The sequence below is a fragment of the Bidens hawaiensis genome, unplaced genomic scaffold (assembly GCF_021521415.1).
Source record: "Bidens hawaiensis isolate Kalapana, Puna unplaced genomic scaffold, B.hawaiensis_p1.1 tig00001016_1, whole genome shotgun sequence".
NCBI lineage: Eukaryota > Viridiplantae > Streptophyta > Magnoliopsida > Asterales > Asteraceae > Bidens > Bidens hawaiensis.
Genome location: NW_027491059.1, coordinates 2716377 through 2788465, shown reverse-complemented (window position 1 = coordinate 2788465; position 72089 = coordinate 2716377). Strand labels below are relative to the sequence as shown.

At 38.4% G+C, this 72089-nt stretch overlaps 5 protein-coding genes, 1 long non-coding RNA gene and 1 pseudogene across 7 annotated transcripts in view; 3 read left to right on the top strand and 4 right to left on the bottom strand.

The window, feature by feature from the left end:
• Positions 1–11027: 11027 nt before the first annotated feature.
• LOC143552214 (uncharacterized) lies at positions 11028–11446 on the bottom strand. Its single transcript, XR_013138602.1, has 3 exons — positions 11401–11446; positions 11169–11323; positions 11028–11081 (listed from the first exon to the last, which is right to left on the bottom strand). It is a non-coding gene; the product is annotated as an uncharacterized LOC143552214 (long non-coding RNA).
• Positions 11447–26949: 15503 nt separating this feature from the next.
• On the bottom strand, positions 26950–27354 carry LOC143551041 (uncharacterized). The gene has a single exon (XM_077041572.1). The coding sequence runs from the start codon at positions 27352–27354 to the stop codon at positions 26950–26952; it is 405 nt and encodes a 134-aa protein (XP_076897687.1).
• Positions 27355–32181: 4827 nt separating this feature from the next.
• On the top strand, positions 32182–36430 carry LOC143551029 (uncharacterized). Its single transcript, XM_077041564.1, has 5 exons — positions 32182–32747; positions 34374–34623; positions 34691–34846; positions 34928–35170; positions 36293–36430. The coding sequence occupies exons 1-5, from the start codon at positions 32182–32184 to the stop codon at positions 36428–36430; spliced, it is 1353 nt and encodes a 450-aa protein (XP_076897679.1).
• Positions 36431–40270: 3840 nt separating this feature from the next.
• On the top strand, positions 40271–42080 carry LOC143551761 (uncharacterized). Its single transcript, XM_077042126.1, has 3 exons — positions 40271–41095; positions 41174–41311; positions 41834–42080. Exons 1-3 carry the CDS (start codon positions 40304–40306, stop codon positions 42053–42055), a joined length of 1152 nt encoding a protein of 383 aa, XP_076898241.1. The 5' UTR covers positions 40271–40303; the 3' UTR covers positions 42056–42080.
• A 17277-nt stretch (positions 42081–59357) lies between these two features.
• On the bottom strand, positions 59358–60862 carry LOC143552204 (cinnamoyl-CoA reductase 1-like; annotated as a pseudogene). The gene is made up of 4 exons (XR_013138600.1): positions 60544–60862; positions 60312–60466; positions 60039–60224; positions 59358–59942 (listed from the first exon to the last, which is right to left on the bottom strand). The product of XR_013138600.1 is annotated as a cinnamoyl-CoA reductase 1-like (transcript).
• Positions 60863–63675: 2813 nt separating this feature from the next.
• LOC143551013 (uncharacterized) lies at positions 63676–64080 on the bottom strand. The gene has a single exon (XM_077041553.1). The coding sequence runs from the start codon at positions 64078–64080 to the stop codon at positions 63676–63678; it is 405 nt and encodes a 134-aa protein (XP_076897668.1).
• A 4813-nt stretch (positions 64081–68893) lies between these two features.
• LOC143551002 (uncharacterized) overlaps positions 68894–72089 on the top strand; it is a 4230-nt gene continuing 1034 nt past the window's right edge. The window contains exons 1-4 of the mRNA XM_077041545.1: positions 68894–69459; positions 71086–71335; positions 71403–71558; positions 71640–71882. Coding sequence (XP_076897660.1) covers positions 68894–69459; positions 71086–71335; positions 71403–71558; positions 71640–71882 — 1215 coding nt within the window. The remainder of the gene's footprint in view (positions 69460–71085; positions 71336–71402; positions 71559–71639; positions 71883–72089) is intronic.

Below are 72089 nucleotides of genomic sequence, written 5' to 3'. Positions count from 1 at the left end.
CTTGGAAAAATTGGCATTGCCAAAATGAACTTTCAATTTCTTGGCTGCTTTCGTTATCGGCATCTAAAAATGCCTCTCGATTTCTTCAAACTCCAACTGTCTTGATATTCAGCCACCACCACCAACCATAGTTGTCTTCACTTCAACACATATTCGTTGTCACTAAGCTTAAGCTTAAGTTTAGTATTATTTTTATGTTTAGATTGGGGGGGGGTGGGTTTGTAGGTTCGGTGTTGAATGATAATATTAAGAACCAGTGTAAGTACGTGGAAACCTAAAAGTTTTGTCTTGTTTAAGTGGTGAGTACACTCGGTTCATATCGAGTAAGTTGAAAAATTGCATGTAAAGTTGTGTGTCATTTTGTTTTCAATATTAATTAACAATCGCATCTCGTAGTTAGATGGTCTGGGAAAAGTTTGATCAAAACAATTAACACATATATACACCAAAACCAGTATTGTACACATACAATATAATAATAAAAGTAAATACGAAAAATAAAACATAAAAATCTACACAAAGTCCCGGAAGTCAAAGTCGTCGTCGGGGCCCCTGAACGCAGCGTCGCCAACGTCATTGTCGTCTTCTACCCTGCGCTTGGCCCCTGAACCCTCACCGGCGGCATCCACATCGTTTCCCCGTCCGCGTATCACGCCAGACATGCTCGCCTCGTGGTCAAAACTGGGAGTGGGTGGCGGGGGCACGGGGTAAACATGTCTAGACTACTGCGTGCTAGACATGGAAAAATATGTTTAATAAGCAGACAAATTAAAAGAAACCGTAAAACAATAATATATTAAAACGTACCTCATGCGCGTCCAGATCCTTATTTTATAATCCTCATCACCTCCAACCTCCTTCTTCACAAAATTCCCGTTTTTGAGAGAGCAACCCACAAAGACTTTATAATTCCTGGAGATCTAACCGTCAGATCGGTCTCAAATTTTAACTGAGTGTTCATAGAATATAAATGAAGGTTTCCACCAGACGGATCTTCGATCGGAGATCGGGAAGCCTAGTTTTTATCAGCAAAACCATAACAGTAGAAAATGAAGATTTCCGGCGACTGCTTGGGTTTTCCGACGATGGTGGCGGCGGATTCCAGAGGCGGCAGCAGCTGGCGCGGCCGCTTGAATCAATCAATTCCGAGTTCTTTTAATATGGTTTTGGGCTATTCGAGTGATTTCGAACATAAACCTTAGGTACGTTTTTATTAAAAAAGTCTTACTTTTCGTGTATGGAATTGCATGAAACTTTGTAGGATGATAGATAAGGTCATGATTATGGATAAAGTAATGAACTTGAGAGTAAATGGGTAAGTTTGTTAGGTTCGGGTAAAACGGGTAGTGTTCGGTTCGTGAAAAGGGCAAGTAAACGAAGTCGGTTGTGCACGAAATTTGAAAGCAAAGTAAATCGGGTTAAAACGTGTAAGAAAACCATTGTGGTAAAAGACTTAGAGGTTGAGATTCGGGATGAACGAGTATGTTCGGACCGTGTAATACCCAAGTAGATAAGGTTGTTAAGGCCGCAACTTGTTGTAATAGTAAAACGGGGCATAAAGAATGGTTAAAAGGCAAAATAACTAAAAGAATGGTAAAATAGAAAAAGGAGATCCTGATCGCATGCAAAAGAATCGCATCGCACGAGCATGTGATGCGATTACTTTAGCCATGCGATGCAATCAGAATTCGTCCATGCGATGTGAATAGTTGTCCATGCGATGCGATTCATTTTGCTCCATGCGATGTGATTCGTTTTTCCATGCGATGCGAATTGTTTTCCCATGCGATGCGATTCGTTTTGCATCCATGCGATGCGAATTGTTTTCTCATACGACGCGATTGGTTTTGTACGTGCGATGCGATTGGTTTCACATATGCGACGCAATTGGTTTTGCATATTTGATGTGATTGGTCTGCATATGTGATGCGATTAGTTCGTATATGCGATGCGACTAAGATAGTAGCACCATCGGCTAAGTTAGCTTAGTTTCTAACTTAGGTAGTAAGACTTAGACAGAAAAGTAGTAATTAATACCTATACCAGTTAAACAGTTAGCCGTGCCCAGCAAAAGAAAGGTGTTATCAATTCCGAAAGAAACATGACAGGTGAGTTCTAGCCACCTTTTTCCTTTAAACGTTTTTGGGGCTGTATGCATACTAGTATGTGAAAAAGTAGATATATGTAATTTTAATTAATGATATATTTCTTATAGGGACATGTTTATATGTTAATTTATTAATATATATTTGAATGCTTGAATGTTAGTTAATGGAATAGAAAGAGTTAGTGAGCAAACCCTATTAATGCTTACGTAGGATGTTATATGAATATAAATGAGTATGAATGCTATGTATAGAATAATGTGTATACGCTCATGTGTAGCGCCTTTGGGCCTTATGCATGCATAATAAGTTAGGATGGCAAATCCTTCTAACTTTTTATGGCTCGGTTATGAGCAAGGAAAGAAGGCTCAGTTATGATCAAGAATAGACGGCTCGGTTATGAGCAAAAATAGATGGCTCGGTTATGATCAAGAATAGGAGGCTCGGTTATGAGCAAGGAAGGATGGCTCGGTTATGAGCAAGAATAGGAGGCTCGGTTATGAGCAAGCGTTTATGAATATAGTTACGAAATGATTGATAGAAAAACATAGAGAAAGTAAATAACGAGTGAGAAAGGTTATGTTATGTGTAAATGTTCGAAAGATGTGATCTATCTATAAATCGTATGTTATGAAAAGAAAGAAACGTTAGAACTCACTCAGCGTATAGTTGAATTTTAGTATGCATGCAGGTATTGTGATGGCGTGGCAGGCTTGAGGTGCATATGTGTAACGTCCTCATTTCGTTAATAAATAAACAAATTAAATGCCGTGAATTTTATTTTAGTTATCAAATCGTGTGGCATCGTTTGGAGTAAATAAATAATAAGATAGGATAAGATTATTAAGGTTGGTGGACTTAAACATATTTATGGGCCTAAAAGCTTTTGTGCTTTACCTATTTAAACCCCTAAAACCCTAAATCCATCCTTATCCTCAATATTTCATCATCATCACCCAATCATTGGCACACATACACACAAAAATCTTCTGTACCAAACGCTCCTAATTCCAAATCCGACCAAGCAAGATATACAAGATCTAGTTTAATCAAATCTGCGAGGTACACAGTGTATTTATTTCCATTTCCGTTTCTTGCTGCTAATATTATTAATAACTATGAATAAATAAATCTTTGAGAGTCGAACATAAACGAACCAAGATAAATGAGTTCCAATCAGATCTAGCAATGTAAACAATAACATAAGTTTGAAAAATACAAACAATAATAGCAGCCGGATGCAGATGGGTTCAACAATAACCGAATCCCAAACCAATCCACCCAAAGCTAACGGAAATCAAGTCGGAGGACTTGAAACAGGAACCAACAAATTGAGAACCCAACATGCCGAACCCCTGTGACGAAGTTAAACCAAAACCAGAACACGAGCCCAGATCTGAACCATAAACGTTCTTGACGAGTCTCGTATCCAAACCCTTGAGAAACCGAACCCTCCAAGTAAATCGCTAAAACCCTCAGATATGAAACAAAGTGATGAATTCGCATCCCGTACGAAGTGTTGAATTCGCATCCCCGTGTGAAGGGTTAAATTCGCACCCCGTGCGAAATCCTGTGTGAAACGACATGTGAAAAGCCCATGCGAAATCCTTGTGCAAAACGACATGCGAAAAGCCCGTGCGAACCCGATGCGAAATCCCGTGCGATTTAGAGTGATGCGACGCGAATAAACCCGCGTGACTCGGTGCCGTTGAGGTAGTGGCCGGGGTTAGCAAGTGGCAGTGACTGGGTGAAGCATGATGGAAGGCGATACGGGTAGGGCAGGGGTGGTGGCGGTGATCTGATGGAAAGAAAGAAGAAGAAAACGATTATGAGGGGGGGCTAGGGTTAGGGTAGTGGGGAGGAAGGTAGTTGGATGGATATAATAATAATAAAATAATAATAATAATAATAATAATAATAATAATAATAATAATAATGAATAAGAAAGGCAAAATAAAGGATAAGGAAATAAACGAAAATCGAACCCAGGACCCGACTCGTCCCACGACCCGTGACCCGCCTCAATTAAAGGAAAATGGGATGAAGATGAGCCAAACACACGAACCCGACTCGTTTAGAACCCACAACCCGCCTCATGCCAAGCCAATGGTTTATAGGACCCGTTTGGTAACACTTAAACGAAAGAGTCCCCTGTAAATGGAGAAAGTAAAAGGAGTTCACGTACGAAGGATGACTTGCGAAAATAAATAATTATATAATAATAATAAAAACGAATAGTAATGAACTAATATAATAAATACAAATACGATAATAATAAATGTTGTTAAGAATGTAAACTAATAAAGACGGTTCATTAATAAGATAATGCCAAGTATATTAAATTATTATGAACGGTTTATGAAGGTTACATGTCGATTCGGTAAACTTAAAAGTTAACCCCATTAACTTAGAGAATAATTAATACACAAATTAAGAGAATTAATATGTGTACGTTATTAACAGTTAGTCGAGTGCAATTGAAGAAAGGAATTACTATTAATTCAGAGAGGAATCGACTACAGGTGAGTTCTAGCCCCTTTCTCTATGACTTTTTTCGAGGCTGTGTGCATACTCCTATGTGATAGTTAATACACTTATCCTAAGTGATAAGTGTATGATATGTATATGATTATTTATTTAATGTTATTATTAATCGTTGTACGAATGTGCGTATATAAATATTATTATTATATATGCAATTACAAGATGTGTAATGTATGCACGCATGATAGGAGACATAGGACGTAATGTGACGATTGACGGGACATGTATGGTTGTATGGTTAAACGAGACAAAGGGACCAGACCCTAATAATATTTGAGATTGTAATAGAAGGGATCAGACCCTAATAATACCTAAGATTGTGATAGAAGGGACCAGACCCTAATAATATCTGAGATAGTAGGGACCAGACCCTAATAATATATGAGATTAGAGGGACCGGACCCTATTAATATCTGGGATAGAAGGGACCAGACTCTTGCAAATATCTGAGATTGAGGGACCATACCCTAATAATATCCATGATAGTAGAAGTAGGATAGTTTAAGGTATACCTTAGGAAAGTAGTAAAGAAAGTGTGTAAATGCGTATGTATGTACGTAAAGTGTGTATGAATGAGTAATAGCAAGTAAAGTACGAAATACGCATCTTCGGACGCGTATAAGTATGGGCGTGAACGTATTGTATGTTAATTGATTAACTAGAACTCACTCAGCGTAGCTGACTTTTAGTATGCACGCAGGTGAGTAGGATGAGACAGGTGACTTGAGGGAGACACGTGGCGAATAAAGGAAGACTGGCATCGAAGAAAAGAAGAGACACTTGTTATTTATATTTTATGTTTAAGACTTATGTTATTTCTGTTTAAGACTTATGTTATTTCTGTTTAAGACAAGTACTTATGTTATGTAAGAATGATTGACGCTTATGTTCCGCGAAATGTTTTAATTAACTCTGATTTTCCAAATTATGTGAATGAGTAAAGCCAACTAGCGAGAAAGTAGGGCACCCGGGTCGGGGGGGCCTTACAATATGAGACTATCCATATTGAAGATTAGTTTGAGAAAAGAGTTGTAATGTAAAAATTTTTAGTTTCCACTGTAAATTGTTTATGCTACGGCTTTAACAAACTGTGTTTATGAGTAAATTCAATACCGAATGTAAGGCTGCCGGGTTCGGGGCCTTACAAGTTGGTATCAGAGCAAAAGTTTGAGAGATATAAGAATCCTTACATGCTTAGACTCAAACAGAGAATGGGACCAAAAAAGAAAGACAATATAGATAGCCGTATGTCACTCAAGAAAGCTCGAGAACGGTAAAGTACATTATTAAGTTCATGTAAAGATTTAAAAATATATGTATATGCATGTTAAATGAAAGTAGAAGAATGTATAAATGCTAGCTTAAATTGCTAGATAAGAATGTGTGTATGTTAGCTTAATTTCTAGGGAATAAGGTGTGTATGCTTGCTTAATTTCTAGGGATAAGAATATAGGTTATCTATATGTTTTCATGATTGAGTAGTAGAAACTAGCACAAGTGAAATCATAAAGGGAAGTATGTAGGACCTAAGGAGTAATGTAAAGAGTTAATTACACTTGGCCACTGTCATTAACTACTTACATTACAAATCATGTGCTAAATAATTCCTGGAGTGATAACGTGTGTGTTCCCTCAAAGAAAAGATATGATGAATGTTTCAAAGAGATGAGCACGAGGAGATCGTACTGAATGTTGTGATAGGACATGTGCCAACCAGGCACCTTTTGAAGAAATGTGTGATGCAACGATATACGAAAGCAGTAGGACTCCAACTGTAGAAAGTAATGAAGAGGGATCTCACTTGGAGCTTGTAGTGGAATATACTAAGGGAGTTGCTCAATTGTTTTGCATTTCAATGCCAACAATGCTCGCTGAAGCATTAAAGGCTACCCAGATCAAGAATCTAAGTGGAAGCAACATGAAAGAAACAGAGGTAAGTCAAATGAAATTAGCTAAACATGTAGTATACCTACAATAGTTGACTCTATAAGGGAACTTGTTGGGATCGTGAGTGATGAAGCGAATGTTGAGAAAGAAGAGATGATCGAGAATTACGGGTGACTGTCAAGGAATCCTAATTGAAAAGGGATGAAAGGATGAGAGCAGGATGAAAAGGGATTGAATTTTCTAGTTATACCGAGATTTGGAAGATAATACTCACAATGTGAAAATCAGATTTGGTCGCCCGAGGATTCCTCAGAGATCTTCAAGGCCAAATCCTAGATGAGCTCATAAGTCTAGACAATCAACTTACATCGAGGTTTCTAAAGGAAATAGATTGATTAAAATAAAGGCAGATAGTGATGAAAGTGAAACACGTAAGTAGGAGTTCGGTGAAGATAAGTTCATGGGATGTGACAACTGTTGGAGTACAGGATACTTTGCCTATGCGGATAGGAATAACTGTAAGTGAATCGAAGGTGGAACCACAACAACATAGTAAGAGGATGCAACAAACTAAGGACAGAATATGGAAAGACATGTAAGGAAGGCGTAGAGATTGTTTAGACTTATGCTTATTTGAATTGAGTCTTAAAACGAATGATTAGTGCTGCGATAATCATGTGATCATGAGAGGGAAGCCATCTAGTGATAAATAATAATATTTAATACTAATAATAATATAAAAAAATAATATGTTAATAATAATCATAATATTAAAATAATAATAATATAATTATATATTTAGAATAATAATTTTTTAATAATAATACTATTTTAATAAAAAAATAATATTGTAATAACATTCATAATAATAATAATAATAATATGAATATAATAATAATAACAATAATGCAATAATAATATTTTAATAACAATAATATTTTAATAATAATGTTAATGTTTTAAAAATAATACTAGTAATACTATAATAAAAAAAAATTAACAATAACGGTAATAGTACGGGAAACCTGGTTCACATTTGGGAGGCCCGGCGAGCTAGAGTTACCGTAAAACTGTTCTGGCTGACTATAACAACCGATTTGCTCCTAACAAAATATGATGTAGCGTGCTTTAGTTAAAAAGACAACTAACAACTTCATACTAAATAAATATATATAACGAAACCTGATTCAAATTTGGTAAACCCAACGAGCTAGCCTGATTGTAAGGTTGTTTGGGCTGAATATCATACTCGACATACTCGTAACAAAACGCAATGTAACAGGTCTTAGTTAAAAAAACAACTACCGACTTCATACTAAATAAATATAAAACGAAACCTGGTTCAAGTTGGGTAACCACAACGTGCTAGGCTGATCGTTAGCGAGCGTAACCCGGCTCCTCCTCGTTCGACTCCGGAAATAAATAGTTAAATCATGACATTATGGGTATATATTACAAAAAAATCTTCTTATGTGTTTTTTTAAGTGACGAACATCCAAATCGACGTATGTATATATAATAAAAAAAGGAAAGGAGGAGAGGGAAGAGAGCCGGGCTCCAATAATTCAAAACAATCAATACGCTACGTATAGGGCTATACGCGGCGTATTAGTGTGTGTGGTGTGTGTCCATAGTAAAACCCTTTCTTGTTCATACGTAAGACAAATTACAGGATTCTTATCTGCTATTGTAACCACAGTTGTTTAACTGGCTATGTGCTAGTCGAGCGGTAGGGTAGAAATTAGCAATTAATAAGGATTTATCGGATTGAAATTTTTATATGGAGTTTTATAAAATTACACATAAAAGTTTATATAAATATTTTAAAGTTTGCATAGTATAGATTAAACGTAAAGATAACAGATCATTGAGAAAAACCAATAACCGGGGTTAACGGTTTAAAAAGAAAGTTAAAAAAAATTAAGGTTGACTAGGTCTAACCACTGATTATGGGACCGATTAGGTAAACATTATCGGCCTAGGGGCATCTAGCGACTAATCCCAAATTAATCCCCTGTGTAATTTTTTTAGTGCTATCATGGTGTAAAAATTTAGATCGACCCCTGTGAGTAGTATTTGGCGATAGTCAACTGAAAGGATTTCCAACCCATATAGGAAAATGTCTTTGGACTCCCACTGTTGTATTCCTTAAGCTAGATGCCATCAAACTTTCTACCAAATTGTTAATAAAATATCAATTTTGCTCTTTCTAAAATAACAAAATATATAAATATTCACCATCCGTCCCCACCAAAGAAAACCAACCGGATATTTAGACTCCCAAGTCCCAACATACGCTGGCCGTCCCCCAACCCCTTCATTTTTAATTTAGTGATATTCACGATATGGTTTCTGATCAGGTAACATTATTTTTGCTATAGCTAAATCATATTGGTGGTTGGGCTAGCCGAGTCGGTCAAAACGGTTCGGTCTTGACGTTTCAAGCGTCACTTATATAGGACACATATGGGCAGCTGGGCTAGGTTTCATGGGCTTCTATGTGTTAGGCCTAAAACCATTGGGCTTGGCCCAATTTAGGGATATATATACTTCTACATTGTTGCTACACGGATCCGTTGTGATAGGCGATAGCTATATTAAACGGTCACACTTCATCTTCTTCATTCAATTATTTCCAGATGTGTAAAACCTTGAAGAACTCGTTAGAAAGGGTCAAAAGTCGAAGTGTAGTCTTGTATAATGGTCAAATCAGTCATCGGTCCATCATTGAGATGCATATGTATATGCCTACAATAGATGATGTAGTTACCAAATATATTAACCGAATAGAGGATTTTTACCAAATAGATGAAACACCCCTTGTATAGAATTTAGAAAGCATATGGGCTAAGGTTCTTTGGGCCTCTATGTGTAGACTTATTATACAGCCCAACCCTACAAAATCCAAATTAAAACTGACTGGTTGCTAAAATTGAGTTCTTTGATATTTTCCAGATGAAATCATTATATGCATCATGAAATTGCTAAGCCTTTTTTTCACATGGACGGGCCAAAGTGCCAAACTATTGTTTCCGAATTTTGACACTTAAATTCGTTTTGTCAATAGTTGGGTCAATTTACATCGAAATGTTCAATATAAATTTGATCCCACTATGTTTTGAATAAAATTCATGTCGGCATATAGATAAAAATAAGCCACGTAATGATATATTTAGAACTTTATAAAACTATTTAATTTAAAGTTAGTACGGGCGCCATCACCAGTCTTTTGTGGTCGGACGCTAGTGTTTATGGGACATTTTTGGAATCAAAAACTCAAAAGGACATATGATTAGGGGGCGATTTTTTGGACCGAAAATTTTAATTTTGACACCATCTCAATAGTTGGGCCGAGTTTGGTTGAGAAAACCACTTACAGAAGGCCCAAAATAGTTGCAAACTTTGGTCGTTGGTGTACAAACAACTGAACAAGTCACACCAAGCTAATTAATTTCTACCATAGGTGCACAAATTAGGTATTTTCAGGAGCCGGTTCTGGGTATGGTTAACAAAAGTCAATATTCGGGTAAGGTAAGAGTCCGTTCCGGGACCGGATTTGCCGGGTCAGGCTTTGACCAGGTAAAAGGTCTCCGGGTACGATTTTCCTGAAGAACCAATACGGGTCCAGAACAGGGTTTTTTCTCACCTCTAATTTCCACTGTTGCATACACACATTAAGTTACATCTTAGAAGTTAGATTGTAGGTAACACATCAACTGAGTTTACCTAACGAACAACATTATGTGCTTGTACTAAATGAATTGACAACAATACATAAAATTTATAGAAATATTACAATGAAAGCATAGTCATAAACATATATAAGTGTCACAATGAAAACATAGCCATATAACATATATATATATATAATCAAAGTTACTAGGACTGAATACGGTTATCGTCGGTCTGGGTCAGTTGAATGGGGAGGTGGCCCTTCTCTTGCAAGCTCTTAACCGTCTCGTATAAACACTGTTTAATCGGGGTAAACTCGAGACCCAAGCCCTTCAGTTTTTGGTTTGAGAATTTATACGGTTTCACTCTTGGCGTTGTTTCATCTTTACACGTGTAAGTTATAAGTAGCAAATCATAAATATTAATTGATCTATGGCTTAAACTTTAAAGGAATGATTACATTTGGATTCTAAGGTGCACTGATGAGGTGCAGTTGGTACATGGGTCCGGACATATTGTCATGTATAGGTGTTAAGCATGCACAGCGTGGGACCACAAAAGTAACGGTAGTGGTAGCGGCAGTGGTAATAGTACGTGAACTTACTTAGTGGGAAGCGGGTATTCAGGGAAATGGTTGGCTAAAATTTCGACCAATTCTTGGCGATGAATCACACTCTCAACGCATAGATAGCGACCAGAAGCCGAGGGAGTCTCGAACGCCAAAATGTGTGCCAGTGCCACATCTCGTACATCAACATAAGCCTGGACCAAATTAGCATAGGTCTTTGCTGACCCAGTGAGATACTTTAAAAGCCATCATGCGACTGCTACCACATTTTTTGTTCCTGTCACCGCTGGCTCCATCATTTTTTCCTGCTTAAACATACAATGAACTAGTTTTGTACCTGTCCGGTAGACGTTCCTGTAACTGTAGCATGTCATAGTGAACTAAATACATACCGGATCATTAGTGATTGGACAAGCAGTGTGGAAAACACCATCACATCCATTGATGGCTTCTCGTAAGCTCTCGAAATCGAGGAGATTACTTTTGTATAAAGTTAATCTCTCGTTCGCTCCTTCGAGTTCTCTTAGATGATTATTTTTCGGGTCATCTAATATTTTTTAACATGAAAAACTAGTTAAGACATTTGAAATATAAATAAACAACATTTAATATTTAATATTGTACCTGGATTTCTAACGGTTCCTCTAACAATATAACCTTTCTCCAACAGTGAAGAAACACTAAGTGACCCGGTGCAGATTATAGATAATCTGGGGGTTAAGTAATGTTTCCCACGAGAATGAGGTCCAACAGAGACAGTTGTTCTTCAGGGGACCTGCAAAACAAACACCGTAAGCTCGTCACTGAGAAGGGGGGGTTCCTCCTTGTGACCACCCTCCGGCGTGAGAATCAGACTAGATTGCTCTGAATATAAGTGTATATTAAGAGATTGCTAGATAACAGGATAGCAGATGATCTTACCATTCCAAGATGTTGGAGTATTTATAGCCGAAGGTAGGTTTCCTAGAAGGTACAGCCGGCTGAATAGTATTCCTGTTCTACCAATAGTGGACTATGCACAGGCCATACTGGTTGGTGGATAGGTTACGGCCAACAGTAACAAAGTCGGCTGCACTATTCCACCAACTGTAGATTATGCACGTCCCACCTACTGTGGATTGTACGCAGGCCATGCTGGTTGGTGAATAGGTTACGGCCAACAGTAACACTATTCCACCAACTGTAGGCTGCGCATGCCCCACAGTAAGGGTTGGTGAGTAGGCAGCGGCTAATAGTGACAAACAGTACTAGAGGGTGCTCCTCCTCGTATTGTTGTCGGTGAGCTGTCACCCTGTGATTAGTTCATGGGCTGCTCTGGTCAAACTGTCTGTTCCGCCCATACCTTAGTAAGTATAGTACGAAAGACCTTCCAGAAGCATACGGACTGGCTCATTTGGGCGGGAGTGTTCCCGCCTTGCTCATTCCTTCATGTGACTACTGAACGAATGCCTTGTGCGTGTAGCCTTGCTGTTAGTGCGGGTAGCCTTCCCTGATGGCTTGTATCCGCAGCTGCGGGAACAGGCGGGGTACTTCACCATTGGGAGGCTTTCCCTGCGGGTACAGCTGTCGTACTGCGCGTAAGGCTCTTTGAGCATGGTGTCCTGCTGGAGCAGTTGGTCATTGCGCAGACGTCCCTGTTCAAGGTGAGTCTTGCGGGTCCAACTGGACTCTGCTGGGACCTACCTCTTCAAGTCCCCCCAGTCCAATGTTCTTCTCATGAATGTTTAATAAAGTGAGGTGAACTTTTGGACTTAGCAAGGGGTTTTGCAAAGGGTATAGTTTTTCGGTTTTCCGTGGTGATTCATCCCGCGGTTTTCCTGATGTCACGCAGAAATTCCCGACTTTTCTGCTTGATCTTTGGGTGTGAAGCGGGTAGGTTTGTAACCTCCTCGCGCTTCAGGAGCGTTGAGTCCCAATTGTGTGGATTCTCCATGGGGTTTTGGTGGTTTTCGACATAGTGATCATTTATGCTGAAACCACCAATTCCATCTTGGAGTTTCAAACAATATAGTTCTCGACCTTCCCGTCGTGCGGGAATGTTATTCACGTTTCCGCAAGCATGGCCCAGAAGATCCTTCTTGGTTTGAATTCCCTAGAGTGCCAAGTACGTGAAGGGTTTTGCCTTGACACTGTACCCGCACTCGTCTTACGGTTACTTTACTTCCAATGTATTCTTGGCTTCAATTCCCTGCGGGTGCCAGGTATGTGAAGGGTTTTGCCTTGACACTGTACCCGCATCCGTCTGACGGTTACTTGGTTGCCAAGTTATTCTTGGCTTCAATTCCCTGCGGGTGCTAGGTATGTGAAGGGTTTTGCCTTAACACTGTACCCGCGTCCGTCTTACGGTTACTTGGTTGCCAAGGTAAGGGGTATTTTCCCGCTCACTTGAATCTTTTTGAATTTTGAATTTTTGAAATTCGAAGAGTTGGTGGAAAGATAGGAACAGTCCAAAACATCTGAAACGTCGTGCGACGGTTTCTTCTGACTGTGTCAGGACGTGCAGGAAGTTATGGCGACGTGACAGTACATGGTCATTCCAGACGCTTTTTCAGGCGCGTGGGCGCGAATTTTCGGGCGCGTGGCCGCGAAATTAATGGTGTGCGTCCTGTCAACAGCTGTTGCCAGCTTGCTTTTTGCCACGTGTCATAGTTTCATTGCACCTTCGTTTTCTCTCTCTTCCGCATTAATTTCATCGCATTAATTGCGATTAGTATATAAAGGGGGAGAGGGTTATTTGTAATTCACACTTTCACTCTTCTTCATCTTCTTTGCGATTTCCGGCGAATACTTATCCTTTTCAGGCAAGCATTCTCCCGAAATCGTTTTCTTCCTTTACAAGATGTCTCGTGATATCGATTCTACAGCTGACGACAGGAGTACTGCTGGTGAGTGCCAGTGTGCTCTTCCTAGCGATCTGTACCGGTATGTTGTCAGGAAGTTCATGCTCGAGTATCTCGAGCCTGAGTTTCCTGAACCCCATCAGACCGTGTACGATGCCCCCCGAGGCAAGATCGGGGTTTATGCAGCATTCTTTGTCTATGGGAATCTTAGGTTCCCATTGACAAAGTTTGTTTACCGTGTCCTCGAGAGGCATGGTGTTCATTTGACCGAGTTGCACCCCATGGCGATCGCCAAGATTCGCCATTTTGAGTGGGTGTGCCGGATACTGGGCGTTGAGCCCTATGTTGACCGCCTGATGACCTTCTACACTAGGAGGTGCATCCAGGGGTGGTACATGTTGACAACCCGGATTAAGGGTTTAAAGATCTGTGCGACCGAGCGCAGTCTTCGCGCGTGGAAGAGGGAGTTTTTCTTCATATCCGCCCGTGCCATCCCTATTGCCATGAAATTCAAGAACGGGCAGGCACTTCCCAGCCTTCACGCCTCCAGCTACCAGGAGGCGGAATGGTTTGCGAAGATATCTCGGGTCCAATCTCCGGTTTACCGGTTTGCGGAGTCCGGGATGGTGATGCTGGGGATGAGCCGGGTGTGGAAGGAGGCTGATGCGCGCAAGATTCCGATCGTCCTCGAATACGGTTCGAACTCTGTTCCTTACGGTATGCGTTTTTCCCTTTTGTTGATTTTGAATTTCTTCTAACTTTTTTCCTGTTTTATTTCAGAGGGGAACGACCTGCAGTCACTCCTGAACCCGCGGGAGGCTGATGGTCCCGCACGGATGGGTACTCGCGCTCTAGATGAGAACGAGTTGCCCATCCTAGAACAAACGGCGGATCGGTTCGTGGAGGTCTATCCGCTAGGCCATGAGATCCTTAGCGCCCGTCGGCCAGGTAAGGCGCTCTTCGACCCTCGACCCTCAATGTTGAAACCTCTGCTGGAATTCCTCTAATCGTATGTTCTGATGAGGAATCCGCAGATGGTCCTCCGTTGGTGCGGAAGAAGAAGGCTGCCGGCGGGAAGGGAAAGGAGAAGGTGGCCTCCACTGCCGATCCGGTGGCTCTGTCTGACTCGGAGACTGAGAGCGAAGAGGTGGCGGGGAATCCTGGTGGTGGTAAGACCACAGCTCCGGAGGTTGCGACTGTCACCTCCGGAGAGCCAAAGAAGACGACGGTGACTGGCGCAAAGAGGCCGGCTCCATCGGGTCCGTCCCCGCCTCTCCGTACCTTTAGGCTCAAGAAAACCCGTAAGTACAATTCTTTTAGCTTTTATCTTCATAGCTTTCTGTTTTAACACTTTTCTTCTTTACGCAGGCGTGGATGTTGGCGCATTCCAGGGTGAAGCGCCTAGTAGTACCTCTCCGCCAATGACGGTAGGCTTGGTCAGCCTACCTGAGGCGTCGACCCAGGCGCCTGCGCCTGCTTCCGCTGGATCAGTTGCTCACTCCTTTGAGCCGACTGTTCCAGCCGAGATGACGTCACCGCCTGCTGTGAGTGCGATTTTTACAACATCCTTCACAGAGCCGGCGGTTACGATTGCTGCGGATTCTGCGGCAACGACCGCGGTGGCGACCACTGCAACCATGCCCCCACCATCGGCATCGACGGCCGATCCATCAGGTACGTGTGGGATTTCTCGCATCTCTCCGCCACCTTCCCATCTGCCTGACCTCTTGGATGGATTTCCATTGGGTTCAGGTGATGGGTTCGGCGGCTATCGGCCTGTAATTGACCCTACAGGTGCGCAGGGTTCTTTTGGCCCATTTTTCTACATATTTATTATTATTATTATTTTTTTTTTCCTAACTGCTTTTTGTTTTTTGCAGTGTCGGATTCCAATGAAGTGTATGTTCCACGATGGAACATCCGCCGAGGAACAACCCTTCGTACCCCTGTGGAGTGCGTGGAATGGGCTCGCCACGCTGCTCCCCATGGTGCGGTGGGGGAAGCCACGGCTAGCTACCAGGAGGGTAGGCTAACCAACGAGCTTCGGGTTCTTCAAGCCCGGATGCAGCCGCGCGTCGAGCTACTTTGTCGTGAAAACGACAAGTTGAAAGCAGCTCGCGCCAAGGAAGTATCTCAAGCGCGGGCTCTTCGGGAGGAGAACCAAAAGCTGTCCGCAGCTGCTGCGGAGAAGGAGAAGGCCTTCAAGGCCCTCGAGGTTGAGGTTCAAGCGCGACTCGAGGCCCGCTCCAAGGCTGCCCAAGCTGTTAACGAACAGCTTCGGCTGGCTAAGGAGACTGCGAGGAACGCAACCGAGAGGGCTACCAAGGCTGAAGCCATTGCTGAGCCTTTACGCGTGGAGAATGAGGAGCTCAAGGCCAAATTAGAGGCTCTCCAACGTGCTCATGATGCCTTGGCGATGGAAGATGCCAAGAAGCTCCAGGAGATCCTGGACCAGAGGGGCGTGCTTGACCATACCGAGCGGAAGCTTAAGGGTGTCGAAGAGGCTGCCGCAAAGGAAGTGCTACTTGCCAACCTTAACAAAAGCGAAGCCGAACGCGCCTGCACCCAAGCTCAAGCCGCCCTTCAAGAAGCTCTGGTTACCAAGGATTGGCTTCTTCGAGAAGCGTTGTCTCAGGTAAGTCTATCTTCATGTCTTCACGCTTTTCTTTGTAAATAGGGTGTTGACACTTGCATATTTTCTTTAGGTTGTGCATCGGGTCTTCTCAGAGACATCCTACGACGATGCTATGAGCGCAGCCCTCAACGCTTCTCACGAGGATGGGGAACGGGTCGGCTTCTTGCTTGGTCTAGGGTTTGTTGAGAAAGGCGTCCCGCCATCCAACTTCCCTTTGTACAATGTAGATACTGAAGCCATATATGACCAAGCAGTAAATCAATACGCCGCCTTCCCGCATCCGGTGGTGGAGAAGGTGAATGAAATTGCTGCTGCTGATGATGGGCTACCTATCCTTAAGGCTTTCCTTGAACAGCCACGCTCTACTGACGGCGCTGGTCCAAGTGGAAGTGGCCCTGAAGCCTGATCCTGAAGATCCCTTCCCGCTGCTAGGATAGATTTAGTTTGTATAGATTTACTTTCTTGTAGGCGGGTAGTTACCCGGCCATTCTTGTAACGAATATTTATGAAATGTAAATCTTTGTGCGGCTAAGACCGCTTGATTCATTGGATTCCTTGCTTTATAAACGTTATATGACTTGCATACTTTAGTTTAAATTAGCAATTTTCCAAGTGTTTAGAATAAGTTAACCTTTGAACGTGGTAGATAGGTGTGAAGTTTTGCTTCCTTTTTCGTGATTGTGCGGGTAGGACCGTCACTTGCACGTAGTAGGATGGCTAAACTTTACCATCTGACCTACGTGTAGGTTTTCCTCATCTTTGAGGATAAGTTAACCTTTGAACGTGGTAGATAATAGGTGTGAAGTTTTGCTTCCTCTTTCGTGATTGTGCGGGTATGACCGTCACTTGCACTTAGTAGGATGGCTAAAATTTACCCATATCTGACCTGCGTGTAGGTTTCCCTTATTTTTAACGGTGTTTATGCGGGTTTTGCCGCCTTCCACACGTAACGACTTACTTCTTCCCCCATTTATTCGGTGAATACCGGCACCAGTGGGAAGTTCATAAGTATAAAGGTAAACACATTATGAAAGGAGAATCATTTCCATTAGAAGTGGCTCTAGGCCTTTACAAGTTTTGGAATTGATCTACATATAACATTTGCGTAATTGAGCTCCATTCCATGTTCTTGGGATGGGAGTGCCATCGAGCCTTTCGAGCCGGTATGCGCCCTTTCCCAGGACTTCTTTGATAATGTATGGCCCTTCCCAGACCGGGGCCAGCTTTCCCGGGCGCTCTTGGTTTGAAGCCTCGTTGTTACGCAGTATGTAGTCTCCTTCATTGAAGTTGCAGAGTTTTACCCGCGTGTTGTAGTACTTTTGCATTTGTCGTTTGTAATTCTCTTCACGCACTGCGGCTAAGTCTCTGCGTTCCTCGGTTAGCATAAGGTCTAACCGTCTTTCCGCATCATTGTCCTCTGGCTGGATCAAGACCCTTGGTGAGGGTAAACCAATTTCGACCGGGACCATGGCTTCAGTGCCATAAGTGAGACTGAACGGGGTTTCCCCCGTACTGGCCTTTTTCAGCGTTCTGTTTGCCCAAAGGACGTGCGGAAGCTCGTCCACCCAGCCGGATCTGTGTTCCAAGAGTCTTTTCTTTATGCCATCGACGATGCTCTTGTTTGCTCTTTCCACCTCACCATTACCTTGCGGGTGTGCCACTGAGGTAAAGGTGTGGGTGATTTGAAGTTCTTTCAGCCACTGTTATAGCTTCTTGTCAGCAAAGTTGGTGCCGTTATCGCTCACCAAATTCTGTGGAAGTCCAAAACGACAAATAATAAATTCCCAAATAAATTTTTTGATATGTTTTGCGGTTGTTTGGGCTAAAGGTTTTTTGCTTCTATCCACTTGGTGAAGTAGTCGATGGCTACCACTAGGAACTGAACATTTCCTGCTGCCGTAGGAAATGGGCCTGTCACGTCGATGACCCACTTCTGAAATGGCCATGAAGAAGTGACTGGAACAAGTTCGTTCTTCGGGCGGTGCGTGTTGGGTGCGTAAAGCTGGCAAGATCTGCATTTTCTGATGTATGCCAGTGCATCCGTATGCATCCCCGGCCAAAAGTATCCCGCGTTGTTTAGCTTGGCTACAACAGCGCGGGGACCTGCGTGTACTCCACAGATGCCTTCGTGTACTTCCCTTAGGAGGTAGTCAGCATCTTGGTTGTCCACGCATCTTAAGAGTGGGCCAAGAAAGTTAGGTCTGTAAAGGATGTCATCGATGATTTGATAATTCAGTGCTTTACAGCGTAGTTTTCTTGCCTGTGTTTTGGACTCCGGTAGTGTACCTGTCGCAAGGTATTTTATTATTGGTGTCATCTACGTTTCTGTACCGGTTTGGATGACACAAATTTCCTTGTGCGGGACTGATGGTGCTTCGAGGAGTTCAATGCGGATGTCCTTTCCCAAGTGGGTGAAGGCTAGTGATGCAAGCTTGCTTAACGCATCCGCAGATTTGTTTTCGCTGCGCTTGACGTGTATGACTTTACAATCATTAAAATCACGCATAAGGGTTTTTGCCTGGGCGAGGTACAGGGCCATTGTGTCGTTCACAGCCGTGTACGTCCCATTTATTTGGTTGGCCACCAGCATGGAATCCACGTGGGCTTCCAAGTTTTTCACTCCCATCTTACGCGCAATTCTCAATCCGGCCAAGAATGCTTCATATTCGGCTTCGTTATTCGTACTTGGAAAATCCAACCGAATAGCGTAAGTATATTCTTGGCCTGCTGGGTTGGATAATTTTAACCCTGCGCCTGAACCCTCGCTACTGGCTGCTCCATCAGTGTAGAGTCGCCAGACATCATTGATGTCCTGTGCTGGGGAGGGTTGAGCCTCCTCCTGGCACTCTTTCTCCCGCGAAGCGGGGACTTCTGCAATAAAATCGGCCAGGACCTGGCCTTTTATGGCTGGTCTTGGCTTGTACTTAATTGCATATTCTCCCAATTCAATTGCCCATTTGGCTAGACGTCCCGATAATTCGGGTTTGCCTAGAACGTTTGAGAGTTTGAAGTTGGTGAGAATGGTGATTGGGTGGCCCTGGAAATATCGTCTTAACCTGCGTGAAGCGTGTATAAGTGCTAAGACTAATTTTTCGAGGGTAGAGTACCGGGTTTCTACGTCTGTTAGTACACGGCTAACATAATAGATTGGCATCTGGATGCCTTTTCGTTCTACTAGCAGGACTGCCCCGGTTGCTCTATCTGTTGCGGAAAGGTATAGGATTAACTCCTCTCCCGCTTGTGGTGCTGTAAGTGTTGGGAGTTCGATCAGGCGTGACCGAATCTCCTGAAAAGCTGCTTCCACTTCTGGTGTCCAGCGAAAGTGCGTTTTCTTTAAGCAGACTCTCAATGTTGACACGAAAGGAAACGACTTATCCGCATGGTTTGCCAAAAAGCGATTAAGTGCGACTAGTCGTCCATTCAGTGTCTGAGCCTGTTTGATGGTGGTAGGTGATTCCATTTTAACAATGGCTTCGACCTTTTCAGGGTTCGCTCTGAAGCCATCTTTAGTAACAATGACTCCCAAGAACTTCTCTTCTTCCATCCCATATGAACACTTGCTCGGGTTGAGCTTCATGTTTATCTTTCTGAGCGTGTTGAAAGTTTCTTCAATGTCTTTCAACATCGCTTCTGGCTCGGGGCTTTTGATGACCAAATCATCCATATAGACTTCCAAGTTTCTCCCGATTTGGGCATGAAACTCTTTGTCCATCAGTCGTTGGTACGTGGACCCTGCATTCTTAAGTCCGAATGGCATCATTTTATAACAAAATGTACCATCGGGCGTCCGAAATGCGGTTTTGTCCTGGTCATCTACGGCCATGTGGATTTGATGGTACCCCTTATACGCATCCAAGAAGCATTTAAGGCGAAATGGTGCCAACGAATCCACCTTAAGATCAATTTCTGGTAACGGATAACAATCTTTGGGGCATGCTTTGTTCAAATCTTTGAAATCTATGCACATGCGCCATTGTTTGTCATTCTTCGGTACCATTACGGGATTTGCAACCCATGTTTGATATCTACTAACGCGTACGATGCCTGCGTCAAGGAGTTCCTTGACTTGGGTTCTACACGCGTTAGTTTGTTCAGGCCCCATTACTCTGCGCTTTTGTACGACTGGCGTAACAGCCGGATCGCACTTGAGCTTATGCTCCGCCTTACCTCGGGGTACACCAGTCATGTCAGCTGGTGCCCACGCAAAGATGTCAGCGTTTTTCTGCAGTAAGCGTTTGAGTAAGGTGCGGGTGGGATCAACGATTGTTGGTCCAATGGTAACGGCCTGGTCGGGGTATTTGCCATTGAAGGCCCATTTTTCCGGTTCGGTGATGGTTGGTTTAGCCATTTTCGGTTTGGGTTTAGATGAGACAGATGCGATGCATACCTGGGGAATGCCAGTGATCATCGCTACACCCTCAGCTGTTGGCCATCCCATCATGCCGTGGACTGAAGATACCACGGCATTGAATCTTGCCATCCCGTCTATTCCGAATAGGATGTCATACGTGTGGTGTGACTTTCTCATCACGACAAAATCCACGTCTTCTGTGCGTGGATGATTCCCATCGGTAAGAGTAACGGGGAAAGATAGGATACCCAGGGGGGTTTCTGTACTGCCGTCGAACCCTTCCATTGAAGCGTAGACCGTTTCCAAGCGTTCTTTGTCTTCATCATCCAGCTTGTAAAAGAACTGCCTGTACATCACTGTCGACGAAGCGCCGTTGTCAGCAAGAGTGCGGGAAGTGATGTAATGCCCCAGCTGGCTTTTGATGACGATGGGGCCTTCTTTGCTGGGGCCTCCTGGCACTCGCGGGAAGCGCACCTCAGCTTCCTTCCACGCGCATGGTTCTGTCACTCGTCTTTTTCTTCCTCTGACCTTGCCATGAACCATGTTGATGCTGATGTCGACGGGCTTTCGTCCGTTACCTCTGTACCGGTTGTCATTCCTTCCTCCCTTCTTGATTGATGCCACGAGATGTGCAAGTCTTCCATCCTTGACAAATGTCTCAACAATATCCTTCAAGGATGTGCACTCTTCAGTACCATGACCCTTTGTCCCGTGGAAATCACAGGATTTGCTTTGATCCGCATTAGGTTTCTGCCGGATTAATGGGGCTTTTGGCCATGGCAATTTTTCCGTGGCAAATATCTCCGTGACGCTCTTAGTGAGTGGCGTCCACCGGTGTTTTCTGTTTGAAGGGTGTGTGTTGTCCCTTCCGCCAACAAGAGGGCGAGAGCTGGATGAGGTGTCAAAGTTTACCCTTGACTGCCAAATACCTAGCCGCCTCTTTTTGTTCTGCCGGGCGATCCTAACGTTGTTCTCCCTTGTCCTCTGCGTGTAGAGGTGTGTACTCTGGGGAAGATCTCTTCCCAGCTGCTTCTCCGTCTCGGCAAAGCGCTTGGCTGCCGTCATGATGGCATCCCATGTGGATGGCATGCCGTCCTTACCCGTCAATGTGCGGATAACCTCTGGGTACTCGGCGCCCTGGATGAAAGCGGCGCGAACAAGATCTTCACTTATGTTGCCCAGACTCAGCTTCTTGGAGTTGAAGCGGGTGATGAAGTCTAGTAAAGATTCATCCTCCTCTCTAACGCAGTTGAGGATCGTCCACTGCTCTTCAGTATACTTCCTCTGCTGGCTGAAGTGCTGGCTGAACTTGTTCTGAAAGTCCGCCCAGTCATATATGTGGTGGACCGGTAAACGATCGAACCATGCCCTGGCTGCTCCGACCAGAGTCATCTGGAACATGTAACACCACGTGGGTTCCGTCCAGTTACTGACGGTAGCCCCCGCAATGAACCTGTTCAAATGGTCGTCTGGGTCTGATAGACCATCATAGGTGCCAATGTTGGACATTTGTTTGGCACTTCTCGGGGCGATTGCTTCCGCAATATCCCTTGCAAATTTTGACTTTCCTGCATTCGTAGCAGTTGGTCTAAAGGTTTTGGAGAAGTCACGCGGGTTTCTCTCCGCATTTGTTGGTTTAAAGGCTTCCCAAAAATTCCTTTTTGGCTGGGAGTCCGTTTCCTTACGCTTCCCTTTCGCCTTATGGCGAGGGTTTGCGTCGGTATCGGACTCCTCCCTCTCGTCGTCTGAGTACTCGCCCTCGCTGTTCATAATGAGGTGTTGGTGAGTACTGCCGAATTCGTCAGCCTGTTGAACTGAACGCAAGCGTTCGTCCAATTCAGCTTGGAACTCTTTCTGACGTGCTTCGGCCCACGCCTTCACTTGATCTAGTGTTTGGTGAGGGACCCTCGTTCGTTTTTCCAGCTGGGTATCGGTGAACCCCAGTGGAATATTTACTGCACTTGCCCCGGCTTGGGTAGTCGGGGTAGTGTTCGTAAGGATTGTATAACCGCCGGTGTTCCCCCCAGTTGCTGGGGTTGTTACCGGGGTTTCTTGGTCGGTTACTGGCCTTTGGACCGGAGTAACGTTAACCATTTATTCAGAAAATTTGAAAAAACTAAATTAGTTCTAGCTTTTATGCACGGATGGCGCCAATGAAGAAACACTAAGTGACCCGGTGCAGATTATAGATAATCTGGGGGTTAAGTAATGTTTCCCACGAGAATGAGGTCCAACAGAGACAGTTGTTCTTCAGGGGACCTGCAAAACAAACACCGTAAGCTCGTCACTGAGAAGGGGGGGTTCCTCCTTGTGACCACCCTCCGGCGTGAGAATCAGACTAGATTGCTCTGAATATAAGTGTATATTAAGAGATTGCTAGATAACAGGATAGCAGATGATCTTACCATTCCAAGATGTTGGAGTATTTATAGCCGAAGGTAGGTTTCCTAGAAGGTACAGCCGGCTGAATAGTATTCCTGTTCTACCAACAGTGGACTATGCACAGGCCATACTGGTTGGTGGATAGGTTACGGCCAACAGTAACAAAGTCGGCTGCACTATTCCACCAACTGTAGATTATGCACGTCCCACCTACTATGGATTGTACGCAGGCCATGCTGGTTGGTGAATAGGTTACGGCCAACAGTAACACTATTCCACCAACTGTAGGCTGCGCATGCCCCACAGTAAGGGTTGGTGAGTAGGCAGCGGCTAATAGTGACAAACAGTACTAGAGGGTGCTCCTCCTCGTATTGTTGTCGGTGAGCTGTCACCCTGTGATTAGTTCATGGGCTGCTCTGGTCAAACTGTCTGTTCCGCCCATACCTTAGTAAGTATAGTATGAAAGACCTTCCAGAAGCATACGGACTGGCTCATTTAGGCGGGAGTGTTCCCGCCTTGCTCATTCCTTCATGTGACTACTGAACGAATGCCTTGTGCGTGTAGCCTTGCTGTTAGTGCGGGTAGCCTTCCCTGATGGCTTGTATCCGCAGCTGCGAGAACAGGCGGGGTACTTCACCATTGGGAGGCTTTCCCTGCGGGTACAGCTGTCGTACTGCGCGTAAGGCTCTTTGAGCATGGTGTCCTGCTGGAGCAGTTGGTCATTGCGCAGCAGAGTCCAGTTGGACCCGCAAGACTCACCTTGAGCATGGTGTCCTGCTGGAGCAGTTGGTCATTGCGCAGACGTCCCTGTTCAAGGTGAGTCTTGCGGGTCCAACTGGACTCTGCTGGGACCTACCTCTTCAAACAGAAACTTGACCATCCATGAGGCAATGTATCCGCCGGCGCCGGTAACGCAAATGACTTGATTGGATGCCGGAGACATAATTGTATTGGTAAGGGATGGGTTGAGGGATACTAATGCTTTGACCGTGGATATATGCTAATATTTATAAATGGAGATTTCTGTTCACGAGTCGAGCTGAACCTAGTCAGATCAACGTAAACTTGGCTCGTTTACAAGACAAGCCGAGCTGAGCCAAGCCAAGCCAACTCATTTAAAATCGAGTTGATTTTGAGCATGCTAATATTTCAGAGCTGCTTTTTTTAGAAAGCTTAGAGCAATTTGAAGTTTTGAACACCTCAAAGTGTAACATGATTGGAGTCTATGTCCCACCAATTAATTATTTGTAACAATATATTTTCGTGTATTTTAAGCAAAAGCTAAAAAGTAATAAAATACAAACCAGTACGAAATAAGTTCCATCAACATTTCAATATTAAAACAACTATGCTACTAAATGCATAGCATAATTAAAGTAAGATTAAAATGCAGTTCAAGAGAATACAAAATATATACACTTTCAAGATCACAAATTACTAGAATAGTAGTTTAAATCGATGACGGAAGATCCTTAGACAATGTGTAATGGGGCGACAAAAGGGGCGGATTTGGGCAACAAAGGAGAGGACCCCCCCCCCCCCCCGGGCAATAAGAGGGGTGACGGGTTTTTGTCGCCTATGTATGTTGTGTGTTTATGTTAAAATAATAAAAAGGGGGCTGCAATACCACCACACCCTTAAAATAAAAATCGTTACTCCGCTAACGTGACGTCACGTGGCGAAAATCGGTTATATTTTATAGTCATTCACTACACATAGCCTTACAGATAATTAAAACGGGTAAATAGTTGGTAGAATATTAAACGCATGAACAGTAACTTAGGAAGTAGTTGGTCGAATATCAGGTCACCAAAATAATAATAAAAAGAAATAAATTAACTCATTCGTCATCAAATCCATTACCACTATGAGAATATCGGGTTGGGCACTCGAGTCATAACATTTGAGCTTCGACACATGGGTTTAAATATGGGGTAATTAGAAAGAATAAAACGAACTAGGATATAAAATAACAACATTTAGTTTTGAGCTATACCAATCAATCAACACGTACAAGCAAGGGTCAGCTCAAACTTTGTTCATTTACAACCAACTCGAGCCAAGCAGCTCATATGCATCGAGTCAATTTCGAGCAAGTTATCACTTATTACCAAGGTTTTTTCAAATGAGCTTCGAGTTATTTTAAGTAACACTAAAAAATCGATTTCTTGAATTTTGAATTACCTATCACAATTTCATAAGATAATTAAATCCATTCCAAATTCCAATTTCATTGATGTGATTCATCACTAAACTTCACAATCTGATTTTCAATAGCAACCACCACCTGTTCAATCACTTTGAGTAGTGGCATATTTTTTGGCCAACAAAATCATTACTTGTCAATACGGTACAATTGGAGCTTAGTAGATTGTGAGTCACCCTCACTTTGGAGCATCATCATTGCTCTGAGTAAATATGTTCAACTAGTGGTGAAGTTTAGACGAAAACGTTGAGAGGGGGGGCTCAAGGCCGAGCTTAAATTTTTGGTAAAAAAACAGGTGAATTTACACTACATATAAAATTTTTTTGATGAAAAACGAGTAAATTTACACTGCTGCACAAAACACAACAGGGGAGGGCGAGCACCCCTGGCCCTCACTATACTTCGTCACTATGTTCAAGTTCAACCCATCCCGTAAGCCGTCCAACTCAACGATATGACTCAAACGATAAATTATACACAAAAACAAAGGTAACTCTCAGTTTTATTACTTACAAGAAGTATAACTCAAAAATTCTATTACAACTCTTTAGTTAAGTGACGTTTATTCTCAACATTTTTAACAATATAATATAACACATTATAAACTTGTGCTTTCATTTATTACATTTTTTTTTGTTCGAAAACGCTAATTTTTCAACGGTTTAACAGACACAACACGTGGGTTAGGTTTTGCTTTTTTTCCAAATAGAGTTTCACGGAGGTTAATATTTTTTCAGGGTTTGATGTGCCGCAACGCTTTGGTCAATTACTAGTTTCTTATATAATATATATTAGACTATAAAACCAAAAAGTTAGCTCAAAGAATCCTTGTTGTATAAAAAAAATTCTCCTGCATTTAAAATGTAATAGACCCAAAATCCACCGTCAATGTTCATTGTCTTTGTAGCCAAGATTCCTGCTTCAGGGTATGCAATATGACACATGTTAAAATACATGCAGATTTCTATATAAAAAAACTGTAACACGTAATTTATGTGATGTTGTGTAACACGTAATTATTATTTATTGATCTTAAAAGCAACTATAGTTATAAAAATCCCAAGCGTATATGTTCCAAATATGACGAGACACAAAGCACAAATTCACGGGCAGCTAAAAGCTCAGTACATAAGTATTTCATCAAAGTAATATTCCCTCACGCATGGAAATGACGAACCGATGAATGCATGTACATACAGTGGCGAAGTTTGGACTAAGACATCAGGGGGCGTGTTAGAAATCAAAGATCAAATCAATACACAATATACGATTGAATATACTGAATACGTTAACAACAATTTGTCTGACATCATCCCTATTTATAGAATAAATAATTACATATTAACCCTACTAAATACATAATTACAATAAGACCCCTATGCTTAATATAAATATTAATAAGTTTAGTTTATATACTAATACTCCCCCCTTAAACTAAACTTCGTTTAAGTGAGCTCTTCGTTTCTTCAAGATCCGGTTGCCATCAAAGTAGCGTTGGTTCGTCATCTTCCTCCCGGATCAGGTTTGATTCCACAATTTTCTCCCCTTTTAGACATTCATGTTTGAAATGTCCAAGTTCATTACAATTGAAGCATCTTATGTGATCTTTGTTTCGATTACCATGCTTCCCACCTTTATTTTTCCATGACCTCAATTTTTTTCCTTGACCATGTCCGTTGTTTTGCTGCTTCGAACTTTCTTGACCGCAACGTTCACATTTATGGTCATTAGCTTTCTTTTTTTCGTTCTCTTTGGAGAATCAAAGCTTGTCATGCATGTCTTCCTCCTTTATTTTCTTCTTGGTGCGTTTCTCAAAAGCCTTCAATCTTCCAACGGCTTCTTGGAATGGCACTGCACCAAGATCAACAAACTGCTCGATCGCAGCAACAATTTGAATGAACTTTTCTGGCACCGAACTGAGTAATTTTTGGACCAGTTTCTTGTCATTCATAGTATGCCCAAGATTGCTTGCTTGTGATGCAATCTCACTAATTTTTCTGGCATAAACATCAAGCGACTCGTCTACACCCATTTTTAGAGACTCAAAATCTGACTCGAGTGTTTCTAAACGCGCTTCTTTATCTCTGTCAACTCCAACATGTCGAACCTTTAACGCGTCCCAAATTTCTTTGGCCGAAGTAAAATTAGCAATTTGCAATACCATATTTTCTGGAATCGATTGGTATAGTAATGCAATTGCGGTATTATTCTTTTTCTCACCAACTTCGGTGCCCTCTTTTGGTTCGACGGCTTCCAAATTCCATGGACATTAAAGATTGATCTAATTTTTATTGCCCAAATGGTGTAATTACTGGAGTTTAACACAGTTACTGGAGTTTAACACAGAGCATTGAAAACTCATGGGTGTCCCTCCTTCCTTTGAAGTTACAACTTCTTTATCCTTGGACTTAACCATTTTCTATGTTTTCTTTTTCCCAATTTTGACAAAGTGACTATCACCGGTTTCGGATCGACTTTGATTTCAACTTTACTAGTATCGGATCAGATCGATATCAACCTTTAACAACAGTTTACCGGTTTTTCGGTTGCCTTACAACTTAAGACAAATCGAAACCAACTGTTTCGACAACAACGGTTTACGGGTTTTTCGGTCACAAAATGAATCAAAACCAACCGTTTAATACCGAGAGTAGTATACGGGTTTCCCACAGCAAATCAAAACCAATTGTTCGTCTCAACCGACAACAATACACGGGTTTTTCGGTTGCCAAAAATAACTCAAACCAACTACTCTAAAACACAACGGTGTTCGGGTTTATCGGTCACCAAGTGAATCAAAACCAACCGTTTCGACCAAGAATAGTATCCGGGTTTTTGGTTGCAAGGCAAATCAAAACCAATTGTTCGTCTCCACCAACAACAATACACCGGTTTTTCGGTTGCCAAAATAAATCAAACCAACTATTCTTTTAACATTTCTTACTTGTTTTGTTTTTCTAAAACAAAACAACCCCTTCTTGAAAAAAAAAATCAAGAACCTCAAGTTTGTTGTAAACACTTTCGAATTTTAACCGAACACAACAAACAAAACCTATTGTTTTATCCTTCCAGTTTCTTGAAGAAGTGGTCGTTATCAAAACAAACTCTTCTTATCTTTCTTTGATCAAATTCTTAATTGAGACAAAATTTGTCATGATCAATTAATCACAACCCTTGTTCAATTCACAGTTCTTGAACAACTACAATATTCCACAAATTAGTGGACCTTGATTTTTCTTTTAAACTAATTAAAAAAAAACAAATGATAATGCGTCACTTCTAGATTGTTAGGATCAATTTGAAAAGAATCACAATCCTTTTCTTTTTCTTAACCAATCAGTGACCCTTATCCCTAATCGATTGATTCACATTGATAATTTCTGATCGATCTATTATAAACCAGGGGTATTCACAAACTGAATTCCCAAATTGATTCAGGCCGATTATCACAGGATTTGCAAACCTTGGCTCTGATGCCACTATTAGAAATCAAAGATCAAATCAATACACAACATACGATTGAATATACTAAATACGTTAACAACAATTTGTCTGACATCATCCCTATTTATAAAATAAATAATTACATATTAACCCTACTAAATACAATAATTACAATAAGACCCCTATGCTTAATATAAATATTAATAAGTTTAGTTTATATAATAGGGCGGACTCAAAATGTATACAAAAATTCACAAATGATGGGGGGTGGACTCAAATTTTTGGTCGAAAACGGGTAAATTTATACTACCACGTGAAAAAACCGGGGGGGGGGGGGACCCGGCCCTAAGTAAGCTTAGCTAGTGTGTACATACAGGGACGTAGCCACATAGACACAATACTGGGCGGTTGCAAGAAATAGTGTTATTTATACCTGAAAATCTTGATTGTCCCTCGTAAAAATTTTGGTTAACCCCCCCCCCCCTCCCCCGGGATCGCCACCCATGAAAGGAAATCTTGGGTCCGCCAATGTCCTTGTACAGTATATATAATTATATATAAAAAATAATCTAATAAATGCCTGGTTTTATTCCTTGAATTAGAGATATTCAGTTACATGTATGCATATATAATTATATATCATATACATGTTAACTTATTATTTTCGTTTTGTTACGTCATTATAATTCCCTACCATTTTTTTAGAACGACGACCTTCTAGTGTGTTAGGCCACCACACACTTTAATTTGGAGAGTCCCTTTGCCCCCACTATGGCCCGACTATGCTGTCTACCTATAAAGAGTATGACCATTTTTTACCATTTTTTGATAATAAAAAGTGTTGTACACTTGAATTATTTTAATTTCTTTATCTTTCAAGTTTTTTATGATATCAGCTCGAGATATCTGGCATTTGATAGTGACGATACTTAAAACAATAAGACTTTTAGAAAGCATCAAATATACTCTAACAATGACATGATTACATGACCGGGAACACATTGACGGGTGCTCTTGAGCATGCATATATGAATGCCTTTGTAAAGTAATCTCAACTCAATTAGATTACTTGTGTGGCTAGCTATCAATACTACATATGCTGCACACTATGGGAAATCATAGAAGAGACTTATTTTCATCAAGCCTTTGCAAAGAAATCTCAAACTCAAGACCCAAGTACTCCGTATACTGAGGCAAGATAATTCATCAACATCAAGCAGTCGGTGAGACAGTTTCTGATGAAACATTAGTTCTTCAAATCCAACAACGATAAAATTCTGTATACAATTATTGGTAGTGTTAACTATGAATTCGATTTATTTATTACGGCTATACTGACTTGATCACCACATGTCGCATTTTTACCTCTCATCATGTCATTTTACCTCTCATGGTAGATAGAATATGATATTTTTGTCAACAAGTTGTGAGCATACATGAATTTGATTTTTTTAAAGCTATTTAGACCAAAGTATTTAAAAATATTTAAGAAAACTGAATTTTGCCATGTAAGTTTATATTTATATTTATAAAGTGTTGGATGATACATCTTTTTCCCAAACAAACCCACACAACCTAAAACATGACTCTGGTTTCTGAACCCATCCCCCTTTTTCCAAATTCATAATCCAACATTAGCCCATTTTTTTTTATGAAATCCTATGAACAACCACTTGGTACTCTCTGTAATCTTGTAAACGTTGGCGCACGGTTGTGAATTTGAAGTTCGTGGATTTCATCGTGGTACGGATTTCTTTTCGGGGTTATTTTCTTGATTATTTTTGTAAACTTTTGGTAGTTTCAAGACTTCTACCATCACATCTGCTTCTGATTCTTTCCAAAACATATATATATATATATATATATATATATATGGGTGGGTGATAGTGAAAACTCCTCTTAAAAAGAAAACTTAAAAACTCCTAAAAAACTATTTTTAACTTTTTTTTAAATTTTTTTTGAAGTTTCTTTTTTTCCTATTATTCTTGTATGTTGTTAAAAAAAAAAACTTGTTGGTATAGTGTGCATTGCATATATGCAAAAATGTTTGTATTGCATAGAATACAACACTATTGCACATATTTGATACACACTATTGTATATATGCAATATAAGACTAATACACACATCGAATACACATTAGTACGTATGTGTAATACAACATTAACGCACATGTGCACCACATCGAATTTTATTTTATTATTTTTTTTCTATATAATACAACACTACTACACATATACAATACACAAATATTGAATATATGCAATAAAACACTATTAAACTCAAAAATACATAGTAATACACATGTGTAAAACACGGTATCGCATAGTAATACGTATGTGCATTACAGCGGGTTTTTATTATTTTTTTTATTTTTTTGAGTGAAATATAAGAAAATATAAGAATAATGGCTAAAACAGAATTTTGAAAATATTTTTTTATTTTTAATTAAAAATAATTCTTTAGGAGTTTTTTAGTTTTCTCTCTAAAGATGAGTTATGTAGTTGTTTAAAGGAAAATACCAATACTTGTTGATAAATACATGTTTCTTACTTCAGTGCTTTCATTTGACAGTTGTTTGTTAATAACTTCAAAGTCCTTAACTTCTTAAATCTTTAGGCTTTAGTAGTTTAATCATAGTTTCTTCACTAATTCAAATTACATCATCAAGAAAGTTAAAACAACTTTCCTTATTATATCTTTAAATGTAAAACTGAAAGCTGATTAATTTTGTTAATGAATTATATAACTTTTGATTTTGAGTTTAAGTTGAAAATTTAATACATGGTAGAAATATAGTTTCGTTTTGTTTTTTCCTTTTCAGAAATGAGAAATAATATACGGAGTGTCATACACATAATGGCCGGTACAACCGAATAGACACCAACAGAACATTGGTACCGGTATTATTAGTATTGGAACCGGTATTGGTATTCATTCTTCGATCTATATAAAAAATGCATCTATATTCTTTTGGGCATCTCACGACTTTATTTTTGTGTTTTCTCTTTCGATTTATACCGCATACTGGTATCGTACATATATCTTGTCGAATTGATACCGACTGATGATGTCTGCGGTGTAGCGCGTTAAATGCCACTAGTTTTAAATGAATGCTTGATTTGGTACTTTTTTTTTTTTACATTTTAACTTTTTAACAAATGGGTACCTGTAATTAATAAGCGTTTCATCTCGATATAATTTTTTCTCTCAGCTTATATTTACACTAAATTTAATTTTTATCTAATAACATACAATTTTTCACCAATAACAAACAATCTCTGATATTTAAAAAAAAAGTCGTTTTGTTTTGTTTTGTTTTTTTCTTTTATATATGCTTGATACAAAAATTATTAAAATCGAGTCGTATGCAAAGAAGCCTTTTTTTTCTTATAAGTTACCGGATTTTGTCTATACTCATTTGTTTGGTAGTGCTGAGTGTGCTGGAACTATATTAACAGCATAAAATAATGTGATGTTTTAGTGTAACATAGATTATCTTTCATATGTCTTGTTCAGATTAATTAATTGACCTCAAGGGTGAACAATGTCACTTTGTAGTCAACTTTTGGTCTTCTTACTAGCAATCACATTATGGGCAACAAGTGATAAAACTTCCGAAGCTCACATATACACACCCGAACACACGCTAAAATCAAAGGTGTATAAATCACCTAAGATAACCCAATACCCGGGCTCGGTTTCAAATAAATATTACTATAACATTGAGTTCCCAAAAGGTCATATTGCTATAAAGAGTTTCGACGCCGAAATTGTTGATGAAACTGATAATCCTGTTTCTCTTCAAGAAACTTATCTCCATCATTGGGTTGCATTGAATTATTACATACGTAAAGGCGATAATCCAGGGCTTAACAAATCGGATTTCATCTTGGCTGGGAACTCCGGAATATGCAATGATCGTCTTGTTCCCCAGGTTTGGGGATTAGGAGCTGAAACACGAAAAACATCCACTTATATACCTGATCCTTATGCAATTGAAGTGGGTAATCCGTTGCAAGTTCCTGATGGATATCTAGAGCAATGGATGTTTAATATCCATGCTATTGACACTCGGAATGCAGTGGATGTACTTGGATGTGCTGAATGCAGGTATCATGTTACAAGTATCAATCGCATTGTATTAAAATGGTAACAAAAATAGGTATGTATGTGTAACGAAAATAGATATTTAATAGGGTCGAATTTACGCACAACTCATGTTTTAGCTAGGTAACTTGTATGGGTTACATTAAGTTATTTTTTTCTAATGTGTGATGCTTTTGTTAAAGTTTTTAGACTTTAGGGATTTTAAGTCATCTTTTGACTAGGTAACTTATAACAATTCACTATATTCGATTTTTTAAACGTGTGACGGTTTTTGTTAGAGTTGTTTAAACTTTTAGAGATTTTGTCATATGGATTCCCGTTAAGTCGATTTTGTGATGGTTTTCGTCAAATTTCATTAAAAAAATTTTCGGCTTTTGTTAGCGAAAATAACTTACTAAAATGTCAGCATGGTCAAACTTGCTGAAAAGTCAACATGGTCAAACATGACTTACCAATATAGAATGTCAGCATGGTCAAACTTGCTAAAAAGTCAACAGTCAAGCTTGCTGAAGAGTCAACAAACATACCAAACCATGTACCTTTTTTTATAGGAGTATTGGCCTCATATAATCCCAATTATGACCCGTTGGCAAATATAAGGACCAATTATCGAAATGGCAAAATATAATCCCAACTACGCTTATGGGTGGAAAATTAATGGGAAGTTAACCTTCCGTTATTTTTTGTGACGTGGTGGCTTAGGTGTCTCATAACCTGCTGACAGGGATGCTGACTGGGATATTAATTAAAAAATATATATAAAAAATCAACAACACCTCTCTCCGGCCATCACTCTCTCTCCGGCCACCACTTCACCATCTCCGACCACCATCATCATCCGCTCTGACAACCGTCATAAGCCCTGTCCACCCATCACCACTATCTTCGTACACCCTCACCACCTCCTCCTCAACCACCGTTGGCCGCCACCGCTACAAACACCCGTCCCACTGAGAATATTCCGGCGAATCTAGTAAACAATTTCGTTTATCTCCAAGTATTAGACCTGAGCTAATACTTGGAGATAAACGAAATTGTTAATCTCACTGGAACCCTCCCGCCGGAGCTTTTTATCCCTTTGATGTCGGTTGTTGCAGGTGGCCAACGATATGTAGGTTGTTAGGCGGCGATGGTGGCAGATTCGAGTTTGGTAGGGGTGGACGGGTTTGGTGGTGGTGGCAGATTAGAGGACGCGTAGTGGTGGAGGTTGCCGGCGGCGGAATGCATCAATGGTGGTCAACGGTGGACATATCATACAGGTTTATATTGCCCCGTCATCATCCTCGTAAGCGGGTTAAGCGACAACTCGGTGGCCACGTGTTATAATAAATGACAACTCAGCGGCCACATCACCAAAAACTAACGGAAGGTTAACTTCCCGTTAATTTTCCACCCACAAGCGTAGTTGGGATTATATTTTGCCAACGGGCCATAGTTGGGATTATATGAGGCCAATATTCTTTTTTTATATTACTACTTACGAAACATGTCTATGATTACCATGTTATTTTCTAACAAACAAGAACTAATATTTTTGGATTACATCGAAACAGAAGGCAAGCGGGCAACAAGCTGCGCCGCTACCCCTTTTTGAATCACAAAACCCATGTTATCGGTTTTGAAATGCAGGTGTGACTTGTTTAATGTCACGGAGGACGAATATCATCGGTTGATGGATCTGAATTACGGGGGAGGGAAGTATTGTTGCTACGATGGAGCACAATGCAAAGTGAAAAACAAGCTTAAATTTTTAAAACGAGACGTTTACATGAAGTACACAATTGAGTGGGTTGATTGGAGTGACTCCATTATACCGGTTAAAGTCTATATGTTTGATATCACCGATACTTGGCAGTACACAGGAATCCATAATTGCACCGTAAGTTGAATCGTGTCAAAATTCAACTTTCATGATCTTTATAGATAATTTAACTATTATTCTATAGATCGAGTACGATATCAAAAAACCTACCACTGAAGTAGCTACTAGTGACTTCACCAGCACCAAAAGGTCAATGGTGACCTTCCCAGTTGCTGGTGACGTCATTTATGGTGTCGGACACCAGCATATTGGGGGAATAGGAACCGCTCTATATGGAGAGGTAAAGTTTTCGGTTTTAATTGTTGGATGCTTATTATGGTCTAGAATGCATTTTAAAAGCAAAATATTTTAATTTGTTTAGAATGGAAATATTATATGCATGTCTAAACCGATATACGGGCAAGGGAATAGTGTAGGAGATGAAGCGGGTTACATTGTAGGAATGTCGACATGTTATCCTGAACCGGGGTCCGTGAAGATAGCTAAAGGTGAAGCTTTAACTTTGGAGGTCAATTACAGCAGTGAAAAGAATCATACTGGAGTTATGGGACTCTTCTATATTCTTGTTGCTGAGTCTTCCTTGGAACTGAATGATCCAGTTCAAGTATGATTTCTAACCTCTATTTGAGTATTAAAAGTTGAAAACAATTGATAAGGCACATCACTTTTGTCTTAGTGTTTCATTACAAATAAACATACTTTTAGAAAGAAAGTTATTATTATGTTATATAGTACAACTCTTAAATATGAGACAAATGGAACAATCTTACTCTCTTTTATTGATTCTCATTTTATATTCGGATATTGGATTTAAATATCTAAATTTTGGCCAATTAGCCGGTATTAATCATAACTTAAGAAATTCTCTAGATTAATCCCAATTTTTACCATGTTGACCTCCACTGAGACTTTTTTTAACGGGAACTAACCCGGTTAGTTTTAGGGCAAAATATGTCATTCTTCAAGTAGAGGAAGGCAAATGAAAAATGTAGTTAAACTTTAAAACTCACCACCACCGCCCCTCACCACCACCACCACCACGACATCACCACCACGACCCCCACCACGTTTATGAAGGGAGGGTTTGAAAATTTATATAATTAATTATTAATTAAAATACAATTATGAAAAAATATATAAAAATAATTATAAATATTTAAAAATTGATTAATAAATAGTAAACAAGCTAAGCTCAAACTAGAAAAACCACTTGCGGGCCAAGTTCGAGCTTTAGAAATATAGATAGAAGCGAACCGAGTTCGAGCGCAAGCTTTGTGTAAGTTAAACGAGCCAAACTCAAGCCTAGTCGAGCTGGGCTTGGCTCAGATCGAATCTAGTCGAGCTTGGGCTCGGCTCGACTCGTCTCGTTTGCACCCCTATTTGGAGAAGAAAAATAACCTGTGTTCAAATAAACATAATTTTTGTTTTACCCCATCAACTTAGAGAAGTGACATATTTTGTCCCAAAACTAACTGAGTCAGTCAGTTAAACAATTTTTGTACTTGTAATTCTCTCGTCATAAGAGCATAGAGCAATAATAATATATCATGGTTGCAGTCCGTTGACGTAGGTCAACTTAATCTTATTTTTCTGCAGTTTATCTGTGTGTGTGTTTGCAACCCGATCCTAATTGTTTAATTGAAGTTAAAAGCCAGTCCATGGTTATAATATAGACCATATAGTTGAACTGTCGAAGTAATTGTATCAATTTTCTTTTGGTATGCAGAATCATCAAGAATCAAAGGTATCAAAATGCTTGTGGGGTATAGTTGTGCTGGCACCATTTGCTGTTGTTTTAATTGCTTATCGACAAAGAAAGCAAGATGGGGATGGGTACCAACCTATTGTACCTTTGAACATGTAATAACGATCCCACCTTTTATCATATTGATCTGTGTTGGTAAATCTATGAAAAAATAAAGATCTTTAATTCCAAGTTATCGTTGGGAAGGCTACCTTAAGTTGACTTTTGTGTATTTCATGTAGATTACTTCTAAAAATTATGATTTTGTAAATTATGTTTGATATCTGGAATATTGATTTTTATTAGTCTAGTTCCAACTATTATATTTGGATCGTTGCTGTTTCCAGCTAACGAATTGGATGCTGATGGTCCAATGTTTTAACGTATTTGTTTCCAACTATCCGCAACTAACAGAATTCTAACATCGTTACTTGCAGGTAGCCAGAAAAACGATTTTGGCCGGTAAAGTCACATATTTTGCAAGAAAACTCAGAATGAACACCGCCATCACCACCAACTGACTCACCACTAATCAACCACCACCACTTAAGCACCACCAACCAATTCCGACGATGGGTCTAGGGTTCCAACAACCTCAATAATTGGGGCTTTTACTAGAAAAAGATTCATAAAGGTCCGATCCAAGATAACAAAGATGTTTGGAACGAAAACGTTGAGTTTCCCGGAAAAAAATGCGAGTTTTCTAGCCAAAAACATTTTTCCGGCGACCTGCAATTAACGGCGTTAGAATTATGTTAGTCGCTAACCATTGACAACAAATATGATAAATGTGGGATCGTTATTAGCTAATTCGTTAGTTGAGACCGGCAACAACCAAAATATAATGATTGAGATAAATAAAAACCAATACACCTTGATATTTGATTATTTTCCCAACTAGATTTTGGTACATGATTTGTTTGGTCCCCTTTTATGATTGTTTTGATCAGTCGATCCTATCATAGGCGAGTTAATTTCATATATCTCAATGATTAGTATGGATATGTAATAACATGTATTTATAATAAGAATACGTGAAACGGATCAAGCTATCAGAAAACATCATCATATGTGTGATACGTTTGTCGGTGTATCATACGCCCAAACTAGTCTTCTTGACGTATGTGGTATGTACTACCTACAAACCAGATGGGTCATAATACGCCCAATGTTTTCTATTGCTAGATGTCAGAAATATACGGTTCAGTTGAAGAGACATTTAACCTTGGAGCATGATACGTTTTGGTTTTGGAATGGACACTCACGTTGGTAACATGATGGTTCATAGGTTAACTACTCTTATTGTTTCATGGGCTAGCCCATTGTAAAATGTTATGGGCTCAGAACTTCTGACCCAACTAGATTAGCCCGAAAAAATTAACTACGGGTGCAAACTAGCAAAGCCGACTCGTTAGTTACTTGAGACCGATTCATCAAAAGCTCGAAGCAAACTAACCTTAAACGAGCTCGAGTCTTAAAATAAGCTTGTTTAATAAATAAATCTGAGCTTGATCTTTATTATCATGTGTAAACCTTTTTATTTAATGTACTTTTCTTTTTACTGTAAACTATATAAACAACCAATCAAACCCAAAACACAGACGCCCTCCACAACTCGGAGAGGCGCCTCAAAAACACACCACTATATAGAACTTAAATTACACCATTTATATAAAATTACAATAAGAAAAACTAAATAATATATATACATATATAAAATTATAATAAAAGAATAAATAAAAATATATAATAAAAAGTGTATATAAGTTAATCAAAAGATAATATCAAGCTTTAAAAAATGTCACACAAGCCAAGCTTATGCTAACTTTAGAAAAAGAGCTCAAAGCTAGCCAAACACAAGCTCTTATAAGGTTATATATTGTCATTGAAGCCAGCCTCTAAATTCATCCAATCATATTGTGCCGCGCGGTGCTGACTAGACTCAACCATTCAACTCTTGTCGTTCGTGCCACCGGTAAATTCACCCGTTGTCGTTCGCGCCCACTGCATTCATCCATTTGCGAGCCAACCCATCAATTTTCCTTCTTTAGCCCAAGCGAGCATGCTCGCACAGAGTCGCGGCTCCCGCTCGCGGCGAGCGGTGAAGCCAGGCGTGGTGGTGTTTTTGGCCGACGTTGATCGCGCCAGGCCGTTCACGGCTGAGATAGCAGGCCACAACGGATATCTAACTCAAAACGAACCCTTCCTTTTAATAACCCAATAACATCTCTTGTCAATGCCATATACACGTCTCCTACAAAAGCCCATTGGAGGTGCGTTTTTATTGGTTTCCCGCATATCACTTGTAAATGAACTGAATAAGTATAAACTGGGGTGTTTCATTTAACAGGTATCGATCTTAATTTACAGGCGGTCGCCTGAGACACGTAATTTTCGAAAGCCAAAATTTTTTTACATATTAATTTTTTAATATATATCTTTTAGGTTTTTTTTTATAAAGCAGGTATCGGTCTTGATCATCTTAAAGATACTGGGCCCAAAACTTTTATTTTTATCCGTAATCCATATAAGATACTGGGTCCAAAATAAATTTAAAAACTAAAGAAAACAACGCTAATTGTTGTTTAAAAAAATTAGGTTACGTATTTCGTTACTTTTTTGGGTTTACGGACATTTTTATTTCGACTCGACTAAAAATATTTGAATTTATTTTCGTTTCTTGAAGACAACCCTAATCTACAGTCTCGTCCACTTTCAAAGGTGGCGATGAATTCTGACTCCGACACTTATCATTTGTAAATAAACTGAACAAATATAAACAGTTATTCATGTTCGTTCATTTAATTTTAAAATTGATTTCCATCATATCACTTGTAAACGAACCAAAAAAAGTATAAAATGACAAAAATGACAAGAACATATAATGAAACATGATGTGACATCTACAGTATCTACCACTTTCAAAGGTGGCTTTGAATTCTGACTACGACACTTATCTGTCTTCTTGTCGCTATCTACTTATATGCATTCATTGCATAAATAAACAATCATTCTCTTCTAATCTATTTTGCCTCTTTAAGCAAATTCAAAATTTTCATTTATGAAACTTTATGAAAAGGTACATCAGGCCGTGAAGTTCACAGTATTTTCATAGAGTACACTTCTAGGTAAGTAACTTCAACTCATGTGCACAGGTCGGTTTGGTTCAGTTATTGGTCTAAACCGAAACCGAGTCATCGGTTTATCTATTTTATTAACTAATAACTCAATAAGTTTTCGGTTGATCTGTTGTTAAGTTATTCAGTTAATTTGTTAGTTTTTGGTTTGGTTCGATTAGTTTCGGTTGATTCAATCTTCGGGTAATCGGTTTTTAGTTAATTTCGGTTCGGTTTCATTAGTTTTCGGTTAACGATTCAGTCAGAAGTATTCGTGTTTGCAAGTCCCACCCTACACGACATTAACTTGAAAATCGTGAAAGACACGTGAACCCGAACATGACCAGCATATTCACATATCTAATATTAAAAGTTTACATTTTACAAAAAAGAAAAATAAAAATTTATATAAAACGCATAAATTTTAACCTCAAAATATTATATAACTATTTTTTAGTATTGAAGTCTGAAGATACCCTACCAATTTAATTTATTACATAAAACGCATTTTAAAAAAATGAATAAGAAATAATAGGTTAATGATGAACCCCCCACTGGGTTGGCCCGAACCCAACCAGTTTAGCTAAAGAGGCTCGACTCAAACCTGACCCGAATACGTTTATACAAAACCTATGCCCGTGAAATTCGTGTTATGTTTGTGTCGTGTTGGAAATTCACAGCCGTAGGTTCAGTTTTAGTTAGCGATTCGGTTATTGCTCAAGAAATCATGATTTATTTATACAATTATTATCTATCAGGTCATCCGGATCATACAGGTTTTTTAGAATATTTAGTTGTTATCAAACTTTTGGTAGACAAAAAAATATGAATAATTTGATTATTTTCTTCAGATTAATTCAAGTCAAAGGCCAAGGATATGTCACCTGGTACGCAATGTGTGTTGTTCTTATTATGCATCATGTCATTTGCAATATTTACTAGCCAAACAGAAGGTTATGTAAAACTCGAAAACCGGTTGAAATCAAAGGTGTTTTTATCACCAAAAATAACCCAGCTTCCGGGTTCGGTTTCAAACAAAACTTACTATGATATCGAGTTCCCGAAAGGTCATATCGCTATAAAAAGTTTCAATGCTGAAGTTGTTGATGAAGCAGGAAACTCGGTTTCTCTTGAAGAAACTTATATTCACCACTGGGTTGTTGTGAGATATTACGAGCAAATTCACGGTAAAGATATAATTATCGCAGGGAATGCAGGACTATGTGATCACGGTCGGTCCCAGTTCTTTGGAATGGGATCAGAAACACGAAAAACATCGACATATGTTCCTGATCCGTATGGGATTGAAGTGGGCAATCCGGTTAATGTTCCGGTTGGGTATGAAGAGAAATGGATGTTTAATATCCACGCGATTGACACTCGGGGGACAGTGGATGTAACGGGGTGTAATGAGTGTAGATGTGAGTTGTATAATGTGACGGTGGATAAAGACGGTCAGCCTTTGAAACCTGATTATGCGGGCGGGTTGCATTGTTGTTATGATGGAACACAATGTAAAGTGAGAAGCGGGTTTCGAAGTGTCAAAAGAGATGTTTACTTGAAGTACACGGTTAAGTGGGTTGATTGGAGTGACTCCATAGTTCCTGTTAAAGTGTTTATATTAGATGTTACCGATACTTGGCAGCACACTGGAATCCATGATTGCCTTGTAAGTTAGCTAAACACGGCGCGCTCTTAGTAAATTTTGAATGTTATTGTTAAAAATTTAAAGTTTTTAATTTTATAGTTCGAGTATGATATCGAAAAATCTACCTCCGGAGTTGCAACCAGAAGGTCAAGTGTGAGTTTCCCAGCTGCTGGTGATGTTATTTATGGTTTTGCACAACAGTACATTGGAGGAATAGGTGCTGCTCTTTATGGAGAGGTAAACATAGGGCTGTAAATGAATCGAATCTTCGGTGAACTGTTTAGCTAGAAGTTCGTTTATGTTCATTCATTTAATAAATGAACGAACATGAACAAGGAATTTTGTTTGGTTAACTAAATGAACTAACACGAACAGAGGCCATGTTCGTTAATGTTTGTTTGTTTATATATACTTGTTCATTAAAGGTTTTTAACTTTTTAATGACTTCTCTGATCTTATATATAGATTTAAGCAAAATTATTAACTATTAAACAAAAATATATGTTTATTATGTGATTGATTTATATGTCAACTAACATATGAATATGAACATTAAAAAAACACACCAACACAAGCTTGGTAGCCGACTGAACCGTTGACACCGACCATAGCCAAATCAAGTAAAACATTTTTTGTGTTCGTCTTTTTGAACCGTTCACGAACAAGAAATTTCGGTTCATTACAACCTTTAGGTAAACATGTCTCTTTAATGATTTTGTGTCAAAGTTTATATTTTAAAGTAAAAGGATTATTATTCAGGGTGGACGCATTATTTGTTCATCTAAACCTATATATGGGAAAGGAAAAGATATAGGAGATGAAGCTGGTTACATTGTAGGAATGTCTACATGTTATCCTAAACCGGGATCCGTGAAAATAGCCAAAGGCGAATTTGTAACTTTGGAGTCTAATTACAGCAATAAACAGATGCATACCGGAGTTTTGGGGCTGTTCTATATTCTTGTTGCTGAGTCTTCTTAATAACTGATTGGTCTAGCTTAAGATAGATTTCTGTCTTTTATGATTTTTGAAGAATAATCTTGAATTATTAATAAAGTTGAGGGTTTGTTTTGTAAGTTTATTTTAATATGGATTATTCTAGAATAAGTTTGTCTTGGAGAGCAAGTTTAGTAGGTCTAGATTATTAGTTTTATAAGTGAGAGTCGAGAAGTCTTTTCTCCATGTAAGTTTGTTATGCTCATGATGTTCGTTTGAGAAGTTCGTTTGATTATATAAAAAGAGTCGAGGGTTGTCACCCCAATATCCCGTGTTCATTTATTTATTCGTTCGCTTGATATGATTGTATGATCCGTCTGGGCCAATAATTGGTATCAGAGCTTAGGCTTGTTCGCAGAAGAAGAGTTTGGTTATTATCTATTTGATTTTCGTTCGATCGACGGCCGTTTGCTGTTTGCGAGAGGAAAAGAAAAGTTGTGAATTAATTTAACACAATTGTGTTTGTGTTTAGTAACATCACGACAAAAATAATAAAAATATTATTTCTGTTTGTGGGTTTAATGTTTGAAGGGTTTGGGAATTTGGAAGAATAATTGTTTGAAAGGAATTCGGTTGAGGTTTATTGGGAAGTGTGATTGATGCTAAAGGGTTTGGTGCTTTGGATTTTTTTACGAAAACCGCCACTGTTAACCATTAGTTTTTATTAATAGATATTGTGAGAATTTATACAATTGTTTATCAATCAACGTGGAGACCGAAAACGTTATTGCTTTGTTTTCTTTTAGCCCTTTCTTGATCGGAAAGGAATCAAAGAGTAGTTTGATTATCGAGTCATGTCTGGTGATAAAGAAGCAGGGAGCTCAGAAACAATGAAAGAACCGATGGGTGGTTTTGTTTTGCAAGCACTGAAATTAACTTCGACCAATTATGCGTCATGGTCAGTTATGGTGAAAATTATCTTGGGTGCGAATGGTTGCATGATGCAATTGATAAAGAAAAGGGTGTAGGAATTGAAGAAAGAAAGAAGTTTATGGTGTTAGGTGTTATCTTCCAAACCCTACCTGAAGACGTGATGCTTCAGATGGCAAAGTATTCAGAACCGAAAGATGTTTGGGAAGCGTTAAGAGTTCGTTATCTTGGTGCAGAAAGAACTCAGAAAGCTCGTGTTCAAATGCTAAGAGCCGAGTTAGATGGATTGAAGATGGGGGAGACAGAAAGTATTGATGATTATGCAGCGAAGTTGGGCGGAGTACAGTCAAAGTACAAGAGCTTGGGAGCGGTACTTGAAGAAGAGGTTTTGGTAAGAAAATTCTTGAACTCTATGCCAGATAAATATTTACCTGTTGTTTCTTCGATGGAGCTACTCACAGACATCAAAACAATGGCGTTTGAAGATGTGGTTGGATGTTTAAAAGCATATGAAGAAAGAAGCAAGTTCAAGAATGTGACTGGAAGTTTATCCCAAAGTCAGCTCATGTTCACCTAAACTGAAAAGAAAGTTGAAAACTACCGCGGACGTGGTAGAGGCCGTGGAAAATACAATGGACGAGAAAGAGGGAATCCAAGATGGAATGATGAACGTGAGAATGATGAACGAGTTGAATACTGGAAAAAGAACCCGAGAGAATGGCAAGATAGAAGGAAGTATGTAACGTGCTACAATTGTGATAAGATTGGGCACTACTCGAATGAATGTAAAGAACTGAGCAAAGGGGATGAAGAAGTGAATTTGACAAAGAAAGAAGATGGCGTTGATCCTTTTTTGTTCATGGCAGTTTGTTCAATAAAGAGAGTAAGTTTGAATGAAGAGAGGGTTATCTCTGGTGTGTTTGAAAAGGATGAAAAAAATGAAGGAACGTGGTACTTAGACAATGGTGCAAGTCATCATATGTCAGGAAAGATAGAGTTCTTTACTACCTTGGATGAACGATTTTCGAGTCAAGTGAAGTTTGGTGATGGATCCGAGATCGAAATCAAAGGTAAAGGTAATGTGACTGTGGTAAGTAAGACTAGTGAAAAGAAAACGTTTTGTGATGTTTTCTATATGCCTAAGTTGAAGACCAATCTTCTCAGCTTGGGACAGTTAGATGAAAAAGGATGTAAGATTGAAATAGCCAATGGGATATTGAGGCTATATGATCAGAAAAAGAGATTGTTGATGAAGATTCAGAGAAATCTGAATAGGACGTACAACATCAAGCTTCAGGTATGTTGTAATCCTAACAACTTCGAAGTTGAAAAGAAAGTAAGTTATGATGTGAAACCGATTATGGAAGTGAAGGATATTCGGTTTGGAACGATTCCAAATGATTTATTTGGAGTTGTTGAAACTATTGGTCAAGAACGAGTTGATGAGAAGAAGTGAGTTGAGAAGGGAAATAACAGTATGGATTTAAAGTTAAGCATGGAAGGAACTAATGCTAAGTTTGAGGAATCGGTGAAGCAAGTATGTTATGGTCAGCTGAAAAGAATGAATAAAAGCGAGAAGATGAACAATTCAAGATTAAGGGGGTGAATGAAGAATAATCTTGAATTATTAATAAAGTTGAGGGTTTGTTTTGTAAGTTTATTTTAATATGGATTATTCTAGAATAAGTTTGCCTTGTTTCCTAAGTTAAGTTTGTCTTGGAGAGCAAGTTTAGTAGGTCTATAAATAGGGTCTAGATTATTAGTTTTATGAGTGAGAGTCAAGAAGTCTTTTCTCGATGTAAGTTTGTTATACTCGTGATGTTTGTTTGAGAAGTTCGTTTGGTTATATGAAAAGAGTCGAGGGTTGTCACCCCAATATCCCGTGTTCGTTTATTTATTCGTTCGCTTGATATGATTGTTTGATCCATCTGGGCCAACACTTTTGCCATATTGTTGAGAAATTGAGTCGGTTTCATGGTCAACGATAAGTTAGGCCTCCAAACACATGGTCAACGATGTATGGTCAACGATGTATTAGCATCAAACATATAGTCACAGACATGTTAGCCTTTTGTTTGTTTTAATATTATATTATTATAACTAATTTTACTTATATTTGATTTTTCTTTTATAACTTCTAATATAATTTTTTTATATTATTTCGAATATACTGACGAGACATGCTTGTTTTTATTTATGAACCGACATAAACTTACTCCAATTCGAGCCGTGTCAAATCAATCTCGAAATGTTCAATCAAATTTGACCCCACACGGTTTTAAATAAAACTTTTGTTAACATGTAGATAACAATACGCATGGCTTCTCGGTATATTAGAAATAATATAAAAATTTTTATATTAGAAGTTATAAAAGAAAAATCAAATATAAGTAAATTAGTTATAATAATATACTATGAAAAAAAAAAGCTAACATGTCTTTGACTATATGTTTGACGCTAACACGTCGTTGACCATGTGTTTGGAGGCCTAACTCATCTTTGACCATGCGTTAGGAAATCTAACACGTCTTTGACGACATGTTATACTAACACGTCGTTAAAGACATCTTAGATTTACTAATGCATGGCCAAAATGAGTTAGAAGATGACATTTTTGGAATTATTAAGTTTGAGAGATAAAATTAGAATTTCTTTCTAAAATAAGGTCATTTTAGGAATTTTTCCTAATAAAAAAGTTATGTCAACTTGTTGATTTTTTTGTCATATTAAATTGGGCAGGGCCCACTAGGGTAAGATGGACAGAAGATAACTGACCCAATATGTTATAAATTGATGATTATTTTTGAAGAACCCTATGGTAGAGGTGGGCAAATAAACCGGTTAACCGAACCGACCCGAAAACTGAACCGAAACCGAACCGGTTTGAAACTGATTATGTTGAAACCCGGTTTGGAACTGATTGAAACAGTAGGTTTGGAACCGGTTTGTAGTTTTCTCCACCAAAACCGGTTCCAAACTAGTTAACCGAATCGAAACTGGCCAAAACCGGGCAAAAACCAGCCAACACACGAACCGAAACCGATCGTAACATGGTAAGAAACCGGTTTCAGCCTGAACCGAAACCGATCATAAAACGGTTTTGACTTTTGTTAACCAAACCAAACCGGTTTTGAGTTTTAAACCGGTTTGTGCACCTACCCTATGGTGGAGATGATCTAGAAGGTGACGATGGAGCAGAGGACAAGAAAAAAAAGCAGCTATCATTGTGGGGCTTGATTGGAGAGAGAGAAGTAATATTCTAGGAGAAGTATTACTAGGGGAAAATTCTGAAAATAGTCCACTTTTAGAGGGAGAGTATGAAAATAGGTCCTTGAAATTTTCAATTTCCAATATTAATCCAATGAAAATCCTCGGCCCCATGACATAGGTTTTCCTGCCGATGAATTTCGGCCTCACCTCACCTACCTCGATGGTTTTCCAATGAAATCTGTCTGGACCAATTATTTTTGAATGAAAATCATCTCCCCATGAAAACCATCTCCAAAAATCATCAAAATCCGTGTTTTTTTGAAATTCATCTGAGCTGATGAATTTCAAGTGAATTTTGTCTTCAAAGATAATTTCAAAAAAACATGCACCACCATCACCACCACCATTATGATCTCACTTTCCAGCCACCACCCCACCAACCACCGCCACCACCACTATTCCCATTTTTCTAGCAAACATCACCTCCATTACCCGCCCATCATCATCACACCTTTCCGACCACCACCCCACCCACCACAACCACCATTCCCACTTTTCCTTCAAGCATCACCTCCATCACCCTCCCATCATCATCATCATCACTTTTTCGGCCACCACCCCACCCACCACCACCACTGCCACCACCATTTCCTACTTTTTCGGAAAACATCTCCTCCATCGGAGCCATGTATAAAAACCCTCAAAACTATGGTTAACAAAAGAATACAAACCTTCAAGGCCTTTAAGACGCGCATCACCGGACTTTCTAACACAACCTTCACAATGCATAAAATCCCTCAAAACAACCTCTTGCGGCGTTGGAGACGGTGGTTTCGGTGCCTTGTCTTTTGCTTCATCTCTGGTTGGTGGTTTATCGGAAAGGTGATGATGATGATGATGATGATGATGATGGGAGGGTACTAGAGGTGATGTTTGCTAGAAAAGTCAGAATGGTGGTGGTGGTGGGCGGGGTGGTGGTCGGAAAGGTGATGATGATGATGATGATGATGATGATGATGATGATGATGATGATGACGACGATGATAGGAGGGTAATAGAGATGATGTTTGCCAGAAAAGTGGGAATGGTGGTGGTGGTGATGGGTGGGGTGGTGGCCGAAAAGTGGAGATCATGATCATGGTGGTGGTGGTGGTGTATGTTCACTTGAAATTCATCAACTCAGAGGAATTTCAAAAAAAACACGGATTTCTATGATTTTTGGACATGGTTTTGTGGAGATGATTTTAATTCCAAAATTATCGGTCCAGACGGACTTCATTGTAATCAAGAAAATGTGAAAATATCATACCCAGAAGATAATTGGATATTAATCACGGAGCTTCACAGCCTGAATCCAATCTTTTCGAGATAACAGTAACCAGTAGTTGGATATTAATAAAATCAGTGTCAGCGAAATAAATGATGAACACTAGGGCTGAGCACGGTTCGCTTTTTAGGTGAAACCGAAACCGAAAAGTCCGTTTTCGAATATACACACCGTTCGATTTTTTATTTTTCGGTTCAGTTATAATCGGTTTTTTTTATGTGTGTAGACATTGCAAAAAAATTCCAAAATAAGAAAAATTCATATTAGATTCAAAACACAAAAAATAGGCATTTGTCACATGGAACCAAACGAATACAAACTTGCAAGAGTACTAGAGTTTAAAATTCAACAAAGTTCTTAATCAAAAAGCACTAAAAGTTTAGTTCCAATCTTTATTCTTTATCTTATTCATCTTCAAAGTTTACTCCTAATCTTCATCATCTTCATAATCTTCTTCACCATCAACAATATATCCTTTTGGTGTTTAGTTTCCGATCATAACATCTAAAAGAACACATCTAATTGTATTAATATTTAAGTAAAAACACATATCAGTTCGGTTCGGTTTTTTAAAAATGGAAAACCGAACCGAAACGAAACCGAAATTTTGGTTTTTCAAAAAAAAACAAAAATTAGCCGTCGGTTAATGCTTCGGTTTGCTTTTTTCGGTTAATTCGGTTTCAGTTCGGTTAATTTGGTTTCCTGCTCACCCCTAATAAAAACTACGTGTGGCTCAGTTTGTTTATATTTATGTGCATGTAATTATGTCTTACACCTTTATTTATATAATAATTAATAAAATAGTTCATATATTTATATATACACGTGATGCAATGTCTCCCAAATGGGAATGCCCTTGTTTTGTTTAAAAATCAAAAGTAAGATGGATAACAAGCCAGTGTGGTTTGTTCAAATTTAACATTTTCTTGTCGTGTTTTCTGGAAACACCCTCCTTCTTGCTAAAAACCGACTAGTACGTCGCGTATAGCCCTATACGCGGCGTATTGGTGGGTGTCTCTAAAAAAACCCACCAAATTTGTCTTATTATGTTTTTCTTTTCTTTTGTTATTATTATTGTTATTTATCATCATCATCATCATTACTATTAATATTATTATTATTATTATTATTTATTCATTATTTATTATTATTCGAAATTTGGCAAAGGGCGTTCAGTTGCAGAGCTTATTTGGGAAAATTGACATTTCCAAACGAACTTTCAGTTTTTTGGCTGCTTTCGATAGCGGCATCTTGAATCAGTTGCAGGGCTTATTTGGAAAAATTGGCATTGCCAAAATGAACTTTCAATTTCTTGGCTGCTTTCGTTATCGGCATCTAAAAACGCCTCTCGATTTCTTCAAACTCCAACTGTCTTGATATTCGGCCACCACCACCAACCATAGTTGTCTTCACTTCAACACATATTCGTTGTCACTAAGCTTAAGCTTAAGTTTAGTATTATTTTTATGTTTAGATGGGGGGGGGGGGGTTTGTAGGTTCGGTGTTGAATGATAATATTAAGAACCAGTGTAAGTACGTGGAAACCTAAAAGTTTTGTCTTGTTTAAGTGGTGAGTACACTCGGTTCATATCGAGTAAGTTGAAAAATTGCATGTAAAGTTGTGTGTCATTTTATTTTCAATATTAATTAATAATCGCATCTCGTAGTTAGATGGTCTGGGAAAAGTTTGATTAAAACAATTAACACATATATACACCAAAACCAGTATTGTACACATACAATATAATAATAAAAGTAAATACGAAAAATAAAACATAAAAATCTACACAAAGTCCCGGAAGTCGAAGTCGTCGTCGGGGCCCCTGAACGCAGCGTCGCCAACGTCGTTGTCGTCGTCTACCCTGTGCTTGGCCCCTGAACCCTCACCGGCGGCATCCACATCGTTTCCCCGTCCGCGTATCACGCCAGACATGCTCGCCTCGTGGTCAAAACTGGGAGTGGGTGGCGGGGGCACGGGGTAAACATGTCTAGACTACTGCGCCACCTGACAACTAACAAGCCAACTGATCTGGCGCGACAGCTACATCATCCCCTGCTCAACGGACCGCAACCTAGGGTCGGTGGCTGGATACTAATGCACCGCGCGATATGTACGTGGAACGTGCTGCGGCGGCTAACAACAAAACAATAAAAATATGTTTAATAAGCAGACAAATTAAAAGAAACCGTAAAACAATAATATATTAAAACGTACCTTATGTGCGTCCAGATCCTTATTTTATAATCCTCATCACCTCCAACCTCCTTCTTCACAAAATTCCCGTTTTTGAGAGAGCAACCCACAAAGACTTTATAATTCCTGGAGATCTAACCGTCAGATCGGTCTCAAATTTTAACTGAGTGTTCATAGAATATAAATGAAGGTTTCCACCAGACGGATCTTCGATCGGAGGTCGGGAAGCCTGGTTTTTATCAGCAAAACCATAACAGTAGAAAATGAAGATTTCCGGCGACTGTTTGGGTTTTCCGACGATGGTGGCGGCGGATTCCAGCGGCAGCAGCAGCTGGCGCGGCCGCTTGAATCAATCAATTCCGAGTTCCTTTGATATGGTTTTGGGCTATTCGAGTGATTTCGAACATAAACCTTAGGTACGTTTTTATTAAAAAAGTCTTACTTTTCGTGTATGGAATTGCATGAAACTTTGTAGGATGATAGATCGGGTCATGATTATGGATAAAGTAATGAACTTGAGAGTAAATGGGTAAGTTTGTTAGGTTCGGGTAAAACGGGTAGTGTTCGGTTCGTGAAAAGGGCAAGTAAACGAAGTCGGTTGTGCACGAAATTTGAAAGCAAAGTAAATCGGGTTAAAACGTGTAAGAAAAACATAAATTTTGTGGTAAAAGACTTAGAGGTTGAGATTCGGGATGAACGAGTATGTTAGGACCGTGTAATACCCAAGTAGATAAGGTTTTTAAGGCCGCAACTCGTTGTAATAGTAAAACGGGGCATAAAGAATGGTTAAAAGGCAAAATAACTAAAAGAATGGTAAAATAGAAAAAGGAGATCCTGATCGCATGCAAAAGAATCGCATCGCACGAGCATGTGATGCGATTACTTTAGCCATGCGATGCAATCAGAATTCGTCCATGCGATGCGAATAGTTGTCCATGCGATGTGATTCATTTTGCTCCATGCGATGTGATTCGTTTTCCCATGCGATGCGAATTGTTTTCCCATGCGATGCGATTCGTTTTGCATCCATGCGATGCGAATTGTTTTCTCATACGACGCGATTGGTTTTGTACGTGCGATGCGATTGGTTTCACATATGCGACACAATTGGTTTTGCATATTTGATGTGATTGGTCTGCATATGTGATGCGATTAGTTCGTATACGCGATGCGACTAAGATAGTAGCACCATCGGCTAAGTTAGCTTAGTTTCTAACTTAGGTAGTAAGACTTAGACAGAAAAGTAGTAATTAATACCTATACCAGTTAAACAATTAGCCGTGCCCAGCAAAAGAAAGGTGTTATCAATTCCGAAAGAAACAGGATCAGGTGAGTTCTAGCCACCTTTTTCCTTTAAACGTTTTTGGGGCTGTATGCATACTAGTATGTGAAAAAGTAGATATATGTAATTTTAATTAATGATATATTTCTTATAGGGACATGTTTATATGTTAATTTATTAATATATATTTGAATGCTTGAATGTTAGTTAATAGAAAGAGTTAGGGAGCAAACCCTATTAATGCTTACGTAGGATGTTATATGAATATAAATGAGTATGAATGCTATGTATAGAATAATGTGTATACGCTCATGTGTAGCGCCTTTGGGCCTTATGCATGCATAATAAGTTAGGATGGCAAATCCCTCTAACTTTTTATGGCTCGGTTATGAGCAAGGAAAGAAGGCTCAGTTATGAGCAAGAATAAACGGCTCGGTTATGAGCAAAAATAGACGGCTCGGTTATGATCAAGAATAGGAGGCTCGGTTATGAGCAAGGAAGGATGGCTCGGTTATGAGCAAGAATAGGAGGCTCGGTTATGAGCAAGCGTTTATGAATATAGTTACAAAATGATTGATAGAAAAACATAGAGAAAGTAAATAACGAGTGAGAAAGGTTATGTTATGTGTAAATGTTCGAAAGATGTGATCTATCTATAAATCGTATGTTATGAAAAGAAAGAAACGTTAGAACTCACTCAGCGTATAGTTGAATTTTAGTATGCATGCAGGTATTGTGATGGCGTGGCAGGCTTGAGGTGCATATGTGTAACGTCCTCATTTCGTTAATAAATAAACAAATTAAATGCCGCGAATTTTATTTTAGTTATCAAATCGTGTGGCATCGTTTGGAGTAAATAAATAATAAGATAGGATAAGATTATTAAGGTTGGTGGACTTAAACATATTTATGGCCCTAAAAGCTTTTGGGCTTTACTTATTTAAACCCCTAAAACCCTAAATCCATCTTTATCCTCAATATTTCATCATTATCACCCAATCATTGGCACACATACACACAAAAATCTCCTGTACCAAACGCTCCTAATTCCAAATCCGACCAAGCAAGATATACAAGATCTAGTTTAATCAAATCTGCGAGGTACACAGTGTATTTATTTCCATTTCCGTTTCTTGCTGCTAATATTATTAATAACTATGAATAAATAAATCTTTGAGAGTCGAACATAAACGAACCAAGATAAATGAGTTCCAATCAGATCAAGCAATGTAAACAATAACATAAGTTTAGAAAATACAAACAATAATAGCAGCCGGATGCAGATGGGTTCAACAAAAACCGAATCCCAAACCAATCCACCCAAAGCTAACGGAAATCAAGTCGGAGGACTTGAAACAGGAACCAACAAATTGAGAACCCAACATGCCGAACCCCTGTGACGAAGTTAAACCAAAACCAGAACACGAGCCAAGATCTGAACCATAAACGTTCTTGACGAGTCTCGTATCCAAACCCTTGAGAAACCGAACCCTCCAAGTAAATCGCTAAAACCCTCAGATATGAAACAAAGTGATGAATTCGCATCCCGTACGAAGTTTTGAATTCGCATCCCCGTGTGAAGGGTTAAATTCGCACCCTGTGCGAAATCCTGTGTGAAACGACATGTGAAAAGCCCATGCGAAATCCTTGTGCGAAACGACATGCGAAAAGCCCGTGCGAACCCGATGCGAAATCCCGTGCGATTTAGAGTGATGCGACGCGAATAAACCCGCGTGACTCGGTGCCGTTGAGGTAGTGGCCGGGGTTAGCAAGTGGCAGTGACTGGGTGAAGCATGATGGAAGGCGATAGGGGTAGGGCAGGGGTGGTGGCGGTGATCTGATGGAAAGAAAGAAGAAGAAAACGATTATGAGGGGGGGCTAGGGTTAGGGTAGTGGGGAGGAAGGTAGTTGGATGGATATAATAATAATAAAATAATAATAATAATAATGAATAAGAAAGGCAAAAGAAAGAATAAGGAAATAAACGAAAATCGAACCCAGGACCCGACTCGTCCCACGACCCGTGACCCGCCTCAATTAAAGGAAAATGGGATGAAGATGAGCCAAACACACGAACCCGACTCGTTTAGAACCCACAACCCGCCTCATGCCAAGCCAATGGTTTATAGGACCCGTTTGGTAACACTTAAACGAAAGAGTCCCCTGTAAATGGAGAAAGTAAAAGGAGTTCACGTACGAAGGATGACTTGCGAAAATAAATAATTATATAATAATAATAAAAACGAATAGTAATGAACTAATATAATAAATACAAATACGATAATAATAAATGTTGTTAAGAATGTAAACTAATAAAGACGGTTCATTAATAAGATAATGCCAAGTATATTAAATTATTATGAACGGTTTATGAAGGTTACATGTCGATTCGGTAAACTTAAAAGTTAACCCCATTAACTTAGAGAATAATTAATACACAAATTAAGAGAATTAATATGTGTACGTTATTAACAGTTAGTCGAGTGCAATTGAAGAAAGGAATTACTATTAATTCAGAGAGGAATCGACTACAGGTGAGTTTTAGCCCCTTTCTCTATGACGTTTTTCGGGGCTGTGTGCATACTCCTATGTGATAGTTAATACACTTATCCTAAGTGATAAGTGTATGATATGTATATGATTATTTATTTAATGTTATTATTAATCGTTGTACGAATGTGCGTATATAAATATTATTATTATATATGCAATTACAAGATGTGTAAAGTATGCACGCATGATAGGAGACATAGGACATAATGTGACGATTGACAGGACATGTATGGTTGTATGGTTAAACGAGACAAAGGGACCAGACTCTAATAATATTTGAGATTGTAATAGAAGGGATCAGACCCTAATAATACCTAAGATTGTGATAGAAGGGACCAGACCCTAATAATATCTGAGATGGTAGGGACCAGACCCTAATAATATCTGAGATTAGAGGGACTGGACCCTATTAATATCTGGGATAGAAGGGACCAGACTCTTGCAAATATCTGAGATTGAGGGACCATACCCTAATAATATCCGAGATAGTAGAAGTAGGATAGTTTAAGGTATACCTTAGGAAAGTAGTAAAGAAAGTGTGTAAATGCGTATGTATGTGCGTAAAGTGTGTATGAATGAGTAATAGCAAGTAAGTACGAAATACGCATCTTCGGACGCGTATAAGTATGGGCGTGAACGTATTGTATGTTAATTGATTAACTAGAACTCACTCAGCGTAGCTGACTTTTAGTATGCACGCAGGTGAGTAGGATGAGACAGGTGACTTGAGGGAGACACGTGGCGAATAAAGGAAGACTGGCATCGAAGAAAAGAAGAGACACTTGTTATTTATATTTTATGTGTGTTATTTCTGTTTAAGACAAGTACTTATGTTATGTAAGAATGATTGACGCTTATGTTCCGCGAAATGTTTTAATTAACTCTGATTTTCCAAATTATGTGAATGAGTAAAGCCAACTAGCAAGAAAGTAGGGCACCCGGGTCGGGGGGGCCTTACAATATGAGACTATCCATATTGAAGATTAGTTAGAGAAAAGAGTTGTAATGTAAAAATTTTTAGTTTCCACTGTAAATTGTTTATGCTACGGCTTTAACAAACTGTGTTTATGAGTAAATTCAACACCGAATGTAAGGCTGCCGGGTTCGGGGCCTTACAAGTTGGTATCAGAGCAAAAGTTTGAGAGATTTAAGAATCCTTACATGCTTAGACTCAAACAGAGAATGGGACCAAAGAAGAAAGACAATATGGATAGCCGTATGCCACTCAAGAAAGCTCGAGAACGATAAAGTACATGATTAAGTTCATGTAAAGATTTAAAAATATATGTATATGCATGTTAAATGAAAGTAGAAGAATGTATAAATGCTAACTTAAATTGTTAGATAAGAATGTGTGTATGTTAGCTTAATTTCTAGGGAAGAAGGTGTGTATGCTTGCTTAATTTCTAGGGATAAGAATATAGGTTATCTATATGTTTTCATGATTGAGTAGTAGAAACTAGCACAAGTGAAATCATAAAGGGAAGTATGTAGGACCTAAGGAGTAATGTAAAGAGTTAATTACACTTGGCCACTGTCATTAACTACTTACATTACAAATTATGTGCTAAATAATTCCTGGAGTGATAACGTGTGTGTTCCCTCAAAGAAAAGATATGATGAATGTTTCAAAGAAATGAGCACGAGGAGATCGTACTGAATGTTGTGATAGGACATGTGCCAACCAGGCACCTTTTGAAGAAATGTGTGACGCAACGATATACGAAAGCAGTAGGACTCCAACTGTAGAAAGTAATGAAGAAGGATCTCACTTGGAGCTTGTAGTGGAATATACTAAGGGAGTTGCTCAATTGTTTCGCATTTCAATGCCAACAATGCTCGCTGAAGCATTAAAGGCTACCCAGATCAAGAATCTAAGTGGAAGCAACATGAAAGAAACAGAGGTAAGTCAAATGAAATTAGCTAAACATGTAGTATACCTACAATATTTGACTCTATAAGGGAACTTGTTGGGATCGTGAGTGATGAAGCGAATGTTGAGAAAGAAGAGATGATCGAGAATTACGGGTGACTGTCAAGGAATCCTAATTGAAAAGGGATGAAAGGATGAGAGCAGGATGAAAGGGGATTGAATTTTCTAGTTATATCGAGATTTGGAAGATAATACTCACGATGTGAAAATCAGATTTGGTCGCCCGAGGATTCCTCAGAGATCTTCAAGGCCAAATCCTAGATGAGCTCATAAGTCTAGCCAATCAACTTACATCGAGGTTTCTAAAGGAAATAGATTGATTATAATAAAGGCAGATAGTGATGAAAGTGAAACACGTAAGTAGGAGTTCGGTGAAGATAAGTTCATGGGATGTGACAACTGTTGGAGTACAGGATACTTTGCCTATGCGGATAGGAATAACTGTAAGTGAATCGAAGGTGGAACCACAACAACATAGTAAGAGGATGCAACAAACTAAGGACAGAATATGGAAAGACATGTAAGGAAGGCGAAGAGAATGTTTAGACTTATGCTTATTTGAATTGAGTCTTAAAACGAATGATTAGTGCTGCGATAATCATGTGATCATGAGAGGGAAGCCATCTAGTGATAAATAATAATATTTTAATACTAATAATAATATAAAAAAATAATATGTTAATAATAATCATAATATTAAAATAATAATAATATAATTATATATTTAGAATAATAATTTTTTAATAATAATACTATTTTAATAAAAAAATAATATTGTAATAACATTCATAATAATAATAATAATATGAATATAATAATAATAACAATAATGCAATAATAATATTTTAATAATAATATTAATGTTTTAAAAATAATACTAGTAATACTATAATAAAAAAAATTAACAATAACGGTAATAGTACGGGAAACCTGGTTCACATTTGGGAGGCCCGGCGAGCTAGAGTTACCGTAAAACTGTTCTGGCTGACTATAACAACCGATTTGCTCCTAACAAAATATGATGTAGCGTGCTTTAGTTAAAAAGGCAACTAACAACTTCATACTAAATAAATATATATAACGAAACCTGATTCAAATTTGGTAAACCCAACGAGCTAGCCTGATTGTAAGGTTGTTTGGGCTGAATATCATACTCGACATACTCGTAACAAAACGCAATGTAGCAGGTCTTAGTTAAAAAAACAACTACCGACTTCATACTAAATAAATATAAAACGAAACATGGTTCAAGTTGGGTAACCACAACGTGCTAGGCTGATCGTTAGCGGCGTAACCCGGCTCCTCCTCGTTCGACTCCGGAAATAAATAGTTAAATCATGACATTATGGGTATATATTACAAAAAAATCTTCTTGTGTGTTTTTTTAAGTGACGAACATCCAAATCGACGTATGTATATATAATAAAAAAAGGAAAGGAGGAGAGGAAAGAGAGCCGGGCTCCAATAATTCAAAACAATCAATACGCTACGTTTAGGGCTATACGCGGCGTATTAGTGTGTGTGGTGTGTGTCCATAGTAAAACCCTTTCTTGTTCATACGTAAGACAAATTACAGGATTCTTATCTGCTATTGTAACCACGGTTGTTTAACTGGCTATGTGCTAGTCGAGCGGTAGGGTAGAAATTAGCAATTAATAAGGATTTATCGGATTGAAATTTTTATATGGAGTTTTATAAAATTACACATAAAAGTTTATATAAATATTTTAAAGTTTGCATAGTATAGATTAAACGTAAAGATAACAGATCATTGAGAAAAACCAATAACCGGGGTTAACGGTTTAAAAAGAAAGTTAAAAAAAATTAAGGTTGACTAGGTCTAACCACTGATTATGGGACCGATTAGGTAAACATTATCGGCCTAGGGGCATCTAGCGACTAATCCCAAATTAATCCCCTGTGTAATTTTTTTAGTGCTATCATGGTGTAAAAATTTAGATCGATCCCTGTGAGTAGTATTTGGCGATAGTCAACTGAAAGGATTTCCAACCCATATAGGAAAATGTCTTTGGACTCCCACTGTTGTATTCCTTAAGCTAGATGCCATCAAACTTTCTACCAAATTGTTAATAAAATATCAATTTTGCTCTTTCTAAAATAACAAAATATATAAATATTCACCATCCGTCCCCACCAAAGAAAACCAACCGGATATTTAGACTCCCAAGTCCCAACATACGCTGGCCGTCCCCCAACCCCTTCATTTTTAATTTAGTGATATTCACGATATGGTTTCTGATCAGGTAACATTATTTTTGCTATAGCTAAATCATATTGGTGGTTGGGCTAGCCGAGTCGGTCAAAACGGTTCGGTCTTGACGTTTCAAGCGTCACTTATATAGGACACATATGGGCAGCTGGGCTAGGTTTCATGGGCTTCTATGTGTTAGGCCTAAAACCATTGGGCTTGGCCCAATTTAGGGATATATATACTTCTACATTGTTGCTACACGGATCCGTTGTGATAGGCGATAGCTATATTAAACGGTCACACTTCATCTTCTTCATTCAATTATTTCCAGATGTGTAAAACCTTGAAGAACTCGTTAGAAAGGGTCAAAAGTCGTAGTGTAGTCTTGTATAATGGTCAAATCAGTCATCGGTCCATCATTGAGATGCATATGTATATGCCTACAATAGATGATGTAGTTACCAAATATATTAACAGAATAGAGGATTTTTACCAAATAGATGAAACACCCCTTGTATAGAATTTAGAAAGCATATGGGCTAAGGTTCTTTGGGCCTCTATGTGTAGACTTATTATACGGCCCAACCCTACAAAATCCAAATTAAAACTGACTGGTTGCTAAAATTGAGTTCTTTGATATTTTCCAGATGAAATCATTATATGCATCATGAAATTGCTAAGCCTTTTTTTCACATGGACGGGCCAAACTATTGTTTCCGAATTTTGACACTTAAATTCGTTTTGTCAATAGTTGGGTCAATTTACATCGAAATGTTCAATATAAATTTGATCCCACTATGTTTTGAATAAAATTCATGTCGGCATATAGATAAAAATAAGCCACGTAATGATATATTTAGAACTTTATAAAACTATTTAATTTAAAGTTAGTACGGGCGCCATCACCAGTCTTTTGTGGTCGGACGCTAGTGTTTATGGGACATTTTTGGAATCAAAAACTCAAAAGGACATCTGATTAGGGGGCGATTTTTTGGACCGAAAATTTTAATTTTGACACCATCTCAATAGTTGGGCCGAGTTTGGTTGAGAAAACCACTTACAGAAGGCCCAAAATAGTTGCAAACTTTGGTCGTTGGTGTACAAACAACTGAACAAGTCACACCAAGCTAATTAATTTCTACCATAGGTGCACAAATTAGGTATTTTCAGGAGCCGGTTCTGGGTATGGTTAACAAAAGTCAATATTCGGGTAAGGTAAGAGTCCGTTCCGGGACCGGATTTGCCGGGTCAGGTTTTGACCAGGTAAAAGGTCTCCGGGTACGATTTTCCTGAAGAACCAAAACGGGTCCAGAACAGGGTTTTTTCTCACCTCTAATTTCCACTGTTGCATACACACATTAAGTTACATCTTAGAAGTTAGATTGTAGGTAACACATCAACTGAGTTTACCTAACGAACAACATTATGTGCTTGTACTAAATGAATTGACAACAATACATAAAATTTATAGAAATATTACAATGAAAGCATAGCCATAAACATATATAAGTGTCACAATGAAAACATAGCCATATAACATATATATATATATATATAATCAAAGTTACTAGGACTGAATACGGTTATCGTCGGTCTGGGTCAGTTGAATGGGGAGGTGGCCCTTCTCTTGCAAGCTCTTAACCGTCTCGTATAAACACTGTTTAATCGGGGTAAACTCGAGACCCAAGCCCTTCAGTTTTTGGTTTGAGAATTTATACGGTTTCACTCTTGGCGTTGTTTCATCTTTACACGTGTAAGTTATAAGTAGCAAATCATAAATATTAATTGATCTATGGCTTAAACTTTAAAGGAATGATTACATTTGGATTCTAAGGTGCACTGATGAGGTGCAGTTGGTACATGGGTCCGGACATATTGTCATGTATAGGTGTTAAGCATGCACAGCGTGGGACCACAAAAGTAACGGTAGTGGTAGCGGCAGTGGTAATAGTACGTGAACTTACTTAGTGGGAAGCGGGTATTCAGGGAAATGGTTGGCTAAAATTTCGACCAATTCTTGGCGATGAATCACACTCTCAACGCATAGATAGCGACCAGAAGCCGAGGGAACGCCAAAATGTGTGCCAGTGCCACATCTCGTACATCAACATATGCCTGGACCAAATTAGCATAGGTCTTTGCTGACCCAGTGAGATACTTTAAAATATGCTTAGGGCTTGCATTAAGCATGGGTTGCAAAAGTGGGCCCTGGGTTCACCACAACTAGATCAACCCCTCTCACCTTAGCCTCGTCCCATGCACCCCACCGCCTTTCCATAGCAATACCAATTCTGCCAATAAAAAAAGACCATCGTCAAATTAATAGTTAATTAAATGAAATTTAGAAATGGCAATAGCCGAACAGGGTGGGTGGGACGAGGGCAAACATCAGTATTCTTGCAAAATTCTAAATCACTCCAACAACTCTCGTCAACAACATCATCCGGAGTCCGGTTAGGATCCATGTACATTGCTCCAATCGACGAGGTGTACACCACTCGTCGGACTTTAGCTTCAGCCGCGACTGCTACCACATTTTTTGTTCCTGTCACCGCTGGCTCCATCATTTTTTCCTGCTTAAACATACAATGAACTAGTTTTGTACCTGTCCGGTAGACGTTCCTGTAACTGTAGCATGTCATAGTGAACTAAATACATACCGGATCATTAGTGATTGGACAAGCAGTGTGGAAAACACCACCACATCCATTGATGGCTTCTCGTAAGCTCTCGAAATCGAGGAGATTACTTTTGTATAAAGTTAATCTCTCGTTCGCTCCTTCGAGTTCTCTTAGATGATTATTTTTCGGGTCATCTAATATTTTTTAACATGAAAAACTAGTTAAGACATTTGAAATATAAATAAACAACATTTAATATTTAATATTGTACCTGGATTTCTAACGGTTCCTCTAACAATATAACCTTTCTGACCATCCATGAGGCAATGTATCCGCCGGCGCCGGTAACGCAAATGACTTGATTGGATGCCGGAGACATAATTGTATTGGTAAGGGATGGGTTGAGGGATACTAATGCTTTGACCGTGGATATATGCTAATATTTATAAATGGAGATTTCTGTTCACGAGTCGAGCTGAACCTAGTCAGATCAACGTAAACTTGGCTCGTTTACAAGACAAGCCGAGCTGAGCCAAGCCAAGCCAACTCATTTAAAATCGAGTTGATTTTGAGCATGCTAATATTTCAGAGCTTCTTTTTTTAGAAAGCTTAGAGCAATTTGAAGTTTTGAACACCTCAAAGTGTAACATGATTGGAGTCTATGTCCCACCAATTAATTATTTGTAACAATATATTTTCGTGTATTTTAAGCAAAAGCTAAATAGTAATAAAATACAAACCAGTACGAAATAAGTTCCATCAACATTTCAATATTAAAACAACTATGCTACTAAATGCATAGCATAATTAAAGTAAGATTAAAATGCAGTTCAAGAGAATACAAAATATATACACTTTCAAGATCACAAATTACTAGAATAGTAGTTTAAATCGATGATGGAAGATCCTTAGACAATGTGTAATGGGGCGACAAAAGGGGCGATTTTGGGCAACAAAGGAGAGGACCCCCCCCCCCCCCCCGGCCAATAAGAGGGGTGACGGGTTTTTGTCGCCTATGTATGTTGTGTGTTTATGTTAAAATAATAAAAAGGGGCTGCAATACCACCACACCCTTAAAATAAAAATCGTTACTCCGCTAACGTGACGTCACGTGGCGAAAATCGGTTATATTTTATAGCCCTTCACTACACATAGCCTTACAGATAATTAAAACGGGTAAATAGTTGGTAGAATATTAAACGCATGAACAGTAACTTAGGAAGTAGTTGGTCGAATATCAGGTCACCAAAATAATAATAAAAAGAAATAAATTAACTCATTCGTCATCAAATCCATTACCACTATGAGAATATCGGGTTGGGCACTCGAGTCATAACATTTGAGCTTCGACACATGGATTTAAATATGGGGTAATTAGAAAGAATAAAACGAACTAGGATATAAAATAACAACATTTAGTTTTGAGCTATACCAATCAATCAACACGTACAGGCAAGGGTCAGCTCAAAATTTGTTCATTTACAACCAACTCGAGCCAAGCAGCTCATATGCATCGAGTCAATTTCGAGCAAGTTATCACTTATTACCAAGGTTTTTTCAAATGAGCTTCGAGTTATTTTAAGTAACACTAAAAAATCGATTTCTTGAATTTTGAATTACCTATCACAATTTCATAAGATAATTAAATCCATTCCAAATTCCAATTTCATTGATGTGATTCATCACTAAACTTCACAATCTGATTTTCAATAGCAACCACCACCTGTTCAATCACTTTGAGTAGTGGCATATTTTTTGGCCAACAAAATCATTACTTGTCAATACGGTACAATTGGAGCTTAGTAGATTGTGAGTCACCCTCACTTTGGAGCATCATCATTGCTCTGAGTAAATATGTTCAACTAGTGGTGAAGTTTAGACGAAAACGTTGAGAGGGGGGGGCTCAAGGCCGAGCTTAAATTTTTGGTAAAAAAACAGGTGAATTTACACTACATATAAAATTTTTTTGATGAAAAACGAGTAAATTTACACTGCTGCACAAAACACAACAGGGGAGGGCGAGCACCCCTGGCCCTCACTATACTTCGTCACTATGTTCAAGTTCAACCCATCCCGTAAGCCGTCCAACTCAACGATATGACTCAAACGATAAATTATACACAAAAACAAAGGTAACTCTCAGTTTTATTACTTACAAGAAGTATAACTCAAAAATTCTATTACAACTCTTTAGTTAAGTGACGTTTATTCTCAACATTTTTAACAATATAATATAACACATTATAAACTTGTGCTTTCATTTATTACATTTTTTTTTTGTTCGAAAACGCTAATTTTTCAACGGTTTAACAGACACAACACGTGGGTTAGGTTTTGCTTTTTTCCAAATAGAGTTTCACGGAGGTTAATATTTTTTCAGGGTTTGATGTGCCGCAACGCTTTGGTCAATTACTAGTTTCTTATATAATATATATTAGACTATAAAACCAAAAAGTTAGCTCAAAGAATCCTTGTTGTATAAAAAAAATTCTCCTGCATTTAAAATGTAATAGACCCAAAATCCACCGTCAATGTTCATTGTCTTTGTAGCCAAGATTCCTGCTTCAGGGTATGCAATATGACACATGTTAAAATACATGCAGATTTCTATATAAAAAAACTGTAACACGTAATTTATGTGATGTTGTGTAACACGTAATTATTATTTATTGATCTTAAAAGCAACTATAGTTATAAAAATCCCAAGCGTATATGTTCCAAATATGACGAGACACAAAGCACAAATTCACGGGCAGCTAAAAGCTCAGTACATAAGTATTTCATCAAAGTAATATTCCCTCACGCATGGAAATGACGAACCGATGAATGCATGTACATACAGTGGCGAAGTTTGGACTAAGACATCAGGGGGCGTGTTAGAAATCAAAGATCAAATCAATACACAATATACGATTGAATATACTGAATACGTTAACAACAATTTGTCTGACATCATCCCTATTTATAGAATAAATAATTACATATTAACCCTACTAAATACATAATTACAATAAGACCCCTATGCTTAATATAAATATTAATAAGTTTAGTTTATATACTAATACTCCCCCCCTTAAACTAAACTTCGTTTAAGTGAGCTCTTCGTTTCTTCAAGATCCGGTTGCCATCAAAGTAGCGTTGGTTCGTCATCTTCCTCCCGGATCAGGTTTGATTCCACAATTTTCTCCCCTTTTAGACATTCATGTTTGAAATGTCCAAGTTCATTACAATTGAAGCATCTTATGTGATCTTTGTTTGGATTACCATGCTTCCCACCTTTATTTTTCCATGACCTCAAATTTTTTCCATGACCATGTCCGTTGTTTTGCTGCTTCGAACTTTCGTGACCGCAACGTTCACATTTATGGTCATTAGCTTTCTTTTTTTCGTTCTCTTTGGAGAATCAAAGCTTGTCATGCATGTCTTCCTCCTTTATTTTCTTCTTGGTGCGTTTCTCAAAAGCCTTCAATCTTCCAACGGCTTCTTGGAATGGCACTGCACCAAGATCAACAAACTGCTCGATCGCAGCAACAATTTGAATGAACTTTTCTGGCACCGAACTGAGTAATTTTTGGACCAGTTTCTTGTCATTCATAGTATGCCCAAGATTGCTTGCTTGTGATGCAATCTCACTAATTTTTCTGGCATAAACATCAAGCGACTCGTCTATACCCATTTTTAGAGACTCAAAATCTGACTCGAGTGTTTCTAAACGCGCTTCTTTAACTCTGTCAACTCCAACATGTCGAACCTTTAACGCGTCCCAAATTTCTTTGGCCGAAGTAAAATTAGCAATTTGCAATACCATATTTTCTGGAATCGATTGGTATAGTAATGCAATTGCGGTATTATTCTTTTTCTCACCAACTTCGGTGCCCTCTTTTGGTTCGACGGCTTCCAAATTCCATGGACATTAAAGATTGATCTAATTTTTATTGCCCAAATGGTGTAATTACTGGAGTTTAACACAGTTACTGGAGTTTAACACAGAGCATTGAAAACTCATGGGTGTCCCTCCTTCCTTTGAAGTTACAACTTCTTTATCCATGGACTTAACCATTTTCTAAGTTTTCTTTTTCCCAATTTTGACAAAGTGACTATCACCGGTTTCGGATCGACTTTGATTTCAACTTTACTAGTATCGGATCAGATCGATATCAACCTTTAACAACAGTTTACCGTTTTTTCGGTTGCCTTACAACTTAAGACAAATCGAAACCAACTGTTTCGACAACAACGGTTTACGGGTTTTTCGGTCACAAAATGAATCAAAACCAACCGTTTAATACCGAGAGTAGTATACGGGTTTCCCACAGCAAATCAAAACCAATTGTTCGTCTCAACCGACAACAATACACGGGTTTTTCGGTTGCCAAAAATAACTCAAACCAACTACTCTAAAACACAACGGTGTTCGGGTTTATCGGTCACCAAGTGAATCAAAACCAACCGTTTCGACCAAGAATAGTATCCGGGTTTTTGGTTGCAAGGCAAATCAAAACCAATTGTTCGTCAACAATACACGGGTTTTTCGGTTGCCAAAATAAATCAAACCAACTATTCTTTTAACATTTCTTACTTGTTTTGTTTTTCTAAAACAAAACAACCCCTTCTTGAAAAAAAAATCAAGAACCTCAAGTTTGTTGTAAACACTTTCGAATTTTAACCGAACACAACAAACAAAACCTATTGTTTTATCCTTCCAGTTTCTTGAAGAAGTGGTCGTTATCAAAACAAACTCTTCTTATCTTTCTTTGATCAAATTCTTAATTGAGACAAAATTTGTCATGATCAATTAATCACAACCCTTGTTCAATTCACAGTTCTTGAACAACTACAATATTCCACAAATTAGTGGACCTTGATTTTTCTTTTAAACTAATTAAAAAAAAACAAATGATAATGCGTCACTTCTAGATTGTTAGGATCAATTTGAAAAGAATCACAATCCTTTTCTTTTTCTTAACCAATCAGTGACCCTTATCCCTAATCGATTGATTCACATAGATAATTTCTGATCGATCTATTATAAACCAGGGGTATTCACAAACTGAATTCCCAAATCGATTCAGGCCGATTATCACAGGATTTGCAAACCTTGGCTCTGATGCCACTATTAGAAATCAAAGATCAAATCAATACACAATATACGATTGAATATACTAAATACGTTAACAACAATTTGTCTGACATCATCCCTATTTATAAAATAAATAATTACATATTAACCCTACTAAATACAATAATTACAATAAGACCCCTATGCTTAATATAAATATTAATAAGTTTAGTTTATATAATAGGGCGGACTCAAAATGTATACAAAAATTCACAAATGATCGGGGGTGGACTCAAATTTTTGGTCGAAAACGGGTAAATTTATACTACTACGTGAAAAAACCGGGGGGGGGGGCGGCCCTAAGTAAGCTTAGCTAGTGTATACATACAGGGACGTAGCCACATAGACACAATACTGGGCGGTTGCAAGAAATAGTGTTATTTATACCTGAAAATCTTGATTGTCCCTCGTAAAAATTTTGGTTAACCCCCCCCCCCTCCCCCGGGATCGCCACCCATGAAAGGAAATCTTGGGTCCGCCAATGTCCTTGTACAGTATATATAATTATATATAAAAAATAATCTAATAATTGCCTGGTTGTATTCCTTGAATTAGAGATATTCAGTTACATGTATGCATATATAATTATATATCATATACATGTTAACTTATTATTTTCGTTTTGTTACGTCATTATAATTCCCTACCATTTTTTTAGAACGACGACCTTCTAGTGTGTTAGGCCACCACACACTCTAATTTGGAGAGTCCCTTTGCCCCCACTATGGCCCGACTATGCTGTCTACCTATAAAGAGTATGACCATTTTTTACCATTTTTTGATAATAAAAAGTGTTGTACACTTGAATTATTTTAATTTCTTTATCTTTCAAGTTTTTTATGATATCAGCTCGAGATATCTGGCATTTGATAGTGACGATACTTAAAACAATAAGATTTTAGAAAGCATCAAATATACTCTAACAATGACATGATTACATGACCGGGAACACATTGACGGGTGCGCTTGAGCATGCATATATGAATGCCTTTGTAAAGTAATCTCAACTCAATTAGATTACTTGTGTGGCTAGCTATCAATACTACATATGCTGCACACTATGGGAAATCATAGAAGAGACTTATTTTCATCAAGCCTTTGCAAAGAAATCTCAAACTCAAGACCCAAGTACTCCGTATACTGAGGCAAGATAATTCATCAACATCAAGCAGTCGGTGAGACAGTTTCTGATGAAACATTAGTTCTTCAAATCCAACAACGATAAAATTCTGTATACAATTATTGGTAGTGTTAACTATGAATTCGATTTATTTATTACGGCTATACTGACTTGATCACCACATGTCGCATTTTTACCTCTCATCATGTCATTTTACCTCTCATGGTAGATAGAATATGATATTTTTGTCAACAAGTTGTGAGCATACATGAATTTGATTTTTTTAAAGCTATTTAGACCAAAGTATTTAAAAATATTTAAGAAAACTGAATTTTGCCATGTAAGTTTATATTTATATTTATAAAGTGTTGGATGATACATCTTTTTCCCAAACAAACCCACACAACCTAAAACATGACTCTGGTTTCTGAACCCATCCCCCTTTTTCCAAATTCATAATCCAACATTAGCCCATTTTTTTTTATGAAATCCTATGAACAACCACTTGGTACTCTCTGTAATCTTGTAAACGTTGGCGCACGGTTGTGAATTTGAAGTTCGTGGATTTCGTCGTGGTACGGATTTCTTTTCGGGGTTATTTTCTTGATTATTTTTGTAAACTTTTGGTAGTTTCAAGACTTCTACCATCACATCTGCTTCTGATTCTTTCCAAAACATATATATATATATATATATATATATATATATATGGGTGGGTGATAGTGAAAACTCCTCTTAGAAAGAAAACTTAAAAACTCCTAAAAAACTATTTTTAACTTTTTTTTTAATTTTTTTTGAAGTTTCTTTTTATTCTATTATTCTTGTATGTTGTTAAAAAAAAAACTTGTTGGTATAGTGTGCATTGCATATATGCAAAAATGTTTGTATTGCATAGAATACAACACTATTGCACATATTTGATACACACTATTGTATATATGCAATATAAGACTAATACACACATCGAATACACATTAGTACGTATGTGTAATACAACATTAACGCACATGTGCACCACATCGAATTTTATTTTATTATTATTATTTTTTCTATATAATACAACACTACTACACATATACAATACACAAATATTGAATATATGCAATAAAACACTATTAAACTCAAAAATACATAGTAATACACATGTGTAAAACAACGGTATCGCATAGTAATACGTATGTGCATTACAGCGGGTTTTTTTTATTTTTTTTTATTTTTTTTGAGTGAAATATAAGAAAATATAAGAATAATGGCTAAAACAGAATTTTGAAAATATTTTTTTATTTTTAATTAAAAATAATTCTTTAGGAGTTTTTTAGTTTTCTCTCTAAAAGTGAGTTATGTAGTTGTTTAAAGGAAAATACCAATACTTGTTGATAAATACATGTTTCTTACTTCAGTGCTTTCATTTGACAGTTGTTTGTTAATAACTTCAAAGTCCTTAACTTCTTAAATCTTTAGGCTTTAGTAGTTTAATCATAGTTTCTTCACTAATTCAAATTACATCATCAAGAAAGTTAAAACAACTTTCCTTATTATATCTTTAAATGAAAAACTGAAAGCTGATTAATTTTGTTAATGAATTATATAACTTTTGATTTTGAGTTTAAGTTGAAAATTTAATACATAGTAGAAATATAGTTTCGTTTTGTTTTTTCCTTTTCAGAAATGAGAAATAATATACGGAGTGTCATACACATAATGGCCGGTACAACCGAATAGACACCAACAGAACATTGGTACCGGTATTATTAGTATTGGAACCGGTATTGGTATTCATTCTTCGATCTATATAAAAAATGCATCGATATTCTTTTGGGCATGTCACGACTTTATTTTTGTGTTTTCTCTTTCGATTTATACCGCATACTGGTATCGTACATATATCTTGTCGAATTGATACCGACTGATGATGTCTGCGGTGTAGCGCGTTAAATGCCACTAGTTTTAAATGAATGCTTGTTTGGTACTTTTTTTTTTTACATTTTAACTTTTTAACAAATGGGTACCTGTAATTAATAAGCGTTTCATCTCGATATAATTTTTTCTCTCAGCTTATATTTACACTAAATTTAATTTTTATCTAATAACATACAATTTTTCACCAATAACAAACAATCTCTGATATTTAAAAAAAAAGTCGTTTTGTTTTGTTTTTTTCTTTTATATATGCTTGATACAAAAATTATTAAAATCGAGTCGTATGCAAAGAAGCCTTTTTTTTCTTATAAGTTACCGGATTTTGTCGATACTCATTTGTTTGGTAGTGCTGAGTGTGCTGGAACTATATTAACAGCATAAAATAATGTGATGTTTTAGTGTAACATAGATTATCTTTCATATGTCTTGTTCAGATTAATTAATTGACCTCAAGGGTGAACAATGTCACTTTGTAGTCAACTTTTGGTCTTCTTACTAGCAATCACATTATGGGCAACAAGTGATCAAACTTCCGAAGCTCACATATACACACCCGAACACACGCTAAAATCAAAGGTGTATAAATCACCTAAGATAACCCAATACCCGGGCTCGGTTTCAAATAAATATTACTATAACATTGAGTTCCCAAAAGGTCATATTGCTATAAAGAGTTTCGACGCCGAAATTGTTGATGAAACTGATAATCCTGTTTCTCTTCAAGAAACTTATCTCCATCATTGGGTTGCATTGAATTATTACATACGTAAAGGCGATAATCCAGGGCTTAACAAATCGGATTTCATCTTGGCTGGGAACTCCGGAATATGCAATGATCATCTTGTTCCCCAGGTTTGGGGATTAGGAGCTGAAACACGAAAAACATCCACTTATATACCTGATCCTTATGCAATTGAAGTAGGTAATCCGTTGCAAGTTCCTGATGGATATCTAGAGCAATGGATGTTTAATATCCATGCTATTGACACTCGGAATGCAGTGGATGTACTTGGATGTGCTGAATGCAGGTATCATGTTACAAGTATCAATCGCATTGTATTAAAATGGTAACAAAAATAGGTATGTATGTGTAACGAAAATAGATATTTAATAGGGTCGAATTTACGCACAACTCATGTTTTAGCTAGGTAACTTGTATGGGTTACATTAAGTTAATTTTTTCTAATGTGTGATGCTTTTGTTAAAGTTTTTAGACTTTAGGGATTTTAAGTCATCTTTTGACTAGGTAACTTATAACAATTCACTATATTCGATTTTTTAAACGTGTGACGGTTTTTGTTAGAGTTGTTTAAACTTTTAGAGATTTTGTCATATGGATTCCCGTTAAGTCGATTTTGTGATGGTTTTCGTCAAATTTCATTAAAAAAATTTTCGGCTTTTGTTAGCGAAAATAACTTACTAAAATGTCAGCATGGTCAAACTTGCTGAAAAGTCAACATGGTCAAACATGACTTACCAATATAGAATGTCAGCATGGTCAAACTTGCTAAAAAGTCAACAGTCAAGCTTGCTGAAGAGTCAACAAACATACCAAACCATGTACCTTTTTTTATAGGAATATTGGCCTCATATAATCCCAACTATGACCCGTTGGCAAATATAATGACCAATTTTCGAAATGGCAAAATATAATCCCAACTACGCTTATGGGTGGAAAATTAACGGGAAGTTAACCTTCCGTTATTTTTTGTGACGTGGTGGCTTAGGTGTCTCATAACCTGCTGACAGGGATGCTGACTGGGATATTAATTAAAAAATATATATAAAAAATCAACAACACCTCTCTCCGGCCATCACTCTCTCTCCGGCCACCACTTCACCATCTCCGACCACCATCATCATCCGCTCTGACAACCGTCATAAGCCCTGTCCACCCATCACCACTATCTTCGTACACCCTCACCACCTCCTCCTCAACCACCGTTGGCCGCCACCGCTACAAACACCCGTCCCACTGAGAATATTCCGGCGAATCTAGTAAACAATTTCGTTTATCTCCAAGTATTAGACCTGAACTAATACTTGGAGATAAACAAAATTGTTAATCTCACTGGAACCCTCCCGCCGGAGCTTTTTATCCCTTTGATGTCGGTTGTTGCAGGTGGCCAACGATATGTAGGTTGTTAGGCGGCGATGGTGGCAGATTCGAGTTTGGTAGGGGTGGACGGGTTTGGTGGTGGTGGCAGATTAGAGGACGCGTAGTGGTGGAGGTTGCCAGCGGCGGAATGCATCAATGGTGGTCAACGGTGGACATATCATACAGGTTTATATTGCCCCGTCATCATCCTCGTAAGCGGGTTAAGCGACAACTCGGTGGCCACGTGTTATAATAAATGACAACTCAGCGGCCACATCACCAAAAACTAACGGAAGGTTAACTTCCCGTTAATTTTCCACCCACAAGCGTAGTTGGGATTATATTTTGCCAACGGGCCATAGTTGGGATTATATGAGGCCAATATTCTTTTTTTATATTACTACTTACTAAACATGTCTATGATTACCATGTTATTTTCTAACAAACAAGAACTAATATTTTTGGATTACATCGAAACAGAAGGCAAGCGGGCAACAAGCTGCGCCGCTACCCCTTTTTGAATCACAAAACCCATGTTATCGGTTTTGAAATGCAGGTGTGACTTGTTTAATGTCACGGAGGACGAATATCATCGGTTGATGGATCTGAATTACGGGGGAGGGAAGTATTGTTGCTACGATGGAGCACAATGCAAAGTGAAAAACAAGCTTAAAATTTTAAAACGAGACGTTTACATGAAGTACACAATTGAGTGGGTTGATTGGAGTGACTCCATTATACCGGTTAAAGTCTATATGTTTGATATCACCGATACTTGGCAGTACACAGGAATCCATAATTGCACCGTAAGTTGAATTGTGTCAAAATTCAACTTTCATGATCTTTATAGATAATTTAACTATTATTCTATAGATCGAGTACGATATCAAAAAACCTACCACTGAAGTAGCTACTAGTGACTTCACCAGCACCAAAAGGTCAATGGTGACCTTCCCAGTTGCTGGTGACGTCATTTATGGTGTCGGACACCAGCATATTGGGGGAATAGGAACCGCTCTATATGGAGAGGTAAAGTTTTCGGTTTTAATTGTTGGATGCTTATTATGGTCTAGAATGCATTTTAAAAGCAAAATATTTTAATTTGTTTAGAATGGAAATATTATATGCATGTCTAAACCGATATACGGGCAAGGGAATAGTGTAGGAGATGAAGCGGGTTACATTGTAGGAATGTCGACATGTTATCCTGAACCGGGGTCCGTGAAGATAGCTAAAGGTGAAGCTTTAACTTTGGAGGTCAATTACAGCAGTGAAAAGAATCATACTGGAGTTATGGGACTCTTCTATATTCTTGTTGCTGAGTCTTCCTTGGAACTGAATGATCCAGTTCAAGTATGATTTCTAACCTCTATTTGAGTATTAAAAGTTGAAAACAATTGATAAGGCACAGTGTTTCATTACAAGTAAACATACTTTTAGAAAGAAAGTTATTATTATGTTATATAGTACAACTCTTAAATATGAGACAAATGGAACAATCTTACTCTCTTTTATTGATTCTCATTTTATATTCGGATATTGGATTTAAATATCTAAATT

Excerpts from the sequence above, each read along its gene's own strand:
- LOC143551041 (XM_077041572.1), bottom strand. The coding sequence starts at position 27,354 with ATGGTATTGCAAATTGCTAATTTTACTTCGGCCAAAGAAATTTGGGAC.
- LOC143551029 (XM_077041564.1), top strand. The coding sequence starts at position 32,182 with ATGTCACTTTGTAGTCAACTTTTGGTCTTCTTACTAGCAATCACATTA. Across the intron at positions 34,624-34,690 it reads CAGGAATCCATAATTGCACC|ATCGAGTACGATATCAAAAA; the intron begins GTAAGTTGAATC and ends ATTATTCTATAG. Across the intron at positions 35,171-36,292 it reads AACTGAATGATCCAGTTCAA|AATCATCAAGAATCAAAGGT; the intron begins GTATGATTTCTA and ends TTTGGTATGCAG.
- LOC143551761 (XM_077042126.1), top strand. The coding sequence starts at position 40,304 with ATGTCACCTGGTACGCAATGTGTGTTGTTCTTATTATGCATCATGTCA. Across the intron at positions 41,096-41,173 it reads CTGGAATCCATGATTGCCTT|TTCGAGTATGATATCGAAAA; the intron begins GTAAGTTAGCTA and ends TTAATTTTATAG. Across the intron at positions 41,312-41,833 it reads GTGCTGCTCTTTATGGAGAG|GGTGGACGCATTATTTGTTC; the intron begins GTAAACATAGGG and ends ATTATTATTCAG.
- LOC143551013 (XM_077041553.1), bottom strand. The coding sequence starts at position 64,080 with ATGGTATTGCAAATTGCTAATTTTACTTCGGCCAAAGAAATTTGGGAC.